The 72,089-nt window shown below is 36.4% G+C and overlaps 1 protein-coding gene across 1 annotated transcript; it reads left to right on the top strand.

Moving 5' to 3' along the window:
• The first annotated feature begins 20,757 nt into the window (after positions 1-20,757).
• On the top strand, positions 20,758-65,098 carry LOC121980495 (enhancer of rudimentary homolog). The gene is made up of 4 exons (XM_042532559.1): positions 20,758-20,908; positions 63,263-63,356; positions 64,562-64,682; positions 64,754-65,098. The coding sequence occupies exons 1-4, from the start codon at positions 20,819-20,821 to the stop codon at positions 64,845-64,847; spliced, it is 399 nt and encodes a 132-aa protein (XP_042388493.1). The 5' UTR covers positions 20,758-20,818; the 3' UTR covers positions 64,848-65,098.
• Positions 65,099-72,089: the final 6,991 nt, after the last annotated feature.

Raw genomic sequence — 72,089 nt, 5'->3', positions numbered from 1 at the left:
TACTTTTGAAGTAATTACTCAAAAGTAATATTGTATTAGCCTAAATTAGGAAGGTTATTCCAAACAACATTATTATAATAACAATCTGAATTCAAAGATAAGGGGCTTATGTATATTGTGAACTTGTATTTATTTTATTATCTATTGTTGAATTTCAATTCTTTCTCTCTAATATCCAACATTTAACACATTGACATTTGGCAAAATGGAAAAGACTAGTGTGTTAGTTTGACATTTTGTAGTATAATAAATTTCCTAAGACTCGTCATATCATTTGTAAATTGGCATTTACTTTTTTCTTCTTGGTGATAAATTGTACTGGTAGATCTATCCAGTTGGTAATAAATTATACTAGTAATAAACTTCTCGACTCATTGCCAATAGAAATTTAAGTTTTTCCCTTCAATTAGATCATGACAATGTTTCATTTTCCCTTCTTTGTGTAGGTTATGTATTTTTATATTACTAAAATTTCTATATTATTCTGGCAGTTAAGTTGAATAATATAGTGAGATACATGTGAAAAAAAAATATTTTTTTATATATTTATAATTCAGAGGATAACATATTTTGTGTATTAGTGCATAATAGATACAAAACTCATGATTACATATAATAAATATTATGAATAGTTGTTGCTTCTTAAGTTCCTTAGGTTGAAGCACGGTTAAAATAAAGAAGGGTCTCGATGTAGAGGAAGATCACTGGAGATTGGTATAGGCATTGACATGTACCATCAGTCTATTTTCAGTAAACATCTGCTTGCACTTAAAAATCCAAAAGATGAAGAGGATTTGTAAACTTGTAGGATTGTATATAATTGCGTGTGTGTGTGTGTGATACCAATATTTTTATGCTTCTTCTTAGAAGTTTCGTTGGAAGTAAATAACAGTAAATAGTAAATAGTAAATAGTAATAGTGAACACTAACGTAAAAAGTATAGTAGTAGTGAATTGCGGAATTACAATAAATGACAACAATAATGTAATAATGTAGTAACTGTAATGATGTTATACTATTTTTACTCTCTTTTTTTTATGCTTACTCTACTTTCTGTTCTTGTTTGTTTTCCAGGGAGCCTCACCTGTTCAGGATCTCACCGTTTAATCAGTGCCCCGGCTTATGCGTAAGATTTTGGGTTAAGGATACCCTTCTTACTTAGCCCGCACAAGTCTTATATGATTTTGGTTATTCCTAATACAGTTATCATTTACCTATTGGTTACTAGGATAAGGACTGCGGAAAAGAACCCAGAAAAGATAGGCAGAATATCTTATTTTTACTAAACTCAATTTGTCATCATAAAAGAAACCATAGATCTTATTTAGCGGAGAATTTTACAGGGAATTGCAAACAGAAAACTGAAAACAATTACATATTTTTACATAAAGACAACTTACAAAAGAAAACTTATAAACACACTTGAGCACACTTGAAGACTACTTGGGGAATTTGGACAGTTGAGATGGTAGTGGAAGGAGTGGATGCCCCGAAAGGAGAGGTTTGAGGGCCTTTTATAGGCAGAGGAGAGAGTGTTTGCTTGGGGAAGAAGAAAAACAGGGAGAGAAGAGAAGAGAGGGGCCGAGAAAGAAGAGGCTTGGTGGAGAACAGGTGGAAAGTAAAAGGAGGTTTAGTGGGGGACAGATGGTTGCATTTTGGTTGGGTGGACATGCTGTTGGAGGAATGGAAAAAAATGCCATGGATGACGTTTTTAGTAGATGTTGCTGTTGGTATTGTGTGAATGGGAAAAGATGTCATAGATGACGTCTTTAGGGGGAATGTTGTCATTTAAGTCTCCATTAGGTTGTCTAGGTTATTGCCACTTGTCAAGTCCAAAGAGGGAGTTTGTGAACTTCCGGCTAAGTCTGGCTGCATACTTCTGTAGAGTGCTGCTCTGTATGCTCTAGCAGAGAAGACTGAGTTGGCTAGTCGCTTCTATCAGTATCTTTCAGTTTTTCTTTGATAATGTTACAGCAAAGTTGTATGTTGTGTTTTAAAGGAGAAAGGGAAGAATCTGGTGCCCATATCTTTTGGCCAGTAGATTTTTTCAGTGTAAGTTTCTCTGACTAGGAAGTAATTGTCTGGATCTGTCAAACGGTCTCAAACCCAATTAGTTCCTTGTACTGATGCTCTCCAATGCTTTGGTTGATCTCCAATAGTAAGAGGAGCTTCCCAATTAAGATTTGGGCCAGAAGGATAATCTTCAAGTTATGTCTGAATACCTCCAACTTTATTTATGTCAATTTTAACCAGATGTTTAGCTGGTTCAATGTTAAGGTCAAGCCATTCAGGTGGAGAGCTGTCAAAAGTACATATAACAAATGTTTCCTCTTCTTCTAGAGCCAGAGAAATAATAGTACCAAACTTTTTAGGAAAATCTTTGACAAAATTTGGATCATGTATCCAAACTTTATAAAGCAGTCCATAATCCATTAGAAGAAAAGGAGAAGCCTTCCTTTGTAAGAGGTTTCTTTATACTTCTCATAGTTCAGGTTAATCTTACGGAAGGAATATAACAGCTGGCATGGACATCCATATTTAGCACAGTTTTCACAGGTTGGGCCAATATTTTTACATTTGAGTTTTGGGCCAAATTCTACTTCATAGACAATAGTTATCCCAGGAGGAGGATTTTTATGGAAGGCCTTTAAGGCTTCACATAATTCAATAAAGGTTTGTAATGTAGACTGTTCTGCTAAGTTTCGAATGTAAGAGTTGATGTCTTCTGGTATGGTATTGGGCAAGCTCAATATATGAGTTGCTGATGTTCTTTGAGCAAAGGTTGTAGCAACTTGTTCTTTTAATTGGGTCAGTGTTAAATAGTTAGGTCGTTGTGACTTTTTGTCTATTAATGCTGTAAAAGAGGAAGAAGACCTATGAGTTCCTTCAATAATTTGTGCATATATAGGAATCTCTTCAGTTTGTGAGCTGGTCGGGTTTGTCATCATGGTTATTGTTTTTAATAAACTACTAATAAAAATATTAGCACCAAGTTGGGCTCTGGCAGCATTAAAAGTCTCCTCAAGTGAATAGTACCCTTTAAAGAAAGAATGTTCTAGGCCTTGTATGGCCATATTTGTTTCTTCCCAGGTTGCATATACCCTAGCTTATGCTCCAGAAAAGGCAACAAAACAAGAGAATTTCTTACCTGTTGGCTTTTGTATGGTTGTTAGAAAATAGTTTGTTAAAGCATTTATAACTGCTATCTTATGTCCAGAGCTGCCAGGAATAGTCTGAATGTGTCAAATGTTATCATAAGACAGTGTTGTATGTGGTCTAATTTGTCTCTGAATATAGAGCAGGATTGATCCTCTTGTTGTGTGAACTGTTGTAATTATTGAGTTCCAAATCTTAATGTTTTAGTAGCAAATGATGTATGTACCTTCCTGGTCTATCCATTACCTGAAAAATTTTAATGGAGTAAATGAGATAAAGTATCAGCTAAAGAATTGTTAATTCCCTTTATATGTTCCTAGTGAATGCGTAGACCTTTATTAAGAATGGTATTTGTGAATTTTAACCATCTTTTAGTACTTAATCCTTTTCTTAATCCTTTAGTTTGTTGGCTATACTTGACTATAGTTTCACAGTCTGTTCTAATAGTAATTTCTTGCTTATTGCAAATGAATAGTCTGAAGGCTTCTAGACAGTAAATAACTGCTAATATTTCAAAATCTAGTGAAGTTAAATGTCATTTTCCTTGAAATTTTCCAAAGGCATACCTGCATAAGGTTTATGTAGTTTTAGGGTCATATTTAGAAGTTTTTCTAAATAAAATGTCTCCCCGTCCTGTTTTACATCCATCTGTTTCAATAATTAAATAGTCAGAATCAAGTGGGAGTGTTAGCATGAGGATTATTTTTACTAACTATTTAATTTGTTGTACAAGTACTATATCTTGTTGATTAAAATATTTTTGGCCAGTTAAAGAGGTTTTATTGTATAAGGGGTCGCTAATTTTTTCTATATCTTTTAAATAAGGTCTTGCATAATTTAGGAGTCCTAAAAAAGCTCTTAAAGTTTTAGTATCGCTCATTTTATCTGGAAAAGAAAGGATTTTAGCAGAGATATGAGGTTGAAGGGCTATTTGTCCCTGACCTATCTCTGCTACTAGGAAATCAATATGAGTAGTTGTTATTATCATTTTCTTTCGAGAAATAATCAGACCATGTTTCTCAAATAGGTCAAAAATAATATGAAGATGAGCATAATGTTCTTGTTTAGTTTTAGAAAAAACTAGAATATCATCTATATATACACAGGTGAAGAAAGAAACATCTCGAAAGATGTCATCCATTTTCTTTTGGAATATTTGAGGGGCTACCTTAAGGCCAAAAGGCATAACAAGCCACTCAAAATGTCCTTCAGGGTAGGAAAAGGATGTCCATTCAATGGACTCAGGGTGCATTTTGACTTGCCAAAATCCTGATTTCATGTTAAATTTAGAGTGCCATTTTGAGTTTTGGATTTTATTTAAGAGTTGATCTTTATCAGAGATTTTATAACTATCTTCTTGACAATTATCATTAAGTCTCTTGTAGTTAAATATCATTCTACATTGGCCACGTTTTTGTTCTGAACCTATATATATATATATATATATATATATATATATATATTAATGGTTTATTGTATATATGTTTGTAAGAAATGATTATTTAAAATGGGATGATATATATATATATATATATATATATGACAATGGTTTATATATATATATATATATATATATAAAACAATTTATTGTTCTTTAGAATGTTGAAAAACAACAACAGTTAAATGTTTAAAGTAATAATATTTCAATACAAATGACAACGGTTAAAAAAATATTGTCTAAGATCCCAAAAAAATCATGAGAAATTCATGCGTTGAAAAAGATAGGGTGTTTAAAGATAGCGGGTACAATCCGTTATCTTTGCACTTGAAATTAAATAGTTTTAAACCATTATTAAAGACCCAAAAAAACTCATTGTAAATTGACGTATTGAGAAAGATAGGGGCGCTTAAAGACAATGGTTAAAAACTTTTGTCTCTTCATTTGAAACACAATAATTTTTTACCATTGTGTTTCAAGTTGAACCGTCATGTTTCAGGTAAGAAAACAATGGTTATTTCCTAAAATGACAATGGTTTTTAGCCGTTGTGTTTAAAGTAAAAAAGACAACCATTTTTAACTGTTCTCTTTGAGTGCTCCTTATCTTTCTCAACACATCAATTAACAATGATTTTTTTATCTTTCAGAACAGTTTTTAACTGTTGTCTATTAATAATTTTGTTGTAGTGACCTTTAGTTGGACTACCACTTGAGCCAAAGTCATTGTGTTTAAAGTAAAAAAGTTTAATTGCAAACAAAAGGGCGGAGGCCACTCATTTCATTGAGCATAGAGGACTTCTACTTAGGTCACACTCAAATTACTTTATTATCATGCTCATTAATAAACCTATCTAATAGAGTTAGATTGATTATGATGCACTATACCAACTCATGAGTATAGATTGCAGGTTTTTGCTTGAGGACAAGCAAAGACTTAAGTTTGGGGGCGTGATATGCATATATTATATATACTTTTATGCATTATTTGATGCACATTTAATTATTTTTCTTGAGCATGATTTACATTATCACTCCCTATTTCATCATTGTATTAGCATAATTACTTTTTTGTTTAAAAATATATTTTTTTCCTTATTTTCATCGATAGGATGTGTTTTGGAGCGAAAAAGGAGCAAAAATGAATATTAGAACAGCTTTACAGGAAAAATACCAAACATGGCCATGCCCCTTGGCACAATTGTGTTCTTCTAGCTGACATAGTCGTGTCTCATGTGACACGACTGTCTCCCAAGAGCCATCCCCAAAACATTTCCAGAAGCATACATGATACGACCATGCCCAAAGGCATGACCGTGTCTTGCTCCAATAGGGCCAATACCGAGGGTGTGTCTTTTAACATGGCTCGTGCCTCATTTTTAGAACATCTCATAGCTTGGTCAATGCCAAAAGGTATGGTCGTGTCTCCTACTATAGCCTTCCACGAGTAGGTCTGCCCAAAAGACACTATAGGATCGTTGCGTTAGAAGGGGTGAATAGCTCTTGTGAATTTCACGTTCGTTTTAAAACTCGAGAATAATGGCAGTGGAAATAAAGATAGAAAAAAAGAAAGAGACAACGCTAACACACCAAGAGTTACCTGGTTCAGAGCTTGTGACGACTTCTACTCCAAGGCCCACACGTGATAGTGCTTTCGATGGACAACCACTAATCAAATGGAAGATTTGCAAGTATAATTTCAACTTAAATATATGCTATTTGAAATGAAAATAATACCAATGACTTGAAGAATGAAATCTTTAGTATCATCATCATCAGAGCAGCTTTTGGGCGTCATAGAAGCTTTATTGGAGCAGCATGTAGAAGCAGAAGATACTTAGAATGTTGTATTTGAGGTGTTGGTCGAATCTTCCTTTTATAGCCCACTCCGAGCACTTGGAACCTCCCCTGGGCACACCCCCCCCCCCCCATAGGGCTGACGTGGTGTGCTCTCATTGAAACTCAATCCAGTAAAACTTATCCACCTCTCGCCGCCTAGACCACCTCCGGGCGCCTAGATCGTGGCGTAGCTTGACCAACCCGAGTGCGCCAACTCACCACTGAAGGTGCCTAATCGATTCAATCCCTGGAGCCCAAACCACTCCAGGGCGCCCGGAGTTCGGGCACCTAGACCACTTTTTCCATCAACTCTTGTCCTGCAAAATAGAGTTAGTCCAGACAAGTTTTCTTGCAAAAAAAGAGTTAGTCCAATATATATATATATATATATATAGAATGATTTTGACAACCTCTAGTATGTCCGGTCCTGACTTTGAGTTTTATTGAAACTTAGGCCAAATTGACACCTACTATTCCCTCTTTGGAGAATGCATCCTCACATATTCTTCTCAGGAGAAATTATCTTTTACCAGGTCGGTCCTCCAGACCTTTAAATTTTTTACTTAGCATCTGAGATGTCAGGACTTCATACTAGATATCTGATCCTCGATCCGTCCAATCTTCCACCTGGTGTCCGTGACCTCCAAGATTTTCACTTGGCATCCTCGACTCTAGGATTTCATCCAATGTTCTCAATCTGCCAAGACTTTGCCCAATCCCCCGGATCAGGACTTTATTGCCTAACCGTAGCTAAGACTTTCCACCTATCTATCCTCAACTAGGACTTTTCCTTTGTCTAAGATCACTTTGGACTTTCTTGTAAACTCAGTCACACTTATTAAACCACAAGACATCTTAACTTTTGACCCCTTAACTATTATCAAAATACAAGTTCAATCATCTGGCGCTCCCTGCACCAACAATCTCTCCTTTTTTTATTATAGCAACCTAGTTCAAAAGTTAAGTAAAACAATATAGCATTTCAAGGAAAAAATGTAGTAATTTAATACTAAAGCAATTTAAACACAAAAAACTTTTTAAGAATAAGTTTGAGTGTTAAATTAACATTTAAAGAAGTAACTTTTAAAGGAAGAAAAACAATCTTTTCAATTTAGCTTCTCCATAATTTATCACTCCCCCTTTACTTTCTCTCCTCCTTAACTTTTGACCATTCTCTCCCTCTTTTCCATTTATCAAAAACATATTAGGGAGAAAAATAATTTCTTAATTTCATAATTAAACCTTTTAATTTTTCAAATACTTAGTTTTTGTGACAAAGTTTAAACTTAAAAAAATTTATTCTTTGAAAAATACTTTGAAACAACCTCTACTTTTAAGATAGTAGAATTTTACTTTTAAAAAACTTTGAGAAGGAGAGTAAAAATTTCATATAGGAAGTTTAACTAGAGTACTTAGTTTTTGAAAAAAAAAAAACTTACTTGAATAAACTAATTGAGTTTCAAACAAAACTATCTTTTGAAAATACTTAATATTTTTATAAAAACCTTGAAAAAGAACTTGACTTTTGAAAATACTTTATTTTTAAAAGATATCATTTTAAAGAAACTTAGTTGATGAAAAGACTTAGTATCTATGAAAAGATACTTAAAGATTTTAAAAAAAAACAAGTTTTTTAAACACTTAAATAATTTAAAGTAGAACTTGATTTTGTTTAGCTTTTAAAAATTTTGTTAAAAAAAACTTAGCTCTAAAAAAACTTAACTTTTGAAAAACATCTTTTTTCTTTTGTCCAAAAATTAAAAAAATAGACAAGACTGCCAGTATAAACCTAGGATCAAAGCATGAGTAATAAAAAAATATCTATTTTCCTAATTTTCCATCTCACCCTTCTAAGTTATTAAACATGTTAAACTTATGAATTTATATAAGATGGAGTGAAGTTAATTTTAATATTTGAAGTTAATTGAAGTTGATTTTAAGTTTAAATTTTGAAAATTATTAAGTTTGAGTTTGAAAAATATTTAAGTTTAAATTTTAAATTTTGGGAAAATAATTAAGTTTGAATAATTAAATTTGAATTTTAGTTTGAATAACTAAATTTAACTCTAAAAATTTAAGTTTGCAATTTGAATTTAAATTTGAAAATTAAAGTTTGAATAATTAAATTTGAATTTAAGTTTGAATAACTAAATTTGACTCTAAAAATTTAAGTTTAAAATTTGAATTTGAATTTGAAATTTTAATTTTTAATAATTAAATTTGAATTTAAGTTTGAATAATTAAACTTAAATTTTATTTTTAAATTAAATAAAATTTAAAAATTAATTAATATTTAAAAATTAATTAATATTTAAAAATTAATTAATATTTAAAAATAATTAAGATTTTGAAATTAATTAAAATTTAAAAATTAATTATGATTGAAAATTTAATTAATATTTAAAAATAATTAAGATTTTAAAATTAATTAAAATTTAAAAATTTAGTATGATATCAAAATTAATTAGCATATGAAAATAATTAAGATTTTGAAATTAATTAAAATTTAAAAGTTAATTTCAGAAGATTAAATTAAGTTTAATTTAATTAGGTTTAAGTTTGGTTAAATCTCATTAAGTTTAGGTTAAGTTTGATTAATTTAAATTATATTTATTTTAATTTAAAGATTAAGTTAGGTTTAAGCTTTAATTAACTTAAATCATCTCACCCTTTTTCTAGTTTGTCAATTAGGAAACTTTATCTGTTTTATGAGATAGTTAATTTTATATTTAATTTTGATTAAAATCTAAGCATTAATTTACATTTGAGTTAGACTAGAGTTTAATAGTTAATCAATTAAACATTCATTTCAATAATTAGCTTCCAAACTGTAGCGAGACACGAGATCTTCTTGGGTATTGGAGCAATAGCTACTTCTAGATAAAGCTTTTTAAAAAAATTAAATATTTAATTTTCTTTCTAAAAATCTTTGGTCTAACTAAATAAGTGTTGATCAAGTCTAAGTTCTTATCTATTCTAATCTAAGCATGAATAAGAAAAACTAGTAAATCAAGCATCAAACTAAATAAGTGTTTATCAAGTCTAAGTTCTTATCTATTCTAATCTAAGCATGAATAAGAAAAAGTAGTAAATCAAGCATCAATCAGGTTTATCTAATGAAAATGATCTTTCTATTGTCTCCCTCTGATCATAGCCTCGATGAGGTCTATCACGATAGTGGGTTTTATCCTTGGAGATTCAATATTGATCAAGTCTAACTTGATTAATCAAGTTACACTTAGGGACTCATACTTGGACTATTTTTCTATTTGGTGATTCACTAAGGATAAGCATGATTTGAATCGACAGTTGGCCATATATTAGAGTCCAGAAAGGTTGTATACAGTCTTTTATTTTTCAAGGATCAAATTAAGATTCTTGGAATCCAAAGTGAACCGTTCCAATGACTCCCTAAGTTTCTTAAATTGACTTTTTAAGATGGAATTTTCTTTCTCAAGTTGTTGGACTTGAGTTAAAGTTTCAGCTTGAACAGATTCAGTCAAGGACCTAAGGTTAGTCACTTCCTTAAGAGATGTTACCTTCTTTTGGAGTGACTTAACCCGGATGTTGGATTTTGTCAGTTTTTTAGATAAGTAAGAAACTAAATTCTATAATCTAATTATTGACAGACTTATAGTGGAATCATCTTTTGAGCTGGATTTAAATTTTGATTCAACTCCAATTTTTAACTCGGACTTGGTTTCGGCAACATAAGCTTGTACTAGTAGAGCAAGAAAGCTCGCTTGCTTGTGTTCTTTGTCGGAGTCTTCCAATTATTCGAACCATGTTGCTTTCAAAGCCTTCCTTCTTCTTTGCTTCAGGTTTAAGCATTCCATCTTGTAATGTCCCTTCTTGTTACAGCCATAGCAGGTAACTTCATACTTGACCTTTATGTTCGATTGAGTCACCTTCTTTATTTCTCACTCAATGAAGCCCTTCTTCTTCTTGTATAATTTTTGTGCCAGTTTTACGAGCTCAGTGGTGATTTCATTGTCATCTTTTGAGTTTGATTCATCTTCAGACTCGAATTCGATCCAACGCTTGGTTTGAGTCTGAGCTCAACAGTGCATTAGTCTATTCGTGAAGTTTAAATATAGAAAACAACTTGTCTAATTTAATTAAGAAAAGGTCCTTAGATACCTTATAGGTATTTACCATTGATATCCATAATGCATTCCTTGGAAAAGTGTTTAGCGCGTACCTGATGACATCGTGGTTCTCCACTTTTTGTCCAATCGCGTGGAGGTCATTCAGTAGATCTTGGATGTGAGCGTGTAACTAGCTCACCGACTCATCTTCCTGTATTTTAATGTTATATAATTTATTAAGAATTAAATCTCTCTTACTCACCTTTGTGTCGGAGGTCCCCTCGTGCAATTCGATGAGTTTTTCCCACAATTCTTTTGCGCTTGAAAAAGGGTCGTCTCAATTTAATTCTTCTTTAGTTTGTCCGCATTGGAGAGTACATGTCACTTTTACATCCGCCTCGATCTTCCTCTTTGTTGGTGTGGCTCACTTCTCGCAGGGGATGAGTAGTACTCCATCTTCGGTGAAAAATGTGAATTTAGTTTGAATTATGATCCACATTTCCACTTGCATCTTCAAGTGGTACTCCATTCATCATTTCTAGTATCCGAAGTCCTCGCTAGAGAAAAGGGGCGGGCGTGTGATATTGTAACCTTCTTGATGGGACATTTTAGTGAAGATCTTGTAACTACAAAAATAATAAAACTTATTCCAAGACTTAGTCTTGGATCAATAGTGCGGTATAAAAGAGAAAAGATGAAAAAAGTGGCTTGATTGGTGTTGCACCAATTTCAAAAAAATGACGAATAGACAAATTTATTAGGAGAGGTTATTAGACTAATTCTGACTTATGGCAAAAATTTGAAAATGAAAAAAAGGCGTAAAAATTTTTTTTACCAAAAAATGGATGAAAAAACAATAATAAAGAATGCTCGAATGATAGTTATACCAATTCAGATTAACCCCTCTCTGATATCAATTGTAGGATCGTTGCACTAAACATGAATAGTGCTTGTGGCTTTCACGTTTGTTTTAAAACTCGAGAATAATGGTAGCGGAAATAAAGATAGAAAGAAAGAACGAGACAACGCAAACACTCAAAGAGTTACTTGGTTCGGAGTCTATGGTGACTCATACTCCAAGACCCACAGGTGAGAGTGCTTTCGATGGGCAATCACTAAACAAACAGAAGATTTACAAGTACAATTTTAACTTAAATATATATAATTTGAAATGAAAATAATACTAACGACTTGAAGAATCAAATCTTTAGTGTCACCGTTGTCGGAGCATAAAACTTATCCATCTTCGAGCACCTGGACCACCTCCGAACGCCTGGACCATGGAGTAGCTCGACCAACCAGAGTGTGCTAGCTCACCACTGAAGGTGCTTGTTCGATTCAATCCCGAGCACTTGGACCACTCTCGGGCACCTGAACCACTCTCGGGCACCTGAACCACTTTTTCCAACAACTCTTTTCCTGTAAAATAGAGTTAATCTAGGTAAGTTTTTTTCTGAAAAAAAAGTTAAGTCCAGACAATAAATAATATATATAAAGTATGATTTTGACAGCCTCTAGTCTGTCCCGTCTTAATTTGAATTTCACTGAAACTCTAGGTTGAACTGATGCCTACTGTTCCCTCTTTAGGGAACGCATCCTCACCTACTTCTCTCAAAAGAAATTACTTTTTGCCAAACTAGTTCTCCAGACCGTCTGGACTTTTGCTCAGTGTCCGAGACGTTAGGGCTTTATGTTATACGTCTGGTCCCTGACACGTCCAGTATTTCACCTAGTGTCTGCGACCTTCAGAATTTTTATCTAGCATCCTTGACTCTAGGATTCGCCCAACATCCTCGACCCACTAAGACTTTGCCTAATCCCCCGGACCAAGACTTTATTGCCTAATCACAACTGGGATTTTCCACCCGCCTAACCTCAACTAAGACTTTTCTTTTACTTAACATCACTTAGAACTTTTCTGCAAACTCAGTCACACTTGTTAGATCACAAGACAACTTAACTTTTAACTCATATGCCATTATCAAAACACAAGTTCGATCGTCTGGTGCTCCCTGCACCAATAAGCATGACCATGCCTTCATCTCAACAGTAAGTTCCACATTAAGGTTGCATCATTGGACATGATCGTGGTTTCCTTTTGTAGGTTCCCACAGGCTGGCCATGCCAAAAGGTATGGTCGTGCCAAAAAGTATAGTCGTACCTTCCATCCGGTGACTTTCACACCACGGTTGTATCTTTTGGGCACAACTATGCCTCATCTATAGATGAAATTGTGACCAAAATGATGTTAAAATTGATCCAAAGCCTTCCCACATGGCCAGACTATACTAAAAAGCTCAACCATGTAAAAAAAATACAGCCTTTCTCTTATGTCCAAGCAAGGTCGTGCCTTTTAGGCACGGTCGTGTTGAATCCCAGACTATACTGCAAACTAATTTTGAAATGACCATAATTTTCTACTTGATACAAACCATACCACCTATCAAAATGAAGATAACTTCAAGATTTAAAACTTTGGTTCAGAGGTCAAATAGAGAAAATCAGATCTAATGGTCAAAAAATCTATTTTGGCAGAGTCCTATAAATATGACAGATTTGCCCTACCTGACTCAAACTGCATACAAAACTTCGAAGAGCCATAACTTTCAGCTTATTGGATCTAACAGTCGAACCATCTTTTAAAATATAGATACTTTCAAGTTCTATAAGTTTGCTTTAGGGTGTAATCTAAGAAAACTAGGTTTAAGGGGTGAAAATTTGATTTTGGCCAAGCCCAACAAATAGGGCAGATCTGGAAAGTTTGAGGAAAGTATAAAAGGGTCAAGAAAACCCCTAATTGTCTCATCTTGTAGGGTTTTCTCCTTTAGGGGAAATCCTAGAGTAATCATCTTCATCCATCTTAACGACCCATCCACCTCCAGATCAAAAACTTCATCCAAGAAAATTGACAACACATTGATAAACATTCCTCTCTTCTCTATTTTTTATTTTGGATTGTAGAATGTTATGCTTCTTGTCTCTTGGATATAATTCCTTTGCCATGGAATAGATCCTCTGAATTCTAAGATGTATGGAGTAATTATGACATGATATTGATGTGTGAACTGTGTATTTGATCATTTCCTTATTTTATGATATGCTTATGACTTGTTTTATTGTGTTATGCTTTATTTGTGTTAGATGAAATGTGTGTATGGTGAATGCAAATGGATATGAAGGATTGGTCACCATGTAGAGGAGATGCTTTGGATCGTGTAACCAGGGGACCTTTAGTGACTCTGTAGTGTTTGAAAATTTTACTACTAAATCGCATACTCTAGTATTACTGTTAGTAGCAGTATTATGAATTTTATTCCATTAACATATTATTTGGTTTATTTAAATTGTTTAATGACGAGTTCTTTTAGAATTTTAATTTTGATGATACAAGACTCAAAAGGAGAGGACGGGAACACCGAGGTAAGGGCTATTTTTATAAAATGTATTCTTTATCTTACTTTTCTCGCCTTAGGAAATTTTAAAAAGTAGTGGGGGGAAATTTTAAAGATTTTAGAGTTAATTTCACCAATTAGTGCATAGAAGGGGATTAATGGCTAGGCTTTTGGCTAGCACTCTTATAATGATCGTTTTGCAACTTTATACATATTGTAAAAAAACCCTAAAACCACTTAGTCTCCTCTTATATAAATCTAATTGATCGACCATATCACATATGTACACAAAATCAGCCCATTTCAAAAATAAAGGGGGAAGGAGCCAACCCTAGAACCCTTGGCTGCCACCCCCCTAGGTTTTCTCCTTCAATTTTCAAGCTTCAAATTCAGAGATTCAGTGGTGTTAGTGTGTTCCCCAACCTCCTTTGTCGCCTCGTGACATCATGGTTGTAAGTTATTCAAGTGAAGGCAGTACAAAGTTTTCTTGATGCACCATTCAACTATATGTATTGCATGTCATGATATATGCTTTCATTCTTTATTTTAGTCATAATATGATATTAAAGTTGATGTTTTATGATATTCCTTTCATATCAAGGTTGCCTAGGGTCCCCAAAAATATGCTGGTTCGAAGGGAAGGGATGTTGGCCGAATGGGTGTTGGTCGAATGGAGACTAGGGCAATAGAGAGGTGTAGATCGAAGGAGTTTGGGGCTGGTCACGAGGTGTTTTGGTTGAGTTCATGGATCCAGTTGTATGGTCAAGTCCAGAAGATAGCCCATCGAGTTAGGGTCATGTGGGTTCAAACGGGGAGCAATTTTGATTAGAAGTAAATAAGTTATGAATTTTACGGTCAGAACATGTGTTGGTTTGTTGCTTGTGCATGACCAGTGGATTTCTTTGAGTCACACAAACTGTTCTTGTGGGTCTGTACAATTTAGAGTCAAGTCCAAAAGATAGCCCATCGAGTTAGGGTCGCGTGGGTTCAAACGGGGAGCGATTTGAATTAGAAGTGAATAAGTTATGAATTTTACGGTCAGAACATGCGCTGGTTTGCTGCCTGTGCATGGCCAGTGGGTTTGTTTGAGTCGCACAGGCTATTCTCGTGGGTATGTATAATTAGGGTCAAGTTTAGAAGATAGCCCTTTGATCTAGGGTCGTGTGGGTTTAAACGAGGAGTGATTTGGATTAGTAATGAATTAGTTATGAATTTTACGGTCAGACCGCTCAAACTACGTCTCATCGGATCATATTTGAGCAAGTCTAGTTTTGGGTTCCTAGGGCATCCGATTGACTTGAAATGATTGTTTTGATATTTTTAAGCATATTTTATAATGTCCTAATAGTTATTTCAATTTTTTACATTTATTAATTTGCATGAATTTTTTGAGCGAAAGAAAAGAAGAATTTTTTTGAGGCAAGAAAAGAGTTCTGAGGTTTGCGGTAAGGAAAATATTTTGAATTAGGTGATTTGATTGTGGTTGCTCTTTGACGAATATGGGGCTGAGAGACATCTTGGTTGGCCATATCAAATTGACGCGTAGTCGACTTCGGATAAGCACCTAGGGGCCCTGCACTTGACAGGCATAGATTCTAGATAAGGACTGGGATGCCATACCAACCTAGTACTATGGTTGGAGTAGCCACAGTCCGGTAGCTGATTTCATAAAAAAATTATTTGAGCAAGTCCATTCATACCTTTTTGTTCATGAACATTTACTTGAGTGCACTTAAATCATGTGTTTGTATATTTGTACTTGCTATTTATGAATTTTGTACTTGTTGAGTCTTTGGATTCACTATGGTTGATTGGTGCAGGTGAGCATGAGTCAGACGCCAAGAGGCAGGATTCTTGAGCATAACAAAAGCACTCAACCCAGTGAACTTTATGTTTTCCGCATGATTTTATATTGAGGTGTTGAGGGATGATTAAAAATAATAATAGTAATGCTGAAATTATTTGGGTCGCGAAAAGATACTTTTAATTGTTTGGAATGACAAAAATTATTCTTATGGGTTGTCGCATTATTTCGAGTTTTGACTATTTCATCTCTTAAATTTGATATTTATTGATTCAATGTTGTATCTTATAAAATATTTAATTCCTTGGCATTAAATTTATGATGCGATGTAACTTAAAATTTCATTTTTATCTTATTCACTATTCATATAAATACTGACATGAAAAAAAAAAATTAGGTTTCATAGTTGGTATCAGAGAAAGGTCTTGGTTTGGGTTGTGCCTATAGCTGGTTGTATATTTAGTACTTGCTATTTATGAATTTTGTACTTGTTGAGTCTTTGGACTCACTATGGTTGATTGGTGCAGGTAAGAATGAGCGAGAGGCGAAGGGGCAGGATTCTTGAGCGGACTGCATTATAGTAAAATCACTCGACCTAATGACCTTTACGTTTTCTGCATGATTTTATATGAAGGTGTTGAGGGAGGATTAAAATAATAATAATAATAATAATAATAATAATGTTGAAATTATTCGGGTCACGGAAAGATACATTTAATTGTTTGAAATGACGAAAATTATTCTTATGGGTGGTCGCATTATTTCGAGTTTGGACTATTTCGTCTCTTAAATTTGATATTTATTAATTCAATGTTTTATCTTATAAAATATGTAATTCATTGGCATTAAATTCATGATACGATGTAACTTAAAATTTTATTTTTTATCCGAGTCACTATTCGCATGAATAATGATGTGAGTTTGGACTATCCGAGTCACTATTCTCTTTAACCAGACTTTCTAAAGTATCGTTTTAAAATGATGATCAATTCTCTACAAGGAATTAACTAATTAGGGTTTAATTAATTTTCATCAATTTAATATTAGGAAATGACCTATGTAATATAGACTGTATAACTGGGGGCCCTCATATGACAGGGGATATCCCTATAACTAGACTTTCTTCTATTCTCTTATACTTAGTAAAATTGAAGCTCAATGGTGTAAACACTCTAGTGCAATTTTGTGGGGTCATGTCAGTATTTGGTTAAAATCCCTACAAGAGTATAAACATGGAGGTAAGGAGATGAGCAATATATAAGGACATTAACTAGCATCATAATAAAATCGAAATTTTAGAATCATTCTCCAAATCCAACTTTATCTTTCGATTACTTGCCTTCTCTTGATCTTCTATGCTCTAAGCCTTCTCTTAAGCCTCTCTCTTGCTCTCTCAACTCTCTCTCTCTTAATCTTGGTTCTCAATCTTTCACACAGCTTTTAATTATTTAAATAACTTATTTTATGAATTCTATTAGTACTTAATCAACAGTCCATATACATTAATATTTTTATTATTTGACGATTTAATACGGTGAGACAACAACACCCCACATGGATACATTAAATAAATAATACATATATTATATATTTATAATTTTAATGTTTTTTCGAACATAATTATTCATCGAACCAATTGAATAGGGAATCGAGATGGTTAACAGCTAATTAAAATTTATTTTAAGATAACTAATCACTTTTTTTTTTACCTTAGTTGATATAATAAAACATAGGATCGATCCTATCATATACAAAATGCATCATAAATTACCTGACCCTTAATAAAGCGACAATTTACCAAAAGACATAGCTTGTATATTGTATTTATCAAAAGGCGTAGGGTAGTTTTGTTTATACCAAAAGGCGCAGATAAAAAAAATTTAATTCCTAGTTTACCCCTCTGGCAACCTACCAACCTCCTCTTTTCAATCACCATTTTCCAAGCATCCAAGTCACAAATTGAATTGAAAATTATTTTGTGATTTGGATGCACGTCCTCTCACCGTCTTTCTCCCTCCATCCCTCTGCCTGGTCTTATAAACACGAAAGAAATATAAACCTCCTTCGCTTGTCATTCCTTCTCATACTGGTTGGCGGGATTGCAAAAGACCAGTTAGAGTTTAGGGATATTGCCGTAAGAGTTTCAAGGGGAGTCTAAAGGACAACAACAGTTAAGAACGTCAACATTGAAGGATAAACTTCTAGCAAGAGGAAATTAGTAAAAGAATACAGTTAAATGTTTAGCGATGTATGTATAGATTTATTACTGTAAAATAGGGTAGTGATACAAAAAAAAAATTACAGTTTAGTTGCAAAGGGTGATGACAAAAATCGTGTTTATGGTTTCATTGGATGTGTGGGGAATACATATCAACAATACCTGCAATATGATGTACTCCAATACTTAATCGATTTGTAAGGTGCTCCACTATGATGCTAGATTTTAGCTAGACCTTGCTTATGCATGTTAGGTTAATATGGTAGGTATCAAGACGTTGGGCTTGATATGCGATCATATCAGACCCACATTCTACCTTGATCAAAAGTTTTGTTTGATACCATATCTACCTTTTCTCCTCGCTCAACCCTTCACAGTGATTGGGAGTTTGCATAAATCCAATTACCCTTGGTCCATCAATGTGTTTTTACCAAAAGCCACTTATGAACCTAAACTTGTTTGATTACACCCATTTAACGTGTTGTTAGTTTCTATGGTTGTAAGGAGTTAAATTATGCTAACCATTTTTTTTATTTAGGCCTCTCATTCTCTTAGTGGTGGTCCTAGTTTACGAGAATTTTCTGCTTCAATGCGGGCCTGATATTGGATGATATCAGGTCTAACGTGATCTTTGGTTAAAACTTTGCTTTTACATCATATAGAACTTTTCCTCGCTCAACCCTTCCTGGTGGTTGGAAATATGCAAAATTACAAAAACCCTAGGCCCATATCAGTCGGATTGTGTCACAACTACTGATAAATTATGAAAATCTAATACGTACACCATATACTTAGTCTTTGATAAATTTGTATGTACAACAACACTCGATTATGTAGTTGCAAATCTACTAAATTAGTTTATAATTTATTTATCAGGGGCGATCATATAACTGAAGAAATTCTCTCTGAGATATGGAATATGCTTGATACAAATTCTTGCATTGGACATAGAGATAATGTAGGAGAATTATTCAGAATAAATATTCCATCGTCTTCGGAGTATAGTGGTGTACAAGCAGTAATTTCACATTTAATCTAAATAAAGAAGCAAGTATTCAAGAAGATGAGATTTTGAATCCTTGTACAACACTTGGTAATTACTTTGAGCCTACTTGGAGAGAGGAGGAAGGGCTCCAAAAACCATGCTTGATTCACCATCACAAGTCTTAACTATTCATACATGTCCACAAAATATTGTTAAATTTAACATCAATTATAAACTTACTACCAAAAGACTAGCAAAGTCCTTTAGATAAGGGAGGTTGGTGTTAGAATTTATTGTCCGAGTTGATGAAAATATGCCCCCAATCTTAGGTAATTGTGGAGTCATAAATTCATGGATGACTTCAACCTAGTTAAATATAGCATGATTTTCAAAATCATCTACTATATCTATAAGACATAAATGACCTTATATGTACTAGAAGAAAATAAGACACAAACAAATATATACAAAATGTATAATTTGTAAAATAATAAAACATCATCTTCTCCTTCAACGTGATTGACATAAAATTTAAGGAACTCCTCAATTCTTGATCTAGTAGCTTCTTTTTTGTTTGAGAAGTATGTTAGAAAGAGGTCACTGAATACTTTAGTTGAATTGATCAAAATCGAATCTCCTCATTCTGCAATACCAAGCAGAATGAAACGTCTCTTCTTGTGAAGGTAATCGGAACACCTGACCAAGTTAAATGATTAGTTAACTTCTACGAACATATACATAAGTATTGGGCACACCGTGGGCCTGATATGATCATATCAAGCCCACGTTAGACCTGATATGGAATCGTATCAGGTCCATGTTGGGCTTGATATGATATCATATCAGGCCTACATTAGGCCTGATTTAGCATCGTATCAGGCCTACGTTGGGCCTGATATGAGATCATATCAAACTCTTGTTTGACATAAAATCCCACTATCAGTGCCATCAACCGACTAAAATATTCACCTTTTCAAAATATTTTATTTTACTATACAACTACTTCGTGATTAAAATAGAAAATTAAAAATTGTATCTGAGAATCTAAAGGTTTGAGTACTTGAATCCCAATTTTGAAATATATTGGACAAAATACCACGGATATGTTGCATATCTTGTATATCTAAAAAAATACTAAAGAATGACTGTTTGATCAACGCTATATGTCGATCATGTAAAATTACAGATCCATGATGTCTTCATTTTTTTGTGAATGCTTGAAAAAAACTTTTAAAGTGACTTAAGACACTGTTCCAATGTATTTTCTGTCCAACATCAGCTGAACTCTACAATTTAGAAAAATTAAAATTTTTTAATCATACTAGTTGAGTTTTTCAAAATCACAGAGTTTCTAAAGTGATACCTTTACAGATAATTGAAGTGGAGAGGATGATACGCCCTATCTACTTTTTTGCACCATTATGAAAGGAGATAATTGACGGAAACCCTAAAACCCTTCATTGGAGCCTCGCAAATACTGTGAATTTTTAGATCGAAAAACTTGATGCCGCTTGAGAGAGACACGAAGATACTTAGGGTTTCACTAGGGGGACGATTTCATCATAAAATTGGAGCTGCAATCAGAGAATTATGAAAAACACCCAGGCATGCACGAGTTGAGAGAGGAAGGGAGAAAAATAATCGCACGATTATTTTTAAATCAAAATGTTTTTTGTTACTTTCATTTCAGATCGCATAATACATAAATTTCGGATCGCATAATACAGAAAGGTTCCGAATGACGTTTATCCAAAAAGTGACTCGCGATGATTTAACAGCTGGCTATCTTTGATGTATTAAAAATTTAAAATCACAACCGGCGAGGAATCGGTTAATTCCCAGAATGTCTCGCGAGTTCAACGCAACTTGCGAATAATTAGCCCTAAACCCAACCCAATGGAATGCTCCGCTTGCCACCAAAAGAAACCCCTCTTCACTCTCAACTTCTCTTCTCCGAAGCAAAACTCTCTGATCGATCCGACTCGGAAATGGTGAGCAATCGTCTCCTTTTACCCCTTCGATATCGCAAATCATTGGTCGGTTGCTTTGTGGCGCCCTAGATTAGGTTTCCAGTGGCCCTTAGAGTTCTTTTTTTTTTCCTTCACTTTTGTTCCCTTACGTTTTATGATAACTTTGTGTTCTGGAAGCGGCATGAGCGTCTGATTCTGTTTCTTTTCTTGTGTGTGGGCGAAAAGGAGGATCTTTGAGTCCTTTTCTTCTTCCATTTGTTCGCAAATAGTAACATCGATTGCCACGAAGGGTTAGCTTTAATGACTGAGAAAAAAGAACTCGTAGTTATTTTCCCAGGTTGCTCTAGAAGGCGTCTAGTTTGGAGGCAGTTGTTTTCCCTTTACTCTGTCTGTGCGTTATAGAAGATTCTACTTCACTGGTATTTTAGTAGATGGATCTGTCTAGTACGTGTTATCTATCTGCATATTCTGTCGACTGGGTAAATAAGTAGCTTATGTAAAACTAACGTTCCTGTTCTTGCCTTATGAAATTTAGTTTTACTCGAATCATCTTCGGCAAAAGTATTTGATTAGCACAGATAACATCATTGCAGCATCTTTTTTGTCTGTGTGGCACAGCCAAAATGATTTTGATCTCAGTGTATCATAACTGCAGTAGCTAAGTAACAGATATTCTCCTACCATGCACCCTGAAATCCTAATGATCAAAATTATATATTCTGTATCATTGCCCTCTGAGGCTTATTTCTCATTAGTATGCCTTTTGACTGCTACTCTGCTCGTTTCTGCAGCCAATATATTTCACTTCTTTATCCATGTAAATTGGTTGTCATAAAAAAATTTACAAATTCAAAGTTTGAATTTAAAATCTCAGTAGCAATACCATCCATATACATTCAAAATCTTGTTTAACTGGAAAGATGAAGTGTCTTATCAAGATATCCAAACGTAATCCATGTCATGTGTGATCATTCATTTTCATCCTTTAGCTTGAGAAACTTCTATGCAAATAATTCTGTTGATGGGAAGGTGAAGTATGTTTTCTGATTTTTTTACTGCTTCCAGTAATAGCAACTGTGACATTAATGTTGGCAATGGATGTGATCTTTATGGTTTTTTTTTTGTGACAAATTACATTGGGCTTGAGAAGCAAGTAAACCTTGGTGATTTCAAGGATCACTTGTTAATTTAGTACTTTTAGAAGAGTACATATGACTCTAAGTTACTTTTTTTCATTATAATTTGATTTAGGAAAAGGATTAAAGAGCTTAGTTTTGATATACACCGCATAATTTATTCTCATCACCTTGCATTTCTTAATGAAAGACCCATAGGAATATCCTATTTTTCATTATTCATATTCCACAACCACTAAATGATAACTCAATTCACACATATAGATTTACCCGCCTTGTAATCTTTTAAACTGTGGGACTAACTTAAGTGTAGACCTAAGTTAAGAAAACTTCGATGGATTACATGGTAGAAGAACACGGTTGAAGAAAAGATAAGATAAGAGGAAGATCATTCAAAATTTATACAATGTAATAGTAAATAAAATTTCTTGAGGTCAGAAGGGATTCTTCTTCATGCATTTATAACTTTCCTTTGTACTTTTGCATGTACTAATACATAACTGAAAGAGATCTTACGTTTAGGATTAACTACTTGTCCAATTAGCTTATGCCTTTCTTTAATTTTGAAGGTATTTCAAATAGAACATTAAATCAAATTAAGTCTAATAACTCCATGGTGATGTTAACTTATTTGAACCTAGGGTTGTTAATTAAGATATTGTTTGTGAAAACTTTGATACTGGCTCGTTAAGAGCTTGATTATGTTTGCTCAATCTAAAGAACACACATGGAATAAACAAGTTTTGACACTAGTGAGTTTGCCTTGATAACATTTATAGTATTTCATAAAAAGGTTATTTACAAATTGGTTTAGAGTTTGATTATGATTTGTCTAAAGCATGATAATAATTTGTCTAAAGCTTTATTATGATTTTGTTTCTTTCATTTTTATTAGGATATCCTATGTGGGAATTATTATAATGTGATGATGTTTTACCGAATTTAGAGTTCCAATTATCTATAATATGTTAAAAATGAGTAAGCATAGGTTTTTATTTATTAAATCAATAAAGGGCAATTCGGTGCACGAAGTTCCTATCAATGTGGGGTCTCGGGGAAGGGTTGAACTAATGTGTGCCCGCAAGTATATGTGCATCGTCAAGTAATAAAAATATCGATCCCATAAGACTGGATATAAGCACTAAAATCTAAGCACGACGAACTAGCTAACTATTGAAAGATTTTAGATTGCAAACACAAATGTAAAGGGAAGTATGCAGGAGAAAAAGAAAAAGAGAAAGAGTGTTGAGGAACTTGGTTTGGGAAGTGTTCTAGGGGTTCAGTTTCATTGTGATGCTAATCAATGTATCATGGATCACCTATCGCCCATCCGCTATTCCTATGCATTTGTAGGAAGTTAGATTCATTATCGGCTCTTCCTCGCGGAGGTCAAGCTGGAATGCTATCTTAATCCATATCCTATGCTACTAACTGGAAGTAAATTCTTATGAAATCTGGTAACGGGATACCCTTGTCACTAGAGTTCCTCGGTCATACAACACAAAAACATACTAACACTTAATAACATAGAGATAGAAATAATAATTATGTCCAATTCCCTACTTCCTGGTGGAGAATTATTTTTTTACAAAGCAATATCCCAGATGTTCGGAAACGGGATGCCTTTGTCACCAGGGCCCTCGGCCATACGATCTAGGGCATTCCCTCTACGGGATTAGCAATTTTACACAAACATTCAATCAAACATGAAAATTAAGCTCAAGCACATTACACATACATAAGATAAAGTAGATACAAGGCATAGTAATGACATATAGATAGGAAATTGGCAAATTCCTGAGTTTTACATCAATTTACATCACAATTACTTTCTTAATCCTAGAACAAGAGATGTACTCCATAACTAGGAGGAGAGAATCCAAAGGCATAAAGATTAAAATGACCCAAACTCGAAAAGAGACAGGGGAGAAGGCTTATCCTATACGAAGAGTGGTCTTCGGATCTAATCTAAGCTTCTTGAGTGATGAAAATGCTAAATTCAGCTTTGAATAACCCAAGAGAGTGCTGAAGAAGTCGAGATCTCGTCCAAGTTGGATCTCCCCAATGGGAGACCCTTCCTCTCCTTGAAAAGGGGAAGAACTCCCCTTAAATAGAGCTGGGCATGGGCCTGGCACAGCTCGTGCCACGGTCGTGTGGAATCCACACAACCACAGTCTGCCTGGGCTCTCGTTCGGTGGCACGGCCGTGTGGATTTCACACGGCTACAATCTTCTTCGACTCTGGAATTTTGCCATGTGGATTCCACACGGCTTCTACTTCGTCTCTGTTTCATTGACACGACCGTATGGATTCCACATGGCCGGGGCTTGCTTCATTGCTGTTTTGTGGCATCGTTGTGTGAATTCACACGGCTAGTGCTTTCTCCTCTTCTAGTATATGGCACGACCATGAGGATTCCACACGAAAGACCCTTTTTCTTCGTTTGTTCTCAGAGTCGTTTACAAGTGTCGTTTTCACTCCAAAAGTGCATCTTGTTAACAAGAAAATACACAAAGAGCAGATCTCCGACAAAGAAGAGTAATTATGCTGAAAATATGATAAGAGGTGTAAAAATGTATAAATCAAGTACAAATAAAGTACGTGAATATGCGTCAAAACATGTATAAAAATGTATATAGTCCATGCATATCATACCCCAGATTTAAATCTTTACTTGTCCTCAAGCAAAATGTCGCAATCTAAATTCATGTGCTCCATAATCCTTAATGCACTTGCCTAACTCTATCAACTAGTTTCATTTGTGAGCATGATTGTGGAGTAATCTAAGTATGATATAGGTATGAGTCCTTGTGCACAATGCAATAGGTGACCCAAACTTTTCAAGTTTCAATATATCATAGTCAAGTTGTCATCCAATTGAGTTCCTTATGTTCTTAGTGATAGACACTTACCTGCCACATATTTGGTTCATATTTCTTAGACTATATAAGGTCTCAAAGGACAATTCGGAATCAAGAGAAATATAACATTTATTTCCCCATTAACCTAACTCGGTCTCAAAAGGGTAAATTGTTAGTTTCCACTCACGACAACTATTTTTTTTATCCATTATTCAAATGATTTTATTTTATTTTTTTATTTTTTTAGTGCTTTATAAGTGAAGCACTAATCACATATGCAAATATAATGTAAATGTAGGGATTTTGATTTTTCCAAATAAGTTGTCATGATCCGAGATCATTCAGTAACCAAACTGTAATCGAAGAAATCACCATGGGAACTTAAGTACTAAATAATTCAGGGGAATCCTGACTATCCCAAAGTTATCTATTATTCACGCTTAAGTGAAGTGAAGGTAAGATCCTTAAGGTTAGGTCAAAATTCAAGTTTATCTCCTTAGGCTCCGTTTGGTAGGGGTGATAAGATTAGGATTATGTTTTCAAAAAGTTATTAATATGCCGTTTGGTAGGATTGATTAGGGGTAGAATTAGGGTTGATTAGGAGTGAGATTCACAATCCCTAGGCATGGGGAGTGATTATTAATCCTACCCCAATCCTATCCTAATCAATCTAATTCTAATCCTATCACCCCTATCAAACGGAGCCTTACAACATTTAGCTCACTTCATGCTAGTAAAGATAAAGAAAAGATGTCCACTAAACATGCTAGCACTATCTCCACAATAAGATGAATGTAGAAATGAACGTGCTAACCACTTTGCTATTGGACAAGTCCACAATAATGTGAGGATTGATGTTTTCGACATGCCACAAAACGACAAGCAAGAAAACTAAAAAACTAATCATGAAAACAAGCAAAAATGTACAATAAAACTGAAGATGAAAACAAACAAAAATGCTGAAAATGCAAATAAAAGAAATGCACAGAAAGGAAATCAAACTATGTACAACGCCACCCAACTTAAACTTTTTATCGTCCCAATGAAATCAATATGGTGATGGAGATGGGGGGTGGACCTTGTCCTCGTCGGCTGGAAGAGAAACTAGACATACCAGGGAGCTGACCAATATACTCATGGTAGTGGTAAAGAGTATCACCTGATGTCTAGTGATATACACTTCCATAAACTCTCTCATCCTCGCCTGGTTAGCGCCGTAATCCTGAACAAATTCGGCCACCTGGCTTTGGAAATTCCTCTGAAACTTGTACCTCCTGGTACTGACTGACAGACAATCCGACGTGACCCTCCAACATCTGTTGTTAGGAGTCTTGCATCTCATGAAGTGATTCCAAAGAGCCATGAAAATTCTAGAAATTGAATCTAGAGGGACCCGTACCATAGGTAAAAGAATGCTTAGCATGTTCTGGACGTCTGGACGGCTGCGGATGTCTAGATGTCGGAGTTTCAAGGTTTTCCAAAGGGGGAGGAGTAACTTTGGGGGCTATAACAGTAATAACCTAGTTGGCGGGGTTGCAAACCGTAGTGCGCTCGGGGTATAAGGTAGAGGTAATGGAAATCCATTCCTCCTTATAAAAGCAAAGCCATTTTCATCTTGGCATATCATCTTCGTGGCAATACAAGTATCGATATCAATCTTTTGATTTCCATGAATAACCTCTAAATTACTAAGTTCGTAAGCTAAATCTACAGCTAGTTGGGTAATCAACCTGCTAAAAAATATTAACCCTTTGATTGCTTTCCTGGATTTTGCAAAGGTTTGTAGAAAATGGAAATCGGTATCAAAGTCACTTTATTAAGCATTGTCAAAAAGAGTAAAGTTTCACTTTTTTAACTGCCCCGTCACTCTCCCTTCTACTAAAGTTGGTTTTGCTCATTACACGGTAGAGGTATCTAAATACGGGATTTTGCACGTAAGAAATCTTAGTTCTAGAGGGCTCGTAAGGATCATTTAACCTGGTAATAGAAGTCCAAAAATCATTCCAACTAAAACTCGAATTAAACCTCCACTTCCTCGTCTGATCCTCTTCAAAAGGCTGGACATGATTGAAAATTCGGTTGGCGAAGATGAATATTGAGGAAGAAAGAAGAGAGATATTGTGAGAAGAGGTAGATCTTGAGAGATGAGGAAGCTTGAAGTTGAAGAAGAAGAAGAGGAATTCTTAGATTTAAGTTTAGATCTAAACCTAGATCTAGATCTTGAAGAGATGAGATCTATGAATCCTTGGTGAAGAAATTGGGAGGTGAATGAAGAAGAAGGTGAGTGGAGATATGGAGGAAAAGAATTAGGGAGAAGAAGAGGTGGAGAAAGTGAGTTTGGGTGGGTTGAGCGATTCTTCACACGACCGTATCGATTGACATGACCTGGGTCTTCTTTGGCTCGGCTGGAGTCACATGGTTATGTCAAATGACACGGTCTCACCTAACTTCCTCTCGGGTTAAGTCACACGGTCGTGTCATTTGACATGACCGTCCTCTTCTTCTTTTCTGCTACAGCCATACGGCTGTGTGGATTCACACAACTTTAGTCTTCTTCTTCTCGGCTAGCCTCACACGGCCGTGTGAGGTCACACGACCGACTCCTTGAGGTGTGTGAGGGCTGAATTTTTTAATGACTTTTCTCCTCTTTAACTTTATTGGTGCCTCCACGCCCATGAGAGGATCATGGCCACTTCGTTGAGGCTATATGACACCTGAAAAGAAAATTAAAAGACGAATAAAATAACTAATAAAGAAAGAAGATTGCAACTAAACAGAATAAAACCCTTGGGTTGCTTTCCAAGAAGCGCTTGTTTTAGGTCATTAGCTTGATCTCGCTTCTGTTCATTATGGACTATACCCATGAAGGGGCGATTTTTTCTCTCCTAGGGTTGGTGCTTCAAGATCTTCCTTCATCCTTGCCCTTGGCGAGTAGACATATTTTTGATTTTTGTTTGGGGGCCTCCATTCCTCTATTGTCGGACTAGGAGTGACATTCGGCGGATGCTCATGAGGATGGAAATTCTATTCCTCAAGTTGGTGTGCATCTACTCTATTTTTGACAAGGTCAGAAGATCTCCTGCAGTGGCAAGGAATGGTTGTCCTCGTAACGACGTTAAATGTTATATGCGTAGTCCTCGTATCGACGTTAAAAACTTAATGTGTGCCCGTATACAGAATATAAGTAATAAAAAAATACCCACGGGGACTGGGTATAAGCACTAGAATCTAAGCTCGGAGAACTAGCTAAATTATTGAAAAATTTTAGATTGCAAACACAAATGTAAAGGGAAGTAGGAGAATGCGAGAGAGATAATATTGAGGAATTTGGGTTGGGAAGTGTTCTAGGGGTTCGGTTTCATCGTGATGCTAATCAACGTATCATGGATCACTTATCTCCTGTCCTCTATTCTTATGCACTTGTGGAAAGTTAGATTTATTACCGATTCTTCCCCGCAGAAGTCAAACCCGAATGCTATCTTAATTCATATCCTATGCTACTAACTGGAAGTGATTCTTATGAAGTTCGGTAATGGGATACCCCTGTCATTTGTGCCCCTCGACCATACAACAAAAAAACATACTAACACTTAATAACATAGAGATAGAAATAACAATTATGTTCAATTCGCTACTTGTGGAGAATTGCTTATCCTTTTAAGGCAATGCCCTCTGGAAACGGGATACCTTTGTCATTAGGATCCTTCGGTCATACGATCTAGAACATTCCCTCTACGAGATTAGTAATTCTACATAAACATTCGATCAAACATGGAAATTAAGCTCAAGCACATTACACACACATAAGATCAAGTAGATACAAGGCATAACAATGTTATATAGATAAGAAATTGGCAAATCCATGTGTTTTATATCAATTCACATTACAATTACTTCCTTAATCGTAGAACAAAAGATCTACTTCATAACTAGGAGAAGTGGATCCAAAGACAAAGATTTAAGCCAAAATCATCCAAAACTCGAGAAGAGATTGGGAAGAAGGATTATTCTATACGAAGAGTAGTCTTCAGATCCAATCCAAGCTTCCAAAGTGATGGAGACGCTAAATTCGACTTTGGATCACCCAAGAGAGTGTTGAAGAAGTCCATATCTCGTCCAAGTTGGATCTCCCCAAAGGGAGAACCTTCCTCTCCCTTGAAAAGGGGAAGAACTTCCCTTAAATAGAGCTAGCACAGGTCTGGCATGGCTCATGACACGGCCGTGCGGATTCCACACGACCACTGTCTGCCTGGGCTCTGGTCCAGTGGCATGGCCGTGTGGATTTCACACAGCCACAGTGTTCTTCGGCTCTAGAAATTCCACACGGCCGTGTGAATTCCACACGGCCATAGTCTACTTCTCTGTTTCATTGACACGACCGTGTGAATTCCACACGACCGGGGTTTGCTTCGTCTCTGTTTTGTGGCACTGGTCGTGTGAACCGGTGCCTTCTCCTCCTCTAGCATGTGGCACGACCATGTGGATTCCACACGGCAGGGTCCTTTTTCTTTGTTTGTTGTCCGAGTCATCTACAAGCACTGTTTTCATTCCAAAAACGCATCCTATCAACAAAAAAAATACAAAAAGAGCATATTTTCGATAAATAAGAGTAATTAAGCTAAAAATATGATAAGTGGTATAAAAATACATAGATCAAGCACAAATAAAGTACGTGAATATGCGTCAAAACATGTATAAAAATGTATATAGTTTACGCACATCACGAGCCACATTAGGTCTCTTGTACATAGCCTTATCATGTATTGCAAGAGATTTTCGCGACTCGAATCCATAATCATAAAGTTACATGACAATAACTTTATTATTACATCAAACTCCCCTTCTTTTATTTGATTAATGATTTAACTAAATTATAAGGACAACTATCTTGCTAGTTAAGCTCAGTAAAAGCTTAGCTTGTTAAACCTTTTAAGAAATAAGCTCAATAAGATAAACAAACAAGCTTGAAATGCCATCAAGCTTGGCTCAACTCAATTACAGCCTTTTTTGCCAATTGTGCTGATTGCTCATTTGGAAACTAGCTCAATCTTTATCCTAGTGCAACTTGATCTTAAATGGTCTTGGTTGGATTTAATTTACTATGAGTTAGTTATATTAAATAGGATTACAACTCATATTTAAACACAAGACTAGATATGCCTTGGATTAGGTTTCCTATTGCATTTGACATATTTATCAAACACACTCCTTCAAATTGGAGCATAATTATCTATTATTCCTGGCCTATTATACATCATAAATTTAGTGATAAAAGGATTGCTAAAGATGTCTATATTTTTTGTGTAGAGTGTATGGTGTGGTGATCTTCTTAGACATCTCTACATTGAGGACGAAGTGGAAATTCACTACAATGTGCTTAATGCATCCTTGAAAAATTAGATAGTTCAATTTAGAAGGCTGCTTGATTAAGAATATCCATATTCATTGGTTTATATAATGTGTGGATAATGTTGTTCCGTCATGAAATTCACTTGCTACACATCAGCCTTAGACAATGGTCCCTATCGTAATGATGATAGTGGGATGGGTATGGGGATGTGGATTGCTCAATTTCGAAGAAAGGGATCCCGTAGGCACAAGCCAGAGGATAGCTAAACAGAGATCGATCAACCGCAGCCTATACAAATCACCACTGCTTTGCGCACAACAAGTATACCCACTCTTGACGAGAAGCAAAGGTAAAGTTGTACAAGAGGATGTCCAACATGATGAGGGTAACATCTAGGGACATCTACTAGGCGATATGAGATTATTTCATCAGTGCAAGGGGGAAGAAGCAAGTCAATTCTGGATGGCCTAGGTTGTCTTAGGCTTGATGAAGATCGGCTCATGGAACATTCGAGGCCTCAACAAGAGCCTCAAGCAGAAAGGGGTAGAAGGCTTCTTTCGAAACCAGCTAAGAGTGTTAGGTGTGTTGGAGATGAAACTTTCGATATTGGGATTTCAAAAATTGAAGATGCAAAGATTTCAACATCTCTAAGTGGCAGAGAGGGACAATCTTGAAGGCAGAAGCAAGATTCTCTTAGTTTGGGACGACTAATAGGTCAATCTGGAGGTGTGTGAATGACATGATCAATATTCACACGGCTTGGTGACTTGCAAGATCTCTCACCGGGTATTTGCAATCTCGTTTGTTTATGGGTAATTATCTTTAGTTAGACGGAAGACATTATGGGAACGACTGCAGAACATAGCTACTAATATGGAACATCCTTGGCTTGTTTTGGGAGATTTTAACACTTTCCTTTTAACCGAAGACAAATATGGTGGTATTCTGGTCACACAATATAACATAGCTGATTTTTGTTGTGTCCTTTATGGATATGGAAGATCTGACCTACACAGGTTATAGGTATACATGGACAAATGGGTATATCTGCATCAAGTTAGATATGACTTTGATCAATAAACTTTAGTTGAAGATCGAGCTACGTAGCATTGCAAATTTTATACCACTAGGTTGTGCTGTCTGATCACTCGATAAACATAGTGCCTATTTTGGATAGTGACAACCATTTTCCTAAGCCATTCAAATTTTTAACATGTGGGCAAAACATGATACTTTTCCACAGCTCGTTGAAAGTAAATGAGAAGTGTACAATCAGTGAATCTATGATATTGCTCAATTTTTTCTTGAGCGGATCTTGAAGCTGTTGAAGGCTGATATGAGACAACTGAATGGAGAACACTTTCAGCGCATCACAGCAAAGGCACATCACAACAAAGGCAGTTGCTGCACTACAAAGGCTAATTGAGGTACAAGAGACTAGTTTGCCCCTTGGTACACTGCCCGAGGATTACAAAGAAATACAACACTCGACAGCTAGTTAGAATGTAGCAGAACATAGCTTTTTTATGCAGCGTGCAAAGCTGGTATATTTCAAGTAGGTGCACAATAATTCCTCTTATTTTCATCCTTGTAAAATGAACTAACAAGAGGAATGAGGTCACAATTGTGGAGAAGGTAGAGGACAGTCTTACAGAGTTCTTAGCATTTTCAAGATTTGCTAGGCATGCCCAGCACAAGATTAGTTCTCTTATGCATGTTTGCTATTTTGATAGAAACTTAGGGTTGATTAGCAAGATATGATGGTTCACCTCCCAATAGTTGGAGAAATCAAGGTGATACGAACCCCACCAATAAATGTGATGGAACCCGAGACAAAAGTGGATAGAGCCCCAAGAACTAGATGACAAGAGTGTGAGTCTTGACCCGTAACCAAGAATTAGTACGAACCAAGCCTACGAAGGAAAGAAACGCCATACTCGAGGTGATAAGTTTCGATGGGTTGAACGCCACGAGAGTAAACTCGATAAGTTCAGAAAGTCCTTTTAAGAACTAAGAGAGCACACAATCTCACCAAAAATTAAGTTGCTTCATACTAAGATGCCCCTCCCTTATATAATGGGAGTGAACAAGGAAAAGTACAAGATAAGTGCATGCACAATTAGAGTTCCAATGTGGCATGCCTCATGCAAGGTTTCATTAAACAATCTAAAATACTTAAGTCTTCATGCATGAATGAGTTCCCATGCTTATTAGCGTTCTTCCGTTAAGCGCGACCGAGTCATGGATGGTTATGCCGATTACGTGGATTAGGTCATGACTAGCAGTTGGGATTATCTTGGTCTCTCCTTGCTCATAGTCCGCCCAATGTTCTTTGATTAACCCATTTAGTGCTTACTTGAAACACTTTGCCTGTAGTCTTGTAATTAGACTTCCGGAAGTGATAACTGATCTCTCCTAGCTTCAGCCCTTGGACATACATCATTCTCTCCTTCTTGAAAAGGATTTGTCCTCAAATCATCACCTGCATCAAACGGGGATAAGTCAGCAACATTAAAAGTATAATGTACGCTATACTCACCTAGTAGTTCAAGTTTGTAGGCATTATCATTGATGCACTCTAATACTTGAAATGGGTCATCCCCTCGAGGTAGAAGTTTAGAACGATGTTTGTCCGGAAATCTCTCCTTTCGGAGGTGCAACCAAACCCATTCTCCTGGTTCAAACATAATTTTCTTGCGCCCCTAGTTAGCTTGTTGCATGTATTGCTGAGTTTTTTTCTCAATATTTAGTTGTGCTTGTTCATGAATCTTCTTTACGGATTCGACCTTCTGCTTACCATCTAAGTTATATGCTCACTTACAGCTAAAGGAATCAAATCTATAAACAATTTCAAATGGAGAAAATTGAGTCGCAGAATGTATGCTCCTATTATAAGCAAATTCAATATGAGGTAGACAATCTTCCCATATACTCAAATTCTTATTAATGATCGCACGAAGTAAAAAGGACAAAGTTCGATTGACCAATTCAGTTTGCCCATCAGTTTGGGGGTGACACGTAGTAGAGAATAACAATTTAGTTCCTAATTTCCCTCGCAAAATCTTCCAAAAATAATTCAAAAACTTTGTATCCCTATCAAAGACAATGGTCCTAGGCATGCCATGCAACCTAATAACCTCTTTAAAGAACAATTCAGTTATATGCGATGCATCATCGGTTTTATGACATGGAATGAAATGCGCCATTTTGGAGAATCTATCTACCACAACAAAAATTGAATCTCTCTCCCTCTTGGTATGGGGTAATCCTAAAATAAAGTCCATAGGTATAGACAAAGGAGTATAAAAGTCATGGGGTTTCAATTTAGATTTAGCTTGTTTGCAAGTGATGCACTTTTCACAAATTCTTTCCACGTCACGTTTCATATGAGGCCAAAAGAAATAATCCTGTAACCCCTAAAGTCTTAGTAACGCCAAAATTCCCTAGTGATCAATTCACGTAACGAACACATAGGCACACAATCTATTTCCACGAAATAAAAAACCATCATGCCTATAGAACTTATGCTTTGAATACATCAGAAAAATTAGTATAATTAGTATATAAATCCTTGATATATTCAAATCCAAGTAACTTCGTATCTAAAGTGTAAAGTAAAACATACCTTCGAGATAGTGCATCATCAACTACGTTCTCCTATCCTTGCTTGTATTTGATCATATAAGGAAATGTCTCAATGAATTCTACCCATTTAGCATGACGTCGGTTCAACTTATGTTGACTCTTCAAATGCTTTAGAGATTGATGATCTGTGTGAATCACGAATTCTTTTGGCTATAGGTAATGTTGCCACATCTCCAATGCTCTCACCAATGCATATATCTCCTTGTCATATGTGGGATAGTTGAGAGTGACTTCATTCAACTTCTCACTGAAGTAAGCAATGGGTCTCATCTCCTGCATAAGCACATCACTTATACCAACATCAGAAGCATCACATTCGATTTCAAAGGTTTTAGAAAATCTGGTAGGATTAGTAAAGGAGCAGAACTTAGCTTTTCTTTCAAAGTGTTGAAGACCCTCTCTTGCTCCTCTCCCCACTTGAATGACTCATTTTTCTCGATGACTTTAGTAAGAGGAGCTGCAATATTGTTAAAATCATGAACAAACCGTCGATAGAAGCTGGCTAAATCATGGAAACTCCTCACTTGGTTAATTGTTATTGGTGTTGACCACTCTTGGATTGCTTTCACCTTTTCCTCATCCATCTAAACGCCTTTAGTATTAACAACAAAACCAAGAAACACGACTTTCTCCGTATAAAAGGAGCATTTAACGAGGTTAGCAAAAAACTTTACTTCTTTTAGCACACTCAAAACTAACCTTAAATGTGTAACATGTTTTTCTAAGCTTTTGTTATAAATCAAAATGTCATCAAAATACACAACTACAAATTTTCCTAAGAAAGCAACAAAACATGATTCATCAAACACATAAAAGTGCTAGGAGCATTAGTTAAGCCAAAAGACATTACTAACCATTCATATAAGCCATGCTTAGTTTTAAAATCAGTTTTCCATTCATCACCTTTCTTCATCCTAATATGATGATATCCACTCCTAAGATCAATTTTTGTGAATACACAAGAACCATGCAATTCATCAAGTATATCATCAATTCTAGGAATTGGATGACGATACTTTACCATGATGTTGTTGATGGCTCGATAATCCACACACATCTTCCATGTTCCATCCTTCTTAGGAACTAGTAACACAGGCACGACGTAAAGGCTCATACTTTCTCGAACATACCCCTTTTCTAATAATTCATTAACTTGTCTCTAAAGTTCTTTTGCTTCCTCTGGATTGCTTCTATAGGCAGGTCGATTTGAAGTGGATGCACTAGGTATGAAGTCGATTTGGTGCTTAATTCCTCTAATTGGAGGTAAACCATGCGGAACCTCTTCCGGAAAGATCACCTCGAATTCCTGTAAGAGAGAAATAATAACAGTAGGAAAAGAACCGTTAAGGTCGTTAATGCTCAAGAGTGCCTCCTTATACAAAAGAATAAGGGGTAGCTGATTTGAAAACAAAGCTCGTTTGATCTCACTTTTTTTTTGCATAAAAATTATTTTTCTTTTTCTCTTCTTTTTTTTTTCCTTGCCCTCTCCTTTTGTCTCTTTCCTCTCATTTTATTTCCTCTCATTTTTCTTTTCCTCGACTTCTTTTCTCTCAATTTTTTTCTCTCAATTTCTTTTTCTTTCTTCTTTTCATTTGCTTTTTGTAATCTCAACTAGTCCTCCATAACTTGTCTTGGAGTCAATGGTACAAGAATAATAGGCTGTCTCTTCAGAGTAAAAGTATACATGTTTGTGAGGCCATTATGTGTTATCTTTCGATCGAATTGCCAAGGTCTCCCCAACAATAGATGACATGTATGCATGAGAACCACGTCATACAACACATCTTCATATTTGCCTATGGAAATTGCTACCAAGACTTGTTTTGTTACCTTGATTTCACCGCAATCGTTTAGCCACTGAAGTCGATAAAGACGCGAATGTTTCCGAGTTGGTAGTGACAATTTCTCCACCAAATCAGTACTTGCCACATTGTTGCAACTCTCCCATCAATAATAACATTGCAAACCTTGTTATTGACAAAGCAACGGGTATGAAACAAGTTCTCCCTTTGATTATCTTCTTCTTCCTTAGCTTGTATATTGAGAACTCGTCGGGCCACCAATAAGTCTCCAATAACAGCATGTTGTTCATCATCACTGTCCTCTTTTTGCGGCACTTCTTCAACTATTTCATCCTTATCTTCCGACTCAAGTTCACCTTGGGCGTTTATTACCATCACCCTTTTGTTTACACATTGACTAGCTATATGACCATGCCCTTGACATTTAAAACACTTGATATCACGAGTTTTGGAGGAAATGAGCTCACGATTACCTTGAGTAGTAGATGGTGTGAGTTTGGGCTTCTTGAAGGGTTCAAACTTTGGCTTATTTTGAGGTTGTTCCTCCTTTCTTGGAGTCGTCTGCCATGTGCCGTGAGTAGTCATTGGTTGTCCCTTCCTAGCCAATCCTCTCCTCGTGAGTTGTTCTTTCACTTTTTGTGCTTGGTGGACTATGTCCGATAGCTCAACATAATGCTGCAATTCAATTTCTGGGTTTAAACCATGTAAAAACCTGGCCATGGTGGCTTCCTGATCTTCGTCGACATTAGCTCGGATCATGGACAACTCCATCTCCTTGAAATATTCATCTACACTTTTGGAGCCTTGAGATAACCTTTGAAGCCGCTGATATAAGCTTCTATAATAATGGCTGGGTACAAACCTCCTTATGAGCACTTTCATCTCCTCCTAAGTGGACACAGGTTGCTCTCTATTTCTTCTCCGAGTCATCACCACTTGATCCCACTAAACAATAGCGTAATCAGTGAATTCAATGGCAGTTAATTTCACCTTTTTAAACTCTGAGAATTCGTGATAGTCAAACACCATTTCCATCTTAGCTTCCCATTCCAAGTAAACTTCTGGGTCATTTCTCCCTTGGAAGGTTGGAATCTTCATCTTAATCCCTCCTAAATAATTATTTCTTCTAGTTCCGTTTTTATCTCCTCGATATCCAATCCTGCCCCGATTTTAGTTTTGCTCATCAAAGTCTTCCACAATAACCTCTTCATCTTCTTCGACATCAATCCCTTGGGCATGTCTTCGTTGTGGTCTAGTAATATGGTCTTGTTGATGTCTTCTTGGTGTCCCATCTTCCACCCGATCCAACCTCTCATGGATAGATTCTAATTCCGCCCTCTTCATTCGCTGCATCTCCCCCATCAATGCTTACAGTTGTAGGTTCGGAAGTGGCCTAGCCCCCTCATTTGCTCCATCCTCTTGGTTGTTGGACATGACTGCAAAATGAAAGAAAACCTCACAAGCACTCAACTCACGTTTGGGTGGTAAGCTCTCAATTGATGATATCTCTTAGTTCTTAATCAAACTCTAAAACAAATCGGAATATCATGTAGTAATTCAAAAGATACTACCGAAACTTATGATGACAGAATTTTAAGAGAAAATGAAAGAGTAGAAGTTTGAGAGTAAGGAAAACAAGAAAGGGATTGTTGAAGACAATTTACTTTGATTCACACAAGCAACCTTTTTTTTCAGCGCCTTTTTTTTTTTTTGTCTTTTCGTTGCGCTCTTTTTTTCTTTTTTTTGCTTTTGGCTGAACAACAAGTAAAAATAAATTTGCACTTACCTTTGAACCGAAGCTCTGATACCAGATGATACGAACCCCACCAACAAATGTGATGGAACCCGAGACAAAGGTGGATAGAATCCCAAGAACTAGATGACAAGAGTGTGAGTCTTGACCCGTAACTAAGAACTGGTACGAACCAAGCCTACGAAGGAAAGAAATGCCACACCCGGGGTGATAAGTTTCGATGGGTTGAACGCCATGAGAGTAAACTTGAAAAGTTCAGAAAGTCCTTTCAAGAACTAAGAGAGCACACAATCTCACAAAAAACTAAGTTGCTTCATACTAAGATGCCCCTCTTATATAATGGGAGTGAACAAGGAAAAATACAAGATAAGTGCATGCACAATTAGAGTTCCAATGAGGCATGCCTCATGCAAGCTATCTAGGAACCCAAAACAAAATAAATGCATGCACAATTAGAGTCTCAAGTCGCATGCTTCGTTAAACAATTTAAAATACTTAAGTCTTCATGCATGAACGAGTTCCCATGCTTATTAGCGTTCTTCCGTTAAGCGCGGCCGAGTCATGGATGGCTATACCCGTTTGCGTGGATTAGGCCACGACTAGCAGTTGGAATTATCTTGGTCTCTCCTTGCTCATAGTCCGCCTAATGTTCTTTGATTCCATTTAGTGCTTCCCTGAAACGCTTTGCCTGCAGTCTTGTAATTGGGCCTTCCGGAAGTGATAATTGATTTCTCCTAACTTTAGCCCTTGGGCATACATCACAAGGCAACACTTTGATATAGAGGACTAGCGAGCACTAGGCTCGGATGACTATGGATCAAAATTTTTCAAACAAGCTTGGGACACTATTGTGGGGGGGGGGGGGAGGTTTACTGTTGCGGTCCTCAAATTTTTCAAGAGTAGTAAGCTACGTAAAAGATGGAACCATACTTTAATATTTCTTACCCTGAAGTTAACACAATCTCTTGTTGAACGATTTTCTACAAGATTATTTCTAAGATCTTAGCGAGTAGAATGCCCAGTGTTATGGATCAATGATGGATGAAAATTGCAAGACTGTCAAGTAATGAAAGATCAATCCTATAGGGACTCTAAATTGAGTACTAGTTAGAATCACGAAGCAGACTATCCAGACAATAAAAAATCGTGAGAATCATAAGAGAGAACGAATTAAGAAAGCAAAGAAAGTTTGTGGGAGAAAACTAATTTTAGAAAGCAATTCTAGGATTTTGATTTTGCTACTATGATCATTAACATCCTAAATATTATTCATTCTTACCTCAATGTTGATACACATCAAGGTAGTTTATCCAAAGGTAACCGGTATAAACTTTTGGAATTATATCAGTGTGCTTATCCAACGCGACGCCTACTTTCAAGGTAGTTTTACTTAAGCGACCGCTTTCGTAGGGAGGCTCTTGCTCTTGTAGGTGTTATTCTCTACTTCATGACGTCAAATCGGGATAAATCCATTAAGCTTTGTTTTAGCCAATGGTGCACTCGTGAGCTTTTGAACTACTTTTATGAACCTCTCAAGTCTCGATCCTTATGGGTCGAATAGTTGGGTTCACTTTTCAGTCCTTCCTCGCGTTGTGTGGAATATGAAGACGTAGAGTTAGTGCCATAATCATGTATGCATAATAAGACCCGATCATGATTTACACATCATATCATAAAAGAAAGATGAATAAATATAAAAGTAATGTTAATGTGTCGAGCTACTCCTTCATCCTAGAATTAAGAGATTTCCATGGAGATGGAGGTACAAGCAAAAATATGAAGGAAAACATTTTACAATTCAAATTAAAGATAAAAGAGAAGAAAAGCTTAGTCGTTGTGTTCATAGTGTTTGTGGTTGTTTTTGATTTGATCTCCAAACTCCTTGGTGGACGGAATCTCAACAGCTCATTGGAAATGTCTGTCTCCTAGGTTCGTCGTCACAAGGAAACCTCTCTTAGGGAAGGGGAGAACTCCTTGATCCCTAGATGTCTTAAACAAGTGCCCCGTTCCTTTATAGCATCCAAGGATACCAAAAACTAACAGTCTTTCCTAACAAATTGAGGGCACTTTTCTAGGATACAAAATCTCCATAAAACTAAGAGACTGCTACATGTCCATGAAAATAATATTTTGGGGCCTAAAACTTGGATGTTACAAGTTCCACTCTATACCAAACTGTATATCTTGGAACGACTTCAATTTGATAGGTCATAGACCCTGTGACTCAACTCGAGTCAAAAGTTATGCCTATTTGAAGTTTGATATATTGTTTTTGTCTTGGGATAACAACGAACACACCCGTGTCGGCCAACACAAGCAGTGTTCCCCGCTAGATGCTTTTTGGGTGCCTCTTCTTCCCTGATGATCCACGACCATGTTAGGCAGCATGGGAGCGTGGAACATGTTGTAATGCGTCTTCCTTCAGCTTTTCATCTCCAAATTCGCTCCAAACATCAATATCTTCACATCTTATCAATAAAAAACATACAAAGAGCATTTCTTTGAAAAAAAGGATAAAAATAATGCAAAATTAATGAATGTATGTCGAATATGCTCATGTAATAAAATAAAATGCATACAAAACAATACCGAAAACTATATATGAAATACACACATCAATCAACTCTACCAATATTAGGCTGCATTTGTGGAAGGTCAACTCATCACGGACAATATTCATTTAGCTCAGGAGCTCTTTCGAAGATACTACAGGAAGTGGATTTCTTCGAGGTGCATCATGAAGATTGATCTTTACTTTTGACTCGCTGTATTGGAGTTTCCTATATGGGGCCCTTGTCGGGCTACACTTCCTGGATGGATTTGTTGCATGGATTATGGAGTGTGACTACCATATCCTTCTCAATAGCCATTAATGAGGGGACATTTGGATTTTTTTGAGATGCTAGAGGACTGAGACAAGAAGACCTTTTATCGCCATATCTTTTTGGTATTTGTGTGAAAATATTTGGGAGATAAATATAACAGAGTACCGACTATCCTTGTTTTCACTATCACCCTTAGCGTGCTCGTCTCATACTAACTCACTTAGCCTATACAGATGATCTATTTTTCAACGGAGGTGATGCATATTCAGTGGATGTATTGACTACAACTTTACAAGAGTTTGGTGCGGCATCAGATTTTCAGATAAATAGACAAAAGTCAAGAGGGTTTCATGCTGTTTAGGTATTTTGGGATTCCTCTGGCATTAGTGAAACTTCAGATTTTTTATTACAGCTCCCTGTTAGATTCGCTGGGTAGACGAATTGATGCTTGGCCTTGGAAAACTCTATCTTATACGGGTAAGACAACTTATTACCTTTGTGTTACAGGGAGTGGAGTGCTTCTAGCTAGCTATCTTACCACTTCCTATAGGTATTAATGATCGTATCTATAGGTCATTCACGTGGATGTCTAAGCACCCGTCGGTGTCCCGGGCTAATTTGTGCAAACCAAAGGATGAAGGTGGCTTGGGGTTTCGTGATTGCTTGGAACTTAGCCCTCCTGGCTAAGGTATTATGATGGGTGCAGGCCAAGGAGAATGCACTTTGGATAAAGTGCATGCATCACACTTAGTTGAGCTGCACTGATGCTTGGCCCTAGGAGATTGCTCATATGGACTCCCCGCTAATCAAGCAGTTGCTCAAGATACGAGATCTCCTTTTGACGGTTAGGGCACAAGAGGCTGCTAGATAGATGTTGACGGATTGATTTTATCAGGATGATGGTGTAATCCGGGCATTTGATTTCTTTAGGCACCCTAGTCCTAAGAAACCATGAGCTCAGATAGTGTGGAAGACCACCTATATTTAGCTAGGTCATGTAGTCACATTATGAATGTTGGCGCAACGACGTCTTCCCCATTAAAGATAGGCAAGAGTACTTGGAGGATCGACAATACACTTTTTGCTGTCAGAGTCACAGGAATATTTGTTCTTTGAATGCCACCTATTGCGGAGCTTTGGAGGAGGATCAGAAACTAGCTACATATGCGACAGTAGATGTCCACATAGAGGAGGATGATACGCGTCTTTGGTAGATACTACTTGACAAAGGTTCGTGACTTTGTCTTTTATGATTCACTATGTTTGACGAGTGATGAATACTAGTTTCTTGGGGGAGTGATAGTTAGATGTTGAGTGGGTATTCAGGAGTGTACAAAGACATGTATATCGATCACTAGGGATATACTCTGACGTTGTATCAGACATAAAGTGGTCCCTAGTGATGAGGGATGATTGATTATGATGGTTCGACTTGTCCAATCCTGGTTGTACATCATTGTCTTTGAATTTAATGTGCAATGATATGCAAAGAAAAAATCTCAAGGAAATATTCAGGGATAGACACAAATTCATGATCCACTATTTCACTTTTTGTGGGCCTCATCATGTTATGTGCCTATCCTTGAACATTTCCCTAATATTCTTTCTATGTGCATATATTTTTTCGAATTTAATATATTTTTATTTATAAAAAAAAATTGGTTCAATACAACTAAAATGGAGATCTTCTTGAGAAACCTTTATACACATTGTCTCATAAATTGTGTATACCATTGATCTATTTTGTTTTAGCACTAAATTGAGCTACCATACTTTGCATTTGGTTTTTCCACCTTACTAGGATGCTTAGCATATATAAGAACTCCTAATGTGGACCCTCTACACAATATAAAAGAAGCCACCAATATTTATTGCTTCTTATAAATTAAAACTTTCCTTACAGACTCTTTAATATATTTCATAGTTTTTCTAAATCTTTGATTACAAATTTGACTTCACAATAATTTTTATAATACCTTGCAGATCACTTCATGCTAGATGAATATCAACAAACATAGATTAGCAGTCATCAAAGTAACTTTCCAAAATTACCATCTCAATAACACTAGCGTATAAATAGTGAATCAGTTGCTTTGCTTAGCTTGATGCCAACTTGAGTAATTTTCTAAGACATCTTTTTAAATTACACATAAGGACTTCATTTAAGACCTAGCCTTTCAGTAAGCAATATATCCTAGAGATTGCTTTAAATAAACTTCTTTAGAAATTTTATATTGTAGAAAAGCATTTGATCAAATTTTAGTTCAATATGAGAGAAAAGCTAGAAGGGGAACTTTGGCACAACGGTAAAGTTGGTGCTTTGTAACCAAAAGGTTACGGGTTCGAATCTTGGAAAGTAAAAAGTAGGATAAGACTGTATACAATGGATCCTTCCCCGGGACCTCGCATAGCGGAAATTTCGTGCACCGAGTTGTCATTTTTTTTTATGAGAGAATCTAGAAGGGGAGGTTTGACATAATGGTAGGAAATAACAAAGTAAGGTAAGGTTGTGTACAATAGACCCTTTTCTGGATCCGTATTGACGGGAGCTTCATCCCTTTTCATGATAAAAATTACACATAGTGAGTTTAGATGAGACGGGCAATTTCTCTAGATAATCCACATTACAAGTTTGAGTGTATTCCTTGGCAGTCAACCTTGTCTTATTGTTCATAATAATCCATTGGACCATTAAGAATATAGTTAACCATAAAGATTCATCAACAAGTACACCGTGGGGTAAAGGAGTAGGAATTAATATTCATCATGATGAGTGAATATTCATTCATGCTCGTGTGGTTCTCCAAGAGCTTTATGATGTGACTGGAAATCTTCAAAGAGGACAAGGGCATGATCAACTTGTGAAAGGATGAACTCACAATTTTGAAGGAAACAAAGTTAATGATGGATAGTAAAAGAATGCCTTCCTTTATAAGAGCTATAGGTAAGTTTATGTTAGAGGATCTAATATTTAAGGATCTATTGGTGAAGTTGTTTGTAGAGGCTGAGAATTTAAAAGTATCTCCCTATATCGATGATATGCATGCAATGGAGAAGTGGTGGATGTCCTTTATGAAGAGGTGAATGAGATTGGTGTTGGAAGTGGTAAGATTTCTAAAGGTGATGATGAAGAGTGGAAGGATTATAGTATAGTGTTAACTTTTAAAGAATGTTGCATCAATACATAAATAAGAACGAAGAGACGTTGAATCATATCAGTTCTAGCCCTTTAGATGCAAGATTAGACGAGGAAGATGCATCATGTCCTCCATCGAAGTTTTCTAGTTAGTCACATGGTAGTGTAGTAGTTTCAATTAATTGTGAGTGGATGATATTGAATTATCTAGTTGAATAAGTATAATTTGAGGTTTTTGTGTTGACTCTTTAGCAATAGGATATATAGCTCTATCTCACGTAGAGTAGAGATATGTTCTTGTATTGATTAACCATTTTGTTTAATTATAAAAATATCTCTATATATTTAATAAAGGTAGGCGATGATTCAATATATGAGATTACATATATTGAATATCATTCAGTAGTACTATTATTGGTTCTATATTGTTAAATTTTACTAATGCTAAAAGTAAGTGCTAGTATCAAATAGGAGCATCAAATTATGCAGCATCCTTATAAGATCAACCCTATAGTTTCTAAGACTTAATAATGATCCTAATGCATGTGATGCGGATATTTATTTTTTTACATGAACAATAATATATCTTGATTCATCCTTGGAAGTGGACTTATATTGACAACCACTATAATCAAGATCGATGCAACCATAGAATTGGTACAACCACAATATAAGGATACACATATATCCTTAAATTCTAATGTGATTGATGATTGTATGATGCATCAAAGGTATAATAAGAAGTTTGAGAGCACGATGCACCTCAATTAGAAAAATCTCTCTTCTACATTTTTTTAATGATAATGAGCTTCATTTTATTGGTTCTTATATACATCGATACTAGCTCTTATTAGCTTTAGTACTATGATCATCATCATCTTGGGTTGTATGTGTATTATATCTTATTGCTTGCAACTAATCATCAATTCTTTATTTTCCTTTTCAATCTGATTTCTCATTCTCTTTACTAGAGATTGTAGGAGCTTTGTGGTTCCCTTTGTATCATGACCTTTGGTCACGTTTAGGGCTAAGATAGGTCAAGATCTAGACTGAAAGCTTCATCATTATCTTCTTTCTTAGGAACATTGATGCGGGAGCATCCTGGAATATGATCAGCCCGTGTTATCTGACGGGTGCATGCTCCCTCTTGTGCCTTGACAAAGAGTAACTGTGGCTGTCGTACCCCATCTGTGCTTTGACGAGGAGCAACAAAGGATGCTAGTAGAGAATATGGTCGACACGGTCATGTTCTATTTTGCACCTTAACAAGGAGTCATCAGGACCGCCAACAAAGAGCATGGCCATCTCGTGTTCTTTTGTCACAGGCATGCTCTAACATGTGCCCTGGAGGTGTAATCGAGGTTTTCAACAACAAACATGGCCATCCCATGTCACCTGACACGGGAATGCTTCATTTTGTACCTTAGTAAGGTATAAATGAGGTTTCCAACAACAAACACGGACGACTCGTGTCCTTGCACAAGTGTGCTTCATTCTGTGCCCTAGCGAGGTGAAGTTGAGCTTTCCAATAGCCAACACGGCAATGTTGCATTCTATTTCTTCATGAAGCGAAACACGTTCCCTGGCACGACCATGTGGCGCTACCAGATTTCAAGCGGACCGGGTTCGCCAAACGGCCTAATTTTGGTCTTTTAGTGTTTGTTTTGTTAGTTTTCTTTTTCAAGGTTTTTAGGTTATTTAAACACTTGTTTGGGTTGATGTTAGACATCTTGTTTTGGTTTAATATTTTTTTTTAAAAACTTAGAGGCAGGTCCTCTTCGTTTATCGAATTCTTTACGTCTTTCCTTGCAATTCCTCTGAGGAAACGATTCCGCAGAATAATCGCTATTATGTTATCAGAGCCTTTAGATCCCATGGATGGTCATCGTGGTCGTGGTCATGACAAATAGGTTCCGGCTGTGGAAGCCTTGCACCGTGATTGCAACATTCAAGACGAGATACTTGAAGATCTATAGAATTAACTTAGGGTCTAGCGATGTGAGATCTTAAAGGTCGGAAGTTCCCTTATCTTAATTTTGTTTCCATTTTTGAAAACTCCTATCACAATTACGAAAACCATGGTTGAATGGAGCGGTATGGAGATATTGGATTTCCCATTGATCTTCCCAAATTGTCTAGTACGCTACGGACCGTGGAATTCATTGATTGACTTAACGAAGTGGGGAGGATTTTTGATTATAAGGAAGTACCCGATCGTGTGCAAGTAAATTGGCAGCCGTTAAACTCAGAGGCCAAACATCCATATGGTGGGAGCAATTGTGATGCTCACGAGACCGATAGGGCCTAGATTAGAGAGGATGAAAAAAAAAAAATAAAAGATCACTTTCTTCCCTTCAATTACCCTCAAACCTCGTTTCAGTGACTTCATGCATTGAGGCTAGATATAAGTTCCCAACGTGTCCTAATTGGTGAAAAATTGCAAAACAAGAAGCCAATGATCAAGAGCGACCAAAATAGTCGGCCAGTTCACCCTCAAGATCCACGCCTTATCCAGCGGTCACTGCATGCTAATTTTAAACTTCATATCATGTATTTTTGTTGTGGTAAATAGGATCAGCAACCAAAGGTTGGAAATTTGTTAGTTAGAAGGGCAACAATTTGTTTACTGAGGAAGATGAGACTGTATAGGATGAGGAAGAAGTTGATAAGCCACTGAAATTGAAGAGAACAAGTTGTTGTCATCACAGTTAGATGCAATTTGTTAGGAACAGGGTGCACTAAAAGAAAACCATACTTGGAAGAAGGAAAAATCTGCTTCTATTAGAGAAAGAGTAAATGTTACTTATAGGAAAAGAAAAGGACTTGTGCGACGAAGAGATGGCTTGAAGAAAGGGAATGGTAACATTGATGCAGCTACGGAACACAAAATTAAAGTTGCAAGGATTCCTAGATGTACAATTGGAGGTGCTACATCATGTGTAGGAATGGTTCTATATTTCATGTTGGGGCTTTCGAAGAAGCAGGAGTTAGAAGTTGCTGTTAAACAAGGATTTAGGAGTGCCTATAGAAGAAACTCTCTTTGGGAAGACCGTCTTTGTTCTTGGGTTTAGAGCTACTGGGAGTCGATCTAGCTTACGACCTTTTGGAGTGAAAATTCTTGCAACTAAAAGGAATTGGGCTTCAGTATCTATGCTTGCAAATGATGAAGTTGATTACTTGATTGATCAGAAAGAAACAATTGGCATTATCAAAGGAAGATTCCTTTCTTCCATAAAAGGGGATCCCTTCTAATCAATATTGATCAAAGACTTCTGGAATACGGTTCAATTTTATCGGCACCTTCATTATGGTCATCTCAGTGGCTTAGTTATGGATGCAACTTGTATCAACTCAAGGAACGAAAGATTAGATCTTATGAATTACGACAGAAAATCAATGACAATGTTTACACGTTGCGTCTCCCTAATCATTTGAAGACTTTTGATGTCCTCAATATGAAGCCCTTAAGTCCTTGCGCTATGGATCTTGATGAGTCTAATTTAAAGTCAAAGACAAGTTCTTTTCAATCCCGGGCGTTTGATGTAGGAGGATCTAAGAACATAACCAACTTGTGTATCTTACACGTGCATGCCCCTTCCCATACCTTGAAAAGGAGCAATTGAGGCTGTCGTACCCATTCTGCACTTTGACAAGGAGCAACCGAGGATGTCAGCAAAGAACACAACTAATCCATGCTCCCTGGCATGTTTATGTTCCCTTTTGTACCATGATGAGGAACCACCAGGATTGGCAAAAAAGAACACGACCAACTCATGTTCTTTTGTTACGAGCATGCTCCAATTTGTGCCCTGGAGAGGTGTAATCGAGGTTTTCAACAACACGGCCAGTTCGTATCCCCTGACATGGGTATGCTTTATTATGTACCTCTAACAGAATGAAGCACGCTCATGTCCCCTGACATGAGTGTGCTTAATTCTGTGCTCGGTGAAGTGAAATCGAGCTTTCTAGTAGCCAACACGGTCAGGCCGTGTCACGACCGTGTTGCATTTTGCTTCTTCACGAAGTGAAACGCGTTGTTCCATGGAACACGAATCGTGTTCCCTGGCATGGGTGTGTGGCGCCGCTGCCACAGTTCAAGCGAACTGGGTCGCCAAACGACCTAATTTTGGTCTTTTAGGCTTTGTTTTGTTTGTATCGTTTGTTTAGGATTTATAAGTTATTTAAACACTTGTTTGAGTTGATATTAGACATCTTGTTTTGATTTAATATAATTTCTTTTGGTTTAAACTTAGAGGTGACTCCTCTATGTTTACTAAATTATCTACGTCTTTCTCTGCAATTCCTTTGAGGAAACGAATTTGTAAAATAATCACTATTCTCAAACATCTTCTCTAATTTGCACTTTTTCAATATGTTCGGTAAGGAATTACAATGAATATTTTCAATATGTCCGGTTAAGCGGGGGAAAGAAAACACGTGAAGAGAGTAAGCAAAATGCTAACTGGAATTAAGAACTTGAAGGTTTACAGACTAGTTTTCCCACTGACTCGAGTAAGGTTCAGGTTATGCCTGAATTCCTTGCAAGAGTTTCTTCTTATAGAGAACGCTGGGTGCTCATTGGGCCCCATCAACACGTTTTTCAAATAAGAAGATCAGAAGGAATCTTCATAGTGCTTAACAAAGCTACTTTAACAAAGCTACTTTAATAAAGCTACTTTAATAAAGTAAAGCTTGTATGGACATTGAGTGGTCATTCGTTGGGTCCATCATGCTTCAAACTTTAAAATTACGCATGCGAGAGACGCAGTCTTGCAGAAGATAAGATGCTTGTGTCAGTTGGTCGTCACATTGCTTTTATTGCACTCTTGTAACTTTAGTGAGTGGATGATTCGTAGTTGTTGGAGTGCGTTGACGGTTTGATTGCGGCTTTCTGTAATCGGTGAAAGAAAGCCATCTAACTCGTGATGGTTTGTGGTTTACTGTTTTCCCAAAGAAGCTGATTATAGCTTGACAATCTGTTCTTATGAGAAGTTCATCTTTATCAAGAAAATAAATCTTCAGAGACTCCATTGTATTTAATACGGCATGAATTTCAGCATCTATAGTTGATTTGGGAGGATTAAACTTCCCACTTGCGTATGTACAAATTTTCTCCGAAGATATAAAGTCAAATTTATTACGTTTGATATCTCTAGATCCGGAAGTTGTTGAACCTTTTCTTTAATTTGTTTTATCAAGTCCCAATCCTGCTGATTTAACTTCCTTTCTCCTTTGGGTGAAGTTTTAGCATATAAAGGTCCAAGCAATTTTCCGAGATTAGGAATGTAATTCCTGGCATAATTTAAAAGACCTAACCATGATCTCATACCTTTGGTGGTCTTGAGTTCATTGTCTTTAAAATCAGCAATCTTTGAAATAACATGTGGTTGTAATTTGATTCTGCAATTGCCAATAATTGCACCCAGGAATTCAATCTCAGTTACTGCAATCTTCATCTTGGTGGGACTTAATACAAGTCCATTTAATTGACAAATATTAAGCATCTGTTGGAGATGCTGCTCATGGCTCTTCTCATCTGGAGAGAAAACGAAGATGTCATCAATATAAACAGCAATAAAATCCTCTTCAACTAAAAATGGATCTCTGTTTCAGAGGAACAGAGGATTTTATTGCTGTTTATATTGATGACATCTTAGTTTTCTCTCCAGATGAGAAGAGCCATGAGCAACATCTCCAACAGATGCTTAATATTTGTCAATTAAATGGACTTGTATTAAGTCCCACCAAGATGAAGATTGAAGTAACTGAGATTGAATTCCTGGGTGCAATTATTGGCAATTGCAGAATCAAATTACAACCACATGTTATTTCAAAGATTGCTGATTTTAAAGACAATGAACTCAAGACCACCAAAGGTATGAGATCATGGTTAGGTCTTTTAAATTATGCCAGGAATTACATTCCTAATCTCGGAAAATTGCTTGGACCTTTATATGCTAAAACTTCACCCAAAGGAGAAAGGAAGTTAAATCAGCAGGATTGGGACTTGATAAAACAAATTAAAGAAAAGGTTCAACAACTTCCAGATCTAGAGATACCAACTCCTGAATGCTATATTATTTTAGAAGTTGACGGTTGCATGGATGGTTGGGGAGGGATCTGTAAGTGGAAACGTAATAAATTTGACTTTATATCTTCGGAGAAAATTTGTGCATACGCAAGTGGGAAGTTTAATCCTCCCAAATCAACTATAGATGCTGAAATTCATGCCGTATTAAATACAATGGAGTCTCTGAAGATTTATTTTCTTGATAAAGATGAACTTCTCATAAGAACAGATTGTCAAGCTATAATCAGCTTCTTTGGGAAAACAGTAAACCACAAACCATCACGAGTTAGATGGCTTTCTTTCACCGATTACATTACTGGAGCAGGACCTTTGGTCAAATTTGAACATATTGATGGCAAAAATAATCAGGTAGCTGATTCTCTCTCTCGCCTAATATCAGTGTTAACTTTTTCAGAATGGTCGGAACAAGACCTTGGCAGGCTAGCTCTGGTTCCACAAGCACTCAAGGAGCTCGAGAGGAGACCCAACCAGGAGGCCCAGGAGATATTGATCAAGGCCCTGAAGGCCCTCTCAGCCTCGCTGAACAATACCAACGAGAATCAAGTAAACGCCATAATCAACCAGTCCTACTCAACAGATTCGACCAAATCTCTGAACATTTGCATCAACTTGAATAAAGAGCTGCAGTGCAAGCAATCAATGCACTCCATAAGTGCAGAGGAAAGGACAACTGGTGGAATGATTGGTATCCAGCTGTCAAGCAGTGTGACGACCAACTGACACAAGCATCTTATCTTCTGCAAGACTGTGTCTCTCGCATGCGTAATTTTAAAGTCTGAAGCATGATGGACCCAACGAATGACCACTCAACGTCCATACAAGCTTTACTTTATTAAAGTAGCTTTATTAAAGTAGCTTTGTTAAAGTAGCTTTGTTAAGCACTATGAAGATTCCTTCTGATCTTCTTATTTGAAAAACGTGTTGATGGGGCCCAATGAGCACCCAGCGTTCTCTATAAGAAGAAACTCTTGCAAGGAATTCAGGCATAACCTGAACCTTACTCGAGTCAGTGGGAAAACTAGTCTGTAAACCTTCTAGTTCTTAATTCCAGTTAGCATTTTGCTTACTCTCTTCACGTGTTTTCTTTCTCCCGCTTCCGCCCCTTTTGGTATCAGAGCTTTATAAATTCTTTTTGTTTTGGCGTGTTGGCACTATGCAATTCTGAGAAACAAGAGGATAGATCCTAACTTGGTTGAAACGGCAGGAGGCCTAAAGAAAACCAAGGGCACATCTATATGAGATTCTCAGGAAAGGAACTACCCTCGCCAAGGCAACAGGAATCCCTGTAAGTACTGATCCCTTTTATGAATAATTATATCATTTCAAGAAACACTTCATCCTATAGAGAAGCAATTTCTGCAACTGATCCTATAGAATCACCCTCAATTGGTTTCGCTAAACCAAGTGATTACCAGGGTTCTACACCTAGTATTTCCACAATTATTAAGCAAAATAATACCCAAATCCAGCTACTTGTTCAAATTTCTGAAACATTAAAGGAAATTCAAGCCAGTCTGCAAAAACAAAATCCAACTCCTTTTCCATCAGACCTGATTACAAAATTGCAAAACCTTACTCTCTCCAAGCCTAAGGAAAAGCCTGGAAAACTGTATGTTTTCAAGGATCCTTATAAAATTCTAAAGGAAGAACAAGAAAAATTGAAAGGATCATGGCAACCACAAGGACAGAGCAGCAGCAAGTAACCACAACACCACTATTTGAAGATCAAATACGAGGTTATCGGCGAAATCAACGACGATTGTTCAACGCACAACAAGCAGCAAGGCGTGTTGGGAAAGCTCTTATTGGTGGTACTTCGACAAGGCATACTCTTGAACAACAAATTGAGCCTGAAACTCAATTACAATTATCTATGCAAGAGCGAGCTTCCATAGTACCTGCTGAGGTACTTTACCACTCCCGAAGGGATGATGCACATCATCGAGTATATGTGCATAGATCTGAAGAAGCAATGCTTGTGACTGACAACCATCAAGCGGATAGAAGCTTTATACAAGAAGAGAGCTTCAATCAACTACGATGAAGTGGTATGCAATATATTCATCTTGGAGTCCTTCAGGTACGCATACAAATATTACATCGTCAACAGGAAGGAACGATGACACTTGTTGTCTTTCGAGATAATAGGTGGCAAGGTGATCAGGCAATTATAGCAACAATGGAGGTAGACCTTACTAAAGGAAGCCAGATGATCTATGTGATTCCAGAAATTATGATGACAATTGGCGATTTCTACCGAAATGTTCAAATATCCATCCTTACAAGAGGATATGAAGCCTGGCAGAATAGCGAAGCTAATTTGCTAATCACAAGAGGACTGGTAGGTAGACTTTCAAATACACCTAATGTTGGTTTTGCTTATGAAGTTCAAGGTGTTGTGGATTATCTTACTTCTCACGGAGTAAAAGCCTTACCTGGAAGAAGTTTTTCAACTCATCGGCTGCAAGGTCTAAATTGGACCATTAATCCTACTCAGATTACTATTCCTATGCAACCAGCAGAAGTAAATAGTCAAACAATGCTGGATGGATGCATATCATTAAGCTTCAACAATTATGCAGCAGCCCAAGTAGCAGAACCACCAAAATATAATGACAGAGATGAAGAAATTTTGGCGGTATTAATTGAAACACATCCTGGTGTTTTTACTTATTTTGACGGCACAGAATCAGAATATTTCGAAAATTATGGAGATTCTGATAATATTTATGACAAAGGAAAGCAAATAGCAGTGCAAGAAAATTACTCCCTAAGGTACTCTCCTAAAACTGAGCCTCATATTTTAGTAAATCGAATGTTTCCACAGGCAGTACTCCCAAAAAGAAAGACAGAGGGATCTGCTAGTCTCGATATAGCAGCAAGTCATGATGCTATTATTGAGCCATATGGACGAGAACTCGTACATACAGGCCTACGAATAGAGATCCCATATGGATATTATGGCCGTATAGTTTCACGTTCAGGCTTCGCATGGAAACATGGAATTGAGGTAGGAGCTGGAGTAATTGATTCAGACTATCGGGGTGAGGTACAAGTTCTTTTGTTTAATAGAACTAGCCTTCCTATACTTATTACTTCTCAGCAAGATATTGCACAATTAATCCTTGAGAAAATAGCTATGCCAGAAGTATATGAAGTTCCTCATCTGAGTTATACTGAACGAGGAGAGCAAGGCTTTGGATCTACAGATCAACATTCTGTCTTTCTACCAATTAATGAAGCCTCTTCCTCTCAAGAACCCCACAAACTTACAACGCAGGATATCTTTTCCTTACTAATGCCACAGGAAAAACTGGCAGTTTTGGTGGAAAATGATTCTTCCCACATATGTTTTGAGGAAGCCCATGCAGCGACTACAAGCCCAGGGGCCTCTGTACCGTAGTCCATGGACACTACTCTAGACTATGAGGAGGAACCTGATTCCTACCTTGACTACATTCAGTATTTATCCTCACTCTCCAACACCAAACCAATTTGGGACACCTACTCAGATAACGAATGGACCAATCCATTCGCCAGTGAAGGTGGTGGGAGGAGAGAACATACTCTTGAATTACGATCAGATAATTAATGATTGTGGTGGATATACTGCTTTATTAAGTACTTAATTTTCAACCTCAATAATCCACAAATCCATCTTTGGATTATCCTCATTTTGGACGAATTTAAATAAAATGGGTCTATGTTACTAGACCTTTGTTCTTCTTTTCTATTATGATCCTGAAGGAAAGGCATTATAGTGAACGTAGACCATTTGCTTCAAGCAACAATAAGAACTAATGTTCCAATTTCATATGAATGAGGGAGAAAGCGAATCCATATTGTAATAATTAAAATAGTGTTCTATATACATTGATAATGATTAATAATAAATTGTTTCATAGTTACCCACATCCTCTGCGCACGCGCGCGCGCAGGAAAATGACTTGGTTCTTGGTTGGGATATAACCTTGATTAAGTAGAGTCTATGATGTCCTTTCGGAATTCCCATTGCTTTCCTCTCCAATGGCACCAAAGCTAACTTGTCCTTTTTTTTATTCTTTATTCTAATTCTCCTTCACCTAGACTAGAATTCCAAAATAAATAAAAACAAGAAGAAAACACAGTAAAAAAGGCAATCACCAATGTCAAAACCACCACAGAGGTAGCACCCTTAACGAGAGGTATATATATATATATATATATATATATATATATATAGTTGAATAAAGATTTCCTTAATTGTAGGGACCGTGATTGGTTTAGATTAGCTTGCTTATAAGGATTAAGATTTGATTGTAATTAATGATTGATGAACATATCATAATTATAGAATTTTCTTTTCCTTCTTATATATATAAATACTTATATGTATTTATATTATTATATGGGAAATAGATTATTATTTTCTCTTTTACATGATATCTGAGCTCTGACCTAGTTTATTTTTGCCGCCACTTGTGTTGTTGCCTCCTGTTGCTATCGTCGTAAGTTGCCGCTGTCTAGTGTTGTTGCTTATATGTATTTATATTATTTTATGGGAAATAGATTATTATTTCCTCTTTTACATGATATCCGAGCTCTGACCTAGTTTTGTTTCGCCGCCACTAGTGTTGCTCCTGTTGCTATCGTCGTCTGTTGTTGCCGCTAGAGTTGTCAGACGGGCCAACCCATGGCGGGACGGGTCAGCCCGTGGCGGGCCAACCATTTGGCGGGGTGGGGTAGGCCAACCCGTCAACTTGGCGGGCTGGAAAATTTTCAACTCAACCCAATCCAAGGAGGGTTGCGGGTTTGACGGGTCAACCCGTGTGCCCTTCAAAATTTTTTAAAATATTAAAAAAATGTATCATATCTTCAAAGTTTTACTTCGGAAAGATTTCATCAATCAAATGTATCTATAAACATGTATTTTAAATATAAATTGACATAAATGAGTAATTTTGTTGGATGAAAACTACTATTTTTATTTTAAAATTATAACAAATAAAGATAATAAATTGGCATAAAATCTTACTTACATGTGTTTCTCAACCCGCGGGCCAACCCAAGCCCATCGCGGGCCGACCCGCGTGGGTCGCCGGCCTAGGCGGGTCGGCCCGCCGCGGGTTTGGGTTGATAAAATTCCAACCCAACCCGCTTAAATTATTTGGTGGGACGGGCCAACCCGACAGACCCAACCTAAATTGACGGCTCTAGTTGCCGCCGTCTAGTGTTGCTGCTTCTTGTTATTGCCGCTGTCTTCTACTGTCATTGCCTGCTGCGGGAACAACCAGTGCTGTCGCCTCCTGTTGTTGCTGCCACCTCCTTTTGCTGTTGCCACCTCTTGTTGTTATTGCCCTACCTCCTGCTGTTGTTACTGCGACTAGGATCTCTACTGTTGGATTGCTGAAGGAGAGGGTAACCAACGCTGCCCTAATATGCTACTAAGGTTCTGCCACTGTTTTCCTCTTATGATGAAGTCTTCAAATTCTAAACCCAATTTGGCTATTACTATTAAATTGAATGGGACCAAGTGGTCATGTTCGTTTGAACTATTCTTGGGTCTCACCCTCCTTACCCTAAAGATCTGAAATATTCAAATTGAGTTTCAAACTGTTCTGTTATGGTTTGGCTTCTCAACAACATGGAGGAGTCTGTGAGCACTAATGCTATGTTCGTGAAAATTGTTAAGGAGATGTGGGATGCCTTACAAGGTTTGTATTTGAATAATAAGAACATTTCTCGTGTTTTCGAATTATATGAAAAACTTTTCGCTCTTCGCTAGGATGATTGTTTTGTTAGTAATTATTTTACTACTCTTTAAGGAGGTTGCCGGTGAAATTCTATTATACCATTCTCTCTCTTGTGACACAGTTTTGAAAGAATCTGTGGGAGGAATTATTGGTTGTGAAGTTTCTATTCGGTTTAGATTCCATACAACCGGTTCGGGATAATCTGCTAGTAAGTGATAACATTTCCACGTTATCAAATGCTCTGTCTTGCGTTCTTTGTGTGACCACTGGCCGTCTGGACACTGATTTTTCCTTATCTTTCGATAATTTGGCTATGGCTGCTCATCGTCGTGGGTTCTTTCGGGGTCGTAGTAGTAGTTGCGGTCGTGGTCATGGAACTGATACCCACTAGGAGTAATCGTTCGTGTGTTCACTGTGGCCGTTCCAACCATGTCTCCGAGAAGTGTTGGGCGAAGTTTGGTAAACTTGATTGGGCTAATAATGCATCTATCGAATTATCAACTCCATCACTAGACACTGACGATTATGATGATATGATCTCTATTTCTCGTACTGATTATGAGAAATTGCTTTGCTATTCTACTAGTATTCCCTCTTCCATTGATGTCTCATTCTCTCTAGGTGCATTTGTTGTGTCTTGTGATAAGTCTTGGATGTTAAATTCCGGTGTGTTTGCTCATATTACTAGTAACAAGTTTGTTTTCTCTTTCTTCTTTGTTTCCTCATTTTTATCCCCTCTGTCTAGCCAATAATTCATATTCTTCGATTATGGGAAGAGGTGTTGTCAGGACCATTGGAAATATTACTCTTACTAATGTTCTCTTTTTCACCTAAATTTTCTATTAGTTTATTGTTTATAAGCTAGCTAACAAAAGCTTACAATTATTTTGTATTTTTTTATATTCATCCTATTGTATTTTTCAGGAGTTGCACACGAAGAGGATGATTGGTAGAGGATATGAGAGTGATGGTCTATCTTATCTGGATTCGGTTACACCTATAAGTTCCCAAGCACTTTTAGCAACTGTCTCCTTATTAGCGACCTTGTCGTCTAGGTCACCCATCTTCTTCTGCTCTTAAAAGTTTAGTTCTTGTTTCGTCTACTGATTTCTAGTGCAAGTCAGTTGGCAAATACCATCGTACTTCTTTTCCTTCTAGAGTTAATAAACGTAGTTCTTTTGCATTTAAACTTATTCATTGTGATGTTTGGGGACCTAGTAGAGTTGAGTCGAGGGTTTCAATATTTTATAATTTTTCTTGATGATTATTCTCCCATGACTTAGGTTATATTTACTCAAAAGTAGGAGTGAGGTTCTTGAGTTATTACAACAACAACAACAACCAAGCTTTTTCCCACTAGGTGGGGTCGACTGTATGAATCCTTTTACGCCATTGGGCTCTATCTCCTATTATATTATCATCTATATTTAAATAAATTTTATCTTGTTTTATTGTTGCTAACCAAGTATTTTTTGGTCTTCCTCTTCCTCATTTGATATGCATGTTTATCATAGTTTCACATCGCCTAACTGGAGCATTTATTGGTCGTCTAAGTACATGTCCGTACCATCTTAAACGTGCCTCTCGGAGTTTTTCTTCAATAGATGCAACTCCGACTTTCTCTCTAATGCTCTCATTTCTACACATCCACCTTAACATCCTCATCTCTGCAATTCTCATCTTCTGCTCATGTGCTCGAGTCATAGCCCAACATTTAGCTCCATATAACATAGCAGGTTTAACTGCGGTTTTATAGAATTTACCTTTAAGTTTAAGAGGTACTTTACGGTCACATAAAACACTCGACGCTCCCCTCCATTTCACCCATCCTGCTTGTATTCTATGTAAGACATCTCTCTCAATCCCTTCGTCATTTTGTAAAAATGATCCTAAATATTTAAATCTCTCGATTCCGGGCAACTCGTCCTCTCCTATCTTAACAATTGTCTCATTACTTCTAATATTGCTAAACTTAAATTCCATATATTCTGTCTTTAATCTACTAAGCTTAAAACCTTTATCTTCTAATGTTTCCCTCCAAGATTCTAGCTTAGCATTTACTCCTTCACGTGTCTCATTTACCAAAATAATATCATCTGCAAACAACATGCACCACGGTACTGTGTCTTGAATGGGCGCAGTGAGTTCGTCCATAATTAGTGTAAAAAGATAGGGACTTAGAGCTGATCCTTGATGTAACCCAATCTTTATTGGAAATGCTTCAGTTACTCCGCCTGAAGTCTTTACTCTGGTCGTTACATCCTCATACATATCCTTAATTAGTTCAATATATGTTACGCTAACACCTCTTTTTTCTAAAATTCTCCATATAATTTCTCTTGGGACTCTATCATAAGCTTTTTCTAAGTCAATAAATACTGTGTAGATCTTGTTTTTGCTCCCGATATTTTTCAATTAATTGTCTAAGAAGATGTATAACTTTTATTGTCGCCCTTCCAAGCATGAACCCAAATTTCCAAGCATGAACCCAAATTGATTTTTTGTCACTGTGGTCTCCTTAATCTTTTTTTCTATTACTTTTTCCCAAAGTTTCATAGTATGACTCATTAGTTTAATACCTCTATAGTTTGCACAATTTTATATACCTCCCTTGTTCTTATATAAGGGAACTAGAGTACTTATCCTCCATTGATCAAACATTTTTTTTTGTTTTCAATATCATGTTAAATAATTTTGTAAGCCATTCAATACCTTGTTTCCCTAAGCACTTCCATACCTCTATCGGAATATCATCTGGTCCAACGACTTTTCCATTGTGCATCTCATTTAAAGTTTGTTTTACTTCTGAAGTTTGAATTCTACGATAAAAATTAAAATTTCTATGCTCATTTGACCTAATTAAATTATCTAAGTTAAGTTGGTCATCTAAACCTTCATTAAAATGTTGATGAAATTAACTAAATCTGTGATTCTAATGACATAATTCATTAAACCTCTTATTCATATAGTTCCCAAGAACATGAGTTGCTGAACTCAAACACTGTTATATTTTAGATATAGTTCGTATTCTTTTTTGTCACATGCATGTTTTTAAGTTTTGTGAGGTGATGCTGTTCTAGGATGTCGTCTACTACATTACATGGGGATAACCCCTTCTCTTGTCTTCATCCTGACAAATATCTTTTCTTTGTGCCTCGTATATTTGGTTGTGTTTGTTTTGTTCATAATTTTACTCTTCGCTTATAAATTTTCTCCTCGCTCTATTAAATGCATCATGCTTGGATATTCTCACAAAAAAAACATATCGTTGTCTTGACCCACTCACAAAATACAGCTACACCTGTGCTGATGCTATGCTTTTTTGAGTCCCAACCATACTTTTCCTTTGTGTAGCTCAGTCATGATACATTAGTATCGCCTCCATTACCTATCCCACCATCTGTGTCTTCCACTACAGATGTTCTATCTCCTAAACCATTACAGGTGTACACGAGGCATGCTCGGCCAGAACTAGATTCATTCCCCTCACATCCTCTTCCTGCAGCTCTTAATGCTTCTTGCTCCTCTGATATTGATATGTCTGTTGCTCTTTGTAAAGGTATTCGGTCTTGCACTACTCATCCTTTGTAATTATATCTCGTTTGATTACCTTGGTCCAAGGACTAGACTTGATTACCTTGCACTACTCATCTTTTGTATTCGGTCTTGCACTACTCATCCTTTGTAATTATATCTCGTTTGATTACCTTGGTCCAAGGACTAGACTTGATTACCTTGCACTACTCATCTTTTGTATTCGGTCTTGCACTACTCATCCTTTGTAATTATATCTATAGCAAAAGCGCAGGTAAAATCATCAAAGAAACCAGTTTGCTTGGAATGAAGCCTGTTGATACGCCTATAGATATTAAGTCAAGTGTTTGAGATGATACTGGAGAGTTATTTGAGGATAAGGTAAAATACAGACGGCTTGTTGGGAAACTCATCTACTTAATAGTGGCGAGACTTGTCATCTCTTTGCTGTTGGAATAGTCAATTGTTTTATGGATAAATCGAAGCAAGTTCATTGGGATATGTCGATTCTTAAGTAGATTAAGAAATCTTCAGAAAAATATTGTAGATAGTTCATTAAAAGATGAATTTATAGGAGTAGTTCGAAAAGGGGATATAATTATAGCCTTTAAGATAATAGTGGCGAAAAAATTATGTTTTTGGGACGACTTAGATGAAATATTACAAAATATTCTGCCAAATAAAATGATTTTAATAGGAGGTGATCTAAATGAGCATGTCGGAGTGAAAAATCAGGAATATGAGAGGGTATATGGGGGTTATGAGTTTGGAATGAAAAATAAGAAAAAATTATATTAGTTTTTGCGATAGTATATAACCTTATATTAGTTAATACGCTTTGTAAGAAAAGAGAACACTTAGTCACGTTTAAAAGTAAGAATAATAAATCGTAAATTAACTTTCTTATGGTTAGGAAGAAGAATAAGAAGATTTGTAAAGATTGCAAGGTCATCCTTGAAAAAACTTAACTACCCAACATAGGTTAGTAGTGTTGGATATATGTTTCAAACATTGTAAGAAAAGAGAACACTTAGTCACGTTTAAAAGTAAGAATAATAAATCGTAAATTAACTTTCTTATGGTTAGGAAGAAGAATAAGAAGATTTGTAAAGATTGCAAGATCATCCTTGAAAAAACTTAACTACCTAACATAGGTTAGTAGTGTTGGATATATGCTTCAAACATAGTATCAATAGAAAGAATATATATACAACTTCTAAAATTAAGTGGTGGAAGTTAAATGATGAGAAGTAAAATATATTTAAGGAGAAGGTAGAAGTACAAGTATTAGGCAAAATACACGGTGATTCTAATATGACATGGGATAGGATGATATCAAAGTTGAAAATAGTAACTAAGAGTGTATTTGGTGAGTCAAAGAAACATGCACCACTAAGTAAGGAATCTTGGTGGTGGAATGAGAAAGTACAAGAGAAAATGAAAAAAATGAATATTTTATAAGGAATTATATATTTGTAAAAATGAGGAAAACTTAAAAAAATATACAGAATAGCTAAAATGAGAAGCTAAGATAGTAGCAAATGAAGCAAATAATGAAATTTTTGAACGATTATATCAAATATTAGATACAAAAGAAGAAGAAAAAGACATTTACAGAATAGCTAAAATGAGATAAAGGAAGACAAGTGATTTTATATAAATAAAATATATTAAAGATGAATGTTATAAGGTACTAGTAAACTATAGAGAAATAAAAGAGCGGTGGAAGAGGTATTTTCATCAATTTTTTAATGAAGACTTATGTGACCAATTTAGGTAATTTAAGTAGGTCCAATGAGCATAGAAATTTAAATTTTTATCATAGGATTCAAACGTCAGAGTAGAGCAAGCTTTAAATGAGATGTGCAATAGAAAAGCCGTTGGACCTGATGATATTTCGATAGAGATATGGAAGTGCTTAAGGAAATAAAGTATTGAATGACTTACAAAATTATTAAACATGATATTGAAACGAAAAAAGTAGGATGAGTACTCTAGTTCCCTTATATAAGAATAAGGGAGACGTACAAAATTGTACAAACTATAGGGGTATTAAACTAATGAGTAATAACATGAAACTTTGTAAAAAAGTAATAGAAAAATATTAAGGAGACCATGATGATTGAAAATCAATTTGGGTTCATACTTGGAAAGTTGACAATAAAAGCTATATATCTTCTTAAACAATTAATTAAAAAATATTGGGAGTAAAAATAAAATTTACACATGGTATTCATTGACTTAGAAAAAATTTGTGATAGAGTCTTAAGAGAAATTATATGGAGAAATCTAGAAAAGAGAGGTGTTAGCGTAATATATATTGAATTAATTAAGGATATGTATAGGATATAACGACTAAAGTAAAAATTTTAAAGTAATTGAAGCATTTTTAATAAAGATAGAATTACATCAAGGGACAACTCTAAGTCCCTATTTTTTTACACTAATTATAGACGAACTCACTGCACACATTCAAGACAGTACCATGGTGCATGTTATTTGCAGATGATATTGTTTTGGTAGATGAAATACGTGAAAGAGAAAATGCTAACTAGAATTTTGGTGGGAAACACTAAAAGGGAAGGATTTAAGCTTAGTAGAATAAAGACAGAATATATGTAATTTAAGTTTAACAATATTAGACATAATGAGACAATTGTTAAGACAGGAGATGACTAGTTGTCCAGAACCGAGAGCTTTAAATATTTAGGATCATTTTTGTAAAATGATAGAGGGATTGAGAGAGATGTCTTACATAGAATACAAGTAGGATTGTTGAAATGGAAGAGTGCGGTATTTTATGTGAAAGTAAAATACCTTTAAAACTTAAAGGAAAATTCTACAAAACTGTAGTTAGAATGTTGGGTTATGCTCGAGCATATGAGTAAAAGATGAGGATGTTAAGGTGGATATGTGGACATACGAGAATGGATAGAATAAGAAATGAGAGGATTAGAGAAAGTTGGAGTTGCATCTATTGAGGGAAAACTCCGAGAGACACGTTTAAGATGGTACGAGCATATACTTAGACGACCAATAAATGTTCCAGTTAGATGATGTGAAATTATGATACACGCATATCAAACGAGGAAGAGGAAGATCCAAAAAAGACTTGGTTAGCAACAATAAAACAAGTTAAAATTTATTTAAGTATAGATGATGTAGTAAGAGATAGAGCTTTGTAATATTGATCTATATAGTCGATTCTATCTAGTGGGATAAGATTTAGTTATTGTTGTATATGAATTTGTTACACTGTATAGCAAGCGCGCTGCAATCAATTATATATATATATATATATATATATATATATAGCAGTGGATGTATAATATAGCATATATTAATGTCTATATGCTATATACATAACTATATTTCTGCAATTAATTGCAAAATTGTGATCACAAACCTTATCAGACCTTTGTCGCCCCACCTTTCAAATCTCCTTGAAGAACTCACTAAATCCCCTATAGATTACCATGCCTATGTATCCATTGATGTGGTCTTCTCAACTTGTTGCCCTTAAACCAACCTTTGTTGGATGTGAGGTGTGCATTAGGTTTTACAGCTGCTCTTTTCCTCTTCTTGTGACCTTCACTACTTGATGCTTGATGAATTCCATTGATTACCTTCTGTGTTGATTGAGAAATAACAGACTGTTTGACCCTCGGCACGAGTGACATTGTTCCAACATGCGCTACACAGTGATTCAATCCTCTGTCAGTCCATGTCGTGTCTTGGTCTTTCCCTGGAACAAAATGTACTGGTCGGGTGACAACTCAATACCAACCCTGGTTAATTGTATTTGTTGCAGCTTGCAATAATTGTGGTCACATGTGTATGTGGCATTTGGGATATGAAATGGAACTATGTACACAAGGGTGGGTGTTTGAGTAATCTACCTGAATGATGTGGCGACTAGTGCCTAAGTAGCATACTAACAATGTGTTATTTAGGTCGAATGAATCACTGCTGAAGGCTTATGATAGCAGCGATTAAATTACATCTTAAAAATGTGGTTGTTTCTCTTATACATATTTGGAACAACTGGTAAGTATGCTTTGTATTTGGCACTTTCATCTTCTCAATCATATATATACTAGATGACATGAAACTTGAAAACTTTTCAAGGGTAATTCAGTCTGTTTAATTAACTTTTCCTCAATACAAATTCTTCTTTCCAAGTTTCTTCTCCATGTTCCATCTTTAGCTAGTATGTGATGAATCCTATGCACACCTTGATTAACCATATAACCACCAATGTTCCACTCAATACCCTCCTTTCTTGTATGTTTTAAATAGCTTCCTTTCAGAATGATATCTATGTTTCATAACCATGAACTTACAAATCTGAATTCGCAGCTATAAAACTAGCCCTAATACTTTCACTCATGTATGTCCTAGCACTCTTATTTCTCATGTTTTAGATGTTATTCTATATCATTTACTACAATTTAAATTTCAATTGTTATATTCAAATATCAGACTCATTATCTGTCGGCTATATATGCAGGCAAACAGGCACACTATAATTTTGATGCAGTCATCTCCAAACAGGGCAACTAGAACATTCATGGACTATGATTCCATTAGCCAGGCAATGGACGGTAACAAAACACCATCCTTTGTGCTTTATCGTGTTAGAATTTTCAGACTTGTTCACCAGAGGCTTCAGTGGCTAATGGATTGTTAATGTTTCTCTAGTCTTATAATATTCCAGCACAACTTTTTGGTTATGTAATTAGCGTATGCATGAGATATGCTTGTTTTCTTTTTTGTGTGGATTATGAATTGTTAATTTTGATCATTCACATTTAATTTACCTTCCATATTTTTGTGTAATTGATGGATCATGCATGCTTAAAGTATTGTTTATTTGGTGCACACAAAAAAAGGGTTTGCTTTTTGCTTATTTTGAGTGCCAAAAAACTAACAAGTGGAGTATGTATAAGCCAAATATGAAATCAAGTTTGTATTCAATGCAGCAGCGTGAGTTCAATAAGGTGGACCAAAAGTGTTGGTTTAATGGTAATTTTTTTTTTTTTTGATGAAATGGTTTAATGGTATTTCTTAATCCGCTGGAAAGAAGATTACACAGTGGAGAATTCCCTTTGAAGCATTCATCTGAACATTATTTGTCTTTATTTTCATCCATTTGTTACTTTACTCACTCTGGTCTTATTAAAAACATGAGCAATGATATGCTCAAGGAAAAAACTTAAGGAAAAGCTCAAGGATAGACACATAAAGTCATGGCCTACCATTTCATTTTATGTGGGTCCCATCACTTTATGTGTTTATCCTTGAGCTTTTCCTTGAATTTTTTTCCTTGAGCATATTATTTTTCTAAAAACATTTGGAATACTGTGAACCTCATTTGCTGTTTGAATCCTTGTGTGTCCTGAAAAGTTAGGTAGTCATAGGAATGGTTGATAATCTGGTACATCATAAGCTAAATTAAACTCTCAATGTAGTTCTCGTTTAACTGCTGAACCAAATTGATTGAGCTTCCATTTAAGTAAATTGTCATCCAAAAATTTAACATAGCAATAAGGTAGCCCCAAAAGGATGCCTCTCATTGAGTTTTCGTGATTATGTTGTGAATTGTATTCTCCATGCTTTATTGCTACAATTCTGTATGTATCAGCAAGTGTACCGCATACTTTGTTTTGTTCAAAACTGCACATTCCCTTGGTCTCCTAGTTTTAGTATGCCAACTGTTTTTTTCCCTGGTCGTTCAACAGTTTCTCTTTTCTTTATTTTTGTTTTGTCATCGGTAAATCTGTCTTCTCAAATTCTGTGGTATTCACAGGGATTTGCGGACTGTACGAAAGAAAACTTAAGGAGATAAATCCAACAGTCCAGAACATAACTTATGACATTTCAGACCTTTACAATTTTATCGATGGCCTGGCTGATCTTAGTGCATTGATGTTTGCATCATTTACAGTCCTTCCGCTTGCAATCAGTTTACTTCAACTAATTAGCTGTGCCTTTCTTGTAGCTTCGAGCACTCGATTCAGGCTTATCTCCCATATGACCGGGTTTGGATCAAGAATCGGATGTTTCATCACCTGAAGAAGCTGGCTTCGCATTGAATTCCTGTAATGTGACAATGTATGAGAACCATGACGAGTACATCGTGTCTAAATAGAAATAATCTTATGTTATAGCATTAGGTTTTGAAAATATGGAACAAGACAAGCACTTGAGCTGTTTTTTTTTTTTTCACCCTGCTGAATATGCTTTACTAGTGATATACAAACTTCGTTGGCAAGGAACACAGGCCAGCCTCTCTTTGGGTTTTAACTGGTGGATGAATGAATGGGTACTGTGGCATTACATGTAAGGAGATTTTAATATTATTTAGAGGCAACTGCAATAGTTATGGTAGGAAAATTATGGCATTAACTAGTATTAAGTTTCATAGTTGGAATGGATTTTATCACATAACTAAACAAAATATTCAAAATATTTTGGGTCATTGTACAACAATAAACCCTTGAATTTGATCGAACAATTAACACTAGTTGAATCAAATTCAGAATAAGAATGAACACTCAATTAGATTCGGAGGAATGCTCTAACTGCTAAAACAGTAGAACGCTGAAAACAAAAGGTAATATTTATCACAATTAAATTAAAGATAAAAACAACTCTTGACATAATAAAGTAGTACCACTACCTCCTATAGAACCATCGTAAAACAATATCAACATATCCAATACAAAATACACTGTAAAATTGTTGTGGCATGATAACTGCTACATCGACGTATACGATTTAATTCTCACCACAAGACATGCGTAGAACACGACGATTAAGCTGGAGTTCACCTATTTGAATAGGGATTGTTTTCACCCAGCTCAGCTCAGGTCAACACGACCTAACATCACAAACACATAACAAAGTGTGCCTTCCTCCATGTCTTATAATCTGTACTAATGACTAATAGTCATCCGTGTTTTACCTTCTCCGTGTTAACCTAGGGACATGTTGATGGAGGTGTTGGGATGACCTTTTGCCACATGAACACACAGCAAAGATAAAAAAAGGGAAAAAACTTATCAAGACTTTTACTCTTCACATAAAGGGGTAGCAATCTTCTTCTGCAACTATGGTAGCGACATAATTCAAGGGAGATGCATCTGCAACTCTCCAAAAGAATCTTCTCTTGTCATTCCTATTGCATTCTTCGGCCTGTAGTATCTTCTTTCACCTGAGTGTTCTCTGATGAGTCATTAGCAGCCGCCGAAGTTGAAGCACCCTTCATCTGTTGGCTTTGCACCATGCTAACACCTTCCTGGAGAAGAGAGCAAAAGGAGTTCACTTTCGTCAGGATAGATTTTTCATCAGAAGCAAGCACCTGGAAATCACTGAAGACAGTGATGGATCCAAGAATTAAAGTATGAAGGGATGATTTTTATATAAAGGGGTAGTATCTTCTATTTCTATCGGTGGAATCCCATATTACTAGGAATTCCATTACCGATAAGAGGGGGCGATCGCCGATGCCGTCCCCCTCTGGATCCGTCCCTGACTGAAGAGGCACTGAACTAACTTTTCCAACATCACTGTCAGGTACAGCAGCACACGGTAAATGTGGATTGCCTGAACTGATCTGCTCAGAGATGCATTGCTTCAGCTGACTTACAAAGTCGCAACAGACATTGAAGGCTTGAATCCAGAAAGTTTCAACTGATCCCAAGAGTTCTGATTATTAGTGACTTCGGAGACAACTGCATTAACTCCTTTGATAAACCCAAATTTTATTACTGAAACAAAATATGGAATATTAGTAAAGCAATGGAATCTGTATGGCTAACAATATCATTGCATTTCGGATGATAACATAAATGTTATTTGAAACAACATAATTCTAAAGAAAGCAACGTGCATACAAAGTATGGTTATTAGAGTTGTAAATAAATCAAATATTCGTGAATACACTTGATGTTTAATTTGATAAGAGTTTATTTATATTTATTCAATATTTACTAGATCAATTAAATAAATAAATTTACTTGAACGGTTCATTAAACTAAATGAACAATGAGCACATGTGCTTAGTTTTTTAATATTTATGAACAAAGATTAGAATTATTCGTGAATAAAATTCATGACCAAGATCCATTAACAAAATTTATGAAGCATGTTCAATAACAAAGCTCTTATAACTCTAAAAACAAACAAAAAAAAAATCATAATATCAAGCTTACCAAACAAGCTTTAAAATGTAAAAGTTTCAAATACTCAATTAACTTGAATTTAGAACTTAATAATATCTAAATGAACTTGGAAACAAGCTCAAGCTCATAAAATAAAATAAATCAAGCTTGAACAACTATTTCAATAGTTTAATTTATTTTAGGTTCAATTTAACATGGCTCGATTAGCTTATCAAACAAGTTTGAACACACCTTTGCTTGGATTTTGAGATATAAACAATGATTTAGTGAATAAATGGATAGAAAAGATTGAGCGAAAAATGTGAGGAAGAAAGTGACGTAAAGCATTTGATCCATATATCAATCAAGGAAAGCATGAAGTAACAAGAAACATGACACTTAAATGTAGATCTGCTACATTAACGACCCCCTAGTGTCGGCCCTACGGATATAGAGGGAGGTACATGGTGGGATAAATCTCAGGTCGTTAGTTCTTGAGAATCGACCCCTAACCATTATGCCAAAGATGTTATGCGCCCACCGTTTGTACTATGTCATGGGGTATAAACATGGCACTTAAACTTGCATGTGTGATTGAGAGAAATATGTTGGAATAAATTGTGAAGAAAACACTGGAAACAAATGAGACAAAACAAATAAGCATCAGATGACACATCCAAATTAATTGCAGGAATAATCACATTAGTAAATTGATCTTGTCTGAGATCTACGAAGATGAGCACTGACTTCAATGAACGATGATGACCTTTGATGAAGATGAACTCCGAAGATCTGAAGAGACTCCTCAACGCTCCTACGCACAGTGAGACGAGCCAACAAAGCGTTAGTGACCTAAGACCGGGGTAAGGATCCCCGGTTTGTTAGAGTTTGTTAGGAGATGAAATCATCTTCTATACTTCGTGCAATAATTCTTTAAGGAATCTTTTCTGTACCCCAGATGTGCCTGTTTTATCATTTATGACACATCATCATAATTGAAGAAGCTTCTAGAAGATATTTCTCGCCAAATATTTCATTAAGTATGTTTCAGCCGGTTGCTCAAGCTGGCCGCATATACTGTTTAAGAATACTTTCTGTTGGATATATCTTAGTCGGTCGTTCAAGCCAGTCATATATGCTATTAAGAATACTTCCTATTGAATATATCTCGGCCGGTCATTCAAGCTAGTCGTATATACTGTTAAAAATACCTTCTGTTAAATATGTCCCGGTCGATCGTTCAAGCCGGTCGTGTATACTGTTAAGAATACATTCTGTTGAATATGTCCCGGCCGGTTGTTCAAGCCGGTTGTATATACTGTTAAAAATACTTCCTGTTGAATATATCTCGGTCGGTCGTTCAAGCCAATGTTTGTACTATTAAGAATACCTTCTGTTGATCCTTTCTTTATACTCGGGTGAGCATTGCCCGGCCGAGCATATATGAGCGCGAGGGCGCTCACTCGGCCTGCTGTCGACCGATAAGATAATAAGAATATTATATAGGGCTAAATGTCTTTATACTCGGGCGGACTTTGCTCGATCGAGCATATATGAGTACGTGAGTGCTTGCTCGGCTTGCGATTGGCCGGTAAGATACTAAAAATATTATATAAGGCTAAATGCCTTTATGCTTGGGCGGGCTTTGCCTAACCGAGCATATATGAGCACGTGGATGCTCGCTCGGTCTGCGATTGGTCGGTAAGATACTGGAAATATTATATAAGGCTAAATACCTTTATGCTCGAGCGGACTTTGCCTGGTCGAGCATATATGAGCACGTGGGTGCTCGCTCGGTCTGCGATCCGCTGGTAAGATACTGAGAATATTATATAAGGCTAAATGCCTTTATGTTTGAGCGAGCTTTGCCCGATCAAGCATATATGAGCACTCGGATGCTCGCTCGGTCTGTGATCGGCTGATAAGATATTGAAAATATTATATAAGGCTAAATGTCTTTATGCTTGGGCGGGATTTGTCCGACCGAGCATATATGAGCACGTGGGTACTCGCTCGGCCTGCGATCGGCCGGTAAGATACTGAGAATATTATATAAGGATAAACACCTTTATGCTCAAGCAGACTTTGCCCGGTCGAACATATATGAGCACGGGGGGCGCTCACTCGGCCTGCGGTCGGCCGTAATATATTGAGAATATTATATAAGGTTAAATGCCTTTATGCTCGAGCAGGCTTTGCCTGGTCGAGCATATATAAGTGCAGGGGCGCTCACTCGGCCTGCGGTCGATCGGTAATATACTGAGAATCTTATATAAGGCTAAATGCCTTTATGCTCGAGCGGGTTTTGGCTGGCCGAGCATATATGAGAGCGGAGGCTCTCGCTCGGCCTTTATTCGATCGACGATATACCTTTCCTATCTTTTTGGACTTAACCCCTCCTTCATTCACTCTACCGATCTATCATAACCCATATCACTAGCCTCCCATTCAAGTCTAGTCGAAGGAGGTGTAGCTGACTTACTAGACCTAAGTCTATTTCTTTCCTTTTGCTATTTTTTGTAGTGATCCCATGACAACCTCTACAGTGATCCCGTGACACCTCTACAGTGATCCCGTGATACCTTCAGCAAGTTAAATAGAGATGTGATCCTACCTTTTACACCATCAACCTTTGTTCTTTCTTGCTTTACTTTCCTCTAAAGATTTTATTGGGAATTATGACTTCAGATCTTCCCCTCTGGGATCAACTATTGTTCAAGAAGGAGAAGTCCTTAGCTGAGGCTATACAAGCTTTAGATCTACATTATTCACTGCAAAGAGAGCTAGAGGTATGTTTGTTAGCAGCTCAGTCTCAAGTTCGGTCAGAAGTGACTTTAAGGGACAAAACTTATTTGGATTTGAAGCAAAAGATTGAGGAGTTGGATGATTTGAAAGTTCAACATGCTTCGGAGATAACCATTTTAACCAAGAAGGTTCATGTAGATGGTTTGTTGATATCACAACAACAAGACTTAAACCAGCAGAAGGCTAAGGTGCATTTTCTACAAGCTGAGTTGTATCAGATCAGATCAGAGATAGCTTCTCAGTCACAAGTCCCAGAGGGTGAGTCACACAAACGCAAGAGGACAGGACGAGCTTTTTTCCTTTTGTCCCAGTTGTCATTATATTACACGCTCATACCTAGGATATGAAGAAAAATCTGGTGGTTCTAAATAAAAGTTAAATTTCGTTGGATGACAGATTTTCCCATCGACAATCATACCGGGCAAAATATTCCTGATCTTTAGAAAATTTGTTTTCATCTCACAGAACGTGACAATGAGTAGGCTTACCCATCCCCTACATTTCCAAAGTTTGTTCAGATTATCACTTTACCACACACCCCTACTTGAAATGGGCAGAATGATTCACTAACTTCAGACAACAAAATTAGTAGGAGTTTGTTTATTTACTATATTTGTTTATGGAAGTTTAAGAGTTATGATTGTAACATTACTAACGTTGATGTAAAGTTCTATGTTTGTATTTGATTACGCTTTTTACCTTGCTAAGTGTTTCTTGCGGTTGGCTGTGTGAGGATTAGTCAGATGAGGGATCTTATGTGTATGTTCGACCGAATATGAGTTCGACCGGACTTCAGGGTTCTCTTCTGCACACACGGTCGGTCGGGCTTACAATCAATCAGGGCAGCTTCCTTATTTACAAGTTTTGTTTATTCATCTATATTTTAAGATTCGCGCAATTTTTTCCCGTAGTCTTATTGGTAATTGATCCTTCAATGGAAAGAGAATGTTCGAAGATATGGAAGTTCAGTATATGATTCGATTTGTTCTGTCTATCATAAATGCCCCTTCCTGGATGAGCACCATGTATCCTTCTTTTTCCTTTCTCCAAGTAATCCTCGGTACGTTTCTCATTCATGTCTTATCACACATTCTCCTTGGCAAATCAACGACTCTTCTTTATCGAATCATTTTATTTCAATGACAATCCTTATATTACCCTAAAACCCTAAGCCATTTTAAACTTTTTTACTCTTTGTCTTCCTCCAGTTATTCCTTGGCGTTTTTCTTTCTAGACCTTTCTCCACAACTCGCACTTCTTCATCTTCTCCGATCTTCTTCCCCCTTAGGATTCAGTAACTCATTTGCTCTTTAAGTGTTTCAGTTTCTTGACATGGCTGAAGAATCTCTACTCCCTTGGTATGCTCAAATTTGTTCCTCCTTCACCGCCGCCAATCTAATTTCCATTCACTCTCAGTATGAAATCCTACAGAATACCTTATTAGGGTTCCGTCACCTGAAGCTCATCCTTGTCTTCCTCCTGACGATGTGTTACCTTTTTTAAAGACCAACTAGCCACAGGCTTACACTTTCCTATCCCTATCTTCTTGATAGACATAAGTTGATATTTTGGTATTCCTCTTCAACAATTTGCCCCAAACGCCTTTAGATACCTATGTGGATTGTACATGGTGTTCTGCCTTTTCAGTATACCTCCTACTTCTCAAATTTTTTTTTTATGTTTTCTTAGCCCAAGAAATCGGAACCAGGGGTTTTCCTCTTTCAATCTCGTCTGAAAATAGTATTCTTTGAAGAAATACCTTCTTCTATCAAGGGTTGGAAATCTTATTTTTTCTTTGTCAAATTTCCCGATCCTGTCGGGTGGTCTACTAAATGGCAATCTGCTTTTCCCCCTCTCCTTGATGTAAGGGAACTTCATCAACAACCCATCTTCTCTGAAAACTCTAGTAAATTACTAGGTCATCGCTTTTATATTCATCAGTGGATACGTGATAACCTCTTATATCTTTTTGGTTTAAGCCCTGTTCAAAAGAGCCTGCAATACTCTTTTGGTAAGCTTCGAAATTCTTAGCCATCCCTCCTTTACTGACTAAAATACTTTTTTGTTTGTTGTAGTGGATACTGTGTATGGAGCTTTGGTTGATGATGTAGTCCGTCTAGAGGATGAGGAAGTGTTAGCTAAGGAGCGAGAGCTTAGATCGGAACTTAATGCCGCAGCTCAAGCATCTGATGCTCCTCTACCTGAGTCCTCTAGTCAACCAACTCTCGTTCCTAGCTCTTCAACTACTCTTGAGGAAGCATCCACCAACATATCTTCAGAAGATACCTCTCAAGAGACACAAGAACAGGAACCTGAGGTTGTTCCTACAAGAAAACGCCCAGGGCGTTGCTTGACATTAACACCCCG

Source organism: Zingiber officinale, chromosome 5A, assembly GCF_018446385.1.
Source record: "Zingiber officinale cultivar Zhangliang chromosome 5A, Zo_v1.1, whole genome shotgun sequence".
In the NCBI taxonomy this organism is placed as follows: domain Eukaryota; kingdom Viridiplantae; phylum Streptophyta; class Magnoliopsida; order Zingiberales; family Zingiberaceae; genus Zingiber; species Zingiber officinale.
The sequence above is the reverse complement of the archived record's forward strand: the minus strand, read 5'-3'. Positions and strand labels throughout refer to the sequence as shown.

Coding starts and splice junctions, on each gene's coding strand:
- LOC121980495 (XM_042532559.1), top strand. CDS start 20,819: ATGCTCCGCTTGCCACCAAAAGAAACCCCTCTTCACTCTCAACTTCTC. Junction 20,909..63,262: donor ATCGATCCGACTCGGAAATG/GTGAGCAATCGT, acceptor CTATATATGCAG/GCAAACAGGCACACTATAAT. Junction 63,357..64,561: donor CATTAGCCAGGCAATGGACG/GTAACAAAACAC, acceptor TGGTATTCACAG/GGATTTGCGGACTGTACGAA.